Here is a 72,089-nt window from a genome sequence, read left to right on the forward strand (position 1 = left end):
TTTTCTAGATTTTATCACCTTATTTATAGTTTTTGTTGTGATGATAAGCCCCAATCAGCTAGTGAATTAATTCTATCATTCAGACTAGCTAAAAGAGCTTTTAATGACTTATTATCTACTGATAATAAGAAGGCGGTGTTAAGACCCCTCCGAGTTCCTTTATCTATCAAACATGCCTTAATAACCTATGATCCAGTTAAATACACTGCACTATATCCTGATGTCCAATCATCAAAACCTCAACCATCAGCACCTACCACCTCTACACAAACACCTCAAACTTCTCAACCATCAGCACAAACAACCAGACCTTCATCTTCCAAACCTCCTAAGAGGACAAAGTCTGTTCCTCAACCTCCACAAAAGAGAAGGAAGATGATTCTCAGAGATGAGTCTGAGAGTGAAGAGGAAACATTTGAAGCACGGGTTCATGCATCTGAACCTGTGACAGATGTAGCTGAGAATGTTACTTCTCAGAAAGAAACAGCAGTTCAAATTCTGATACTTTGAAAAGAAAGAAATCTGTAAGTTCTGTTGCTGCTGAAGCAACTCCTTCATTGGCAAGGAGATTGAAGAAAATGAAGGCTAGGAGATTGTAATAACCCCAATTTTTGGAATTTTTGAAACACGGATGAATAGTAACTTTTGCTGATGATGTTGATTAAGGAAAATTATCAGACCACGCTATATAGGAGTACTGTTATGGAAATTCTAAGATCGTATTAGTATTCCATAAAGTAAATAAGTGTATGTAAAGATCGTCAGAATCCAAATTCGAACACTTTGATTTTTCCCGAAAATCCACCAGATACCGAAAGAATTGAGTATAAGGTAACATGATTAAAAGGATTTAAATTCAAGGATTATAAGAGAGGATCATAAAAGGAATATAATGTATTGAGAAAGGTTAAGGGAACCCAAGTAATAAGATCCCGGGTATGATCCCTCAAACGATAAACGAGAACGAAAGTTAAGCGAACCGTATAACAGATCAGCGGTCATTAGCCAAGTAATTAGGAGTTAATCAAAGAGTTAGTGGATGATGATGTCATCACACCAACAAGAAGAGGACAAGTGTGCGAAGATGACATGGGAGGATGACATAAGCATGACCAAAAGGGAAGGAAGTGTTGGTTGATTATAAATCACACAAATTTGACCATGGTTAAAAGGTAATTAATCAAAACAAAAGCAAAACAACCAAGCCAAGGCAAAACAAATCACAAAACACAAATTAGAAGTTGACTTTTGCTTTCCAAGAACAAAAGCTCTCGGCCAAAACCAGAGCAGCAACTTCAAACTACCATATCTCCTTTAATACTCACTCAAATAGTATGTTCTATAGCTCTTTGGAAAGGTATTGAGATGTTCTACAACTCTTGTTCACAAGTCTCGTCCAAATAAGCATGGTAAGACCCTCGTTTTGACAGTTATTTCAATCTGACTTTTAGAAACTTCAAAACCTAACTTTGTGTTCTTGATTTCTTTGGAAAGATCAAGCTTGTAGGAGGCTCCCTAAGAATTCCTAGCTACTCTAATCACTCCAAGGAAGGTATAACACCTCCAAACCCTAACTTTACTTTGAGTATTATGATGGTTTTGATGGTTATAGTAAATGAGAAGTATGATGCTTGTGTGTTTAGAGTTTGGATTGGATTTGTAGTGATTTGGATGTTGAAATCTTGTTTATAGTTAATGAAACTTAAGTATAGCTAGTAGTTCATGTGTGGGGTTGTATAAATTGGAAAATCTTGAGGTTTGGGGACTGATGTAGTAAGGTTTGGATGAGGGTTGGTTGTATTGTTGGTTGTGAGTTGAATGGTGGTTGTTTGGAGTGGTTTAAAAATTGGAAATCGCATAAACATAAACGTCATAATGCCCGATTTTCCTTAACTGTTCTGTTCTTAACTTTAGGACCCGTGAACTCACTGAAAGATTCTAACCTTTGCCATGTTTAGATAGTTCATGTTACGAGCTTCGTTTTGATATGTGGTTCGCTTGAATCCGATATACGGTTTAGGAGAAACGACCGTTTTAAGTAACGGCGTTTCGCGAATGAACTTTTACCCCTCGCCTTACTTTGAAACCTTTGTTAAGGCCCTTAAATGACTAATTGGAGTATGAAACAATTATGTAAAGTGGATTAAGCAGTTGGTAGGGTACTCGCGAAAGAATCGCCTTAAAATTCTTAATGGTTAATTTATTTAAAATGATGGAGCCGAGGGTACTCGAGCGACTTATGTGATTCGTTAAGCGTAGAAGTGACCATAAGCGAACTTTAAGGTTCAATTGGTTAAAGTCTAGTTTCTTAAGCGACCGGGGTTTAATTCCGACTTATGTTGTTGTTCATAGGTTATCGGACCCACTCTAAGCTTAAGTCTATCCGGGAACACTCAGGCAAGTTTTCTACCCATTATACTGTTGTTGTGATGTATATGTATATGCATTATCTTGTGATAAATGCATAATTGTTATTAGCAAAGTCTTGCGATATATTGGAGCATGTGATATGATATTTATATGCATGCATGTTTCGTAATCTTTATATCTAATTGTTGATTCAATTGCTTATAAGTTGCATAATACCTATGCTAGAGATAAGCAGTAGTTGCGTATACCCTTAGTATAGGGGACCCAAAGGTGAACATTTTTCTAAACCGGGAGTCGATGTTCCCGAGTATAATATATATATATATATTGATATAGTTTTCAAAACTATTAATCGAATAAGGTTTATTCGATAACTTTATTTTATTTAATGAATATTATTCTGAATATTCATTCGAGGACTTATGACTCCGCTTACTTTATTTAATGAATATTATTCTGAATATTCATTCGAGGACTTATGACTCCGCTTACTTTATTTAATGAATATTATTTTGAATATTCATTCGAGGACTTAAGACTCCGTTTATTTTATTTAATGAATATTAGTTTGAATATTCATTCGAGGACTTACGACTCTGATTATTTACTAAATAATATTCTTTATTTTATTAAAGAATGATGTTTTGATAATCAAACTTATTTTCGATTATTCAAATAAAAATCGTACTTTCGTATAAGTATATCTTTGGTTATTTATTATTCATTTCAAGTATAAGTTTTAAAACTTTTACTTCAATTATTTTTATAAGGAGTATCCTTATGGGAATATTATTTAAATAATAATATTCAGATATTTTCTAAAATATCGGGACTGATTTCTTTTATTAAATCAGCATTACTCCAAACATTCTTAAAAATGTTTTCGAGTCTTCAAAATGAATTTTAAAAGTTAGAGGGGATCCCCAAAACTCATTTTATATTTAAGATCTTCCCTTCGAAAGGGATTTAAATACTCGCTCAAAATCTTAGGGATCCGGCTCTGTGGTGTATTTTATATTCGCAACGAGGTTGCTGTTTTGAGAAAACAATTTGATTACTTGCCCAACGTTCGGGAAGTAAGTCCATCTAATTGAGTCGGCATAAGCGACAGGTCGGGGTACGGTCTATGAAGGTGTAAGAGACTGGGTAACAGTCCATCCACGCGTGAGTGGCCGGGTAACGGTCTAGCGCCAGGTCCTAATGCGGCCAGGGTGATGACCGGCGAGGAATTCATCCATCTACAGTAGAAAAGGTTACTTATTGGAATCTTTGCCTGATCAGCAAGATATCAGGTTTATGCCAAAATTCTTTTCCATTCCAAAATTCATTGGATGTTACAAACTCTGTTCATACTTTACATGACAGAGGTTTTCAGGAAATGTATGAGAGATATATATGGATATATATATCGTGACTTAATGAAGTATCTCGTAACTTCATTTCTTTTGTATGATATTATAAAGATTGAATCTATTCAAATCTTGTCTTGTAGTCTCATCTATGTGATGAACTTTTGAAACTAATTATAACTTGAACGGTGGTAGTTCAAGTAGTATTCGGAAAAGATATAAGTATATTGGAGTATCTTTTAACTTCATCTTTTAAACTTATATCTAGTAAATGATTATCTTATGCATGTCAAAGATTTTCAGAAAAACGTTGAGACAAGGTTAGATATATGAGATCACCTTGCAACGATATTTTTATACAGTTATAAACTGGAACTCTGTGTTTATTATGCATGGAAGAGGACTTCCAAGATTTTGAAAAGTATGTGTACATATATACTGAATATTTTGCGACTTGGTCGCGTTAAGAGATCAAACTTGGTTCATTTCTTCTCGACCAAGACTTTCATGAGTACTATGAGAATGCTCATATATTGTTAATTATTATACATATTATTTCGGTGGGCGTGTTGCTCACCCTTGCTTTCTTCTTTCATCACACAACAACAGATAGACAGGATCAAGCTCCTAATTCGCGAGCGAATAGGAAATGTTCCGCAGTTTCCTGTAGGCGTTGATGCCGTTTTAGCTGAGGTAGGATCTACCAATAGGCTAGCTTTCAACTTTTGATGTACCAGACTTATGTATATTTATGAATTGTAATATTGGCAAGGAAAATGTAAATTTATTCAGAAACCCTTTTAAGGTGTAATGGCAAATAATTGTGGAATAAAATGACTCATGTTATTTTTGGATATTCATCTCTGAGACTATAACTTGTGGTGTGTGTGTTTATTATGGGGTCACAGTACGGAGTAGTTGATTGTTTATTAAGATTGGGTATTATTAAGGGAAATGGAACTCGTGACAACCCGGATTCCGGACCGCGGATTTGGGGGTGTTACAGAAATGGTATCAGAGCTAAGCATTATAAACCTCATAGATGATGCGACGTTAAAATAATAAGTTCATTAAGATAATAAGAACTCTTGCCAAGTTCATAGTCGGACTACCTAACGTAGTACTGACAGTTAAAACCCTTATGGGAACCCTTATAAATATCGTGATAGAAGCGTAGTTCGTTATCGTATATGGTAGCGGGACTCCGAACCCTGAGGTTGAGGAGCAACAACGCGATGATGTTTTATTTCTAATTGGAGATCGGATTGTGGATCCGATAGAGCTTCCTAACGCAGGACCGGATGATGTTCATATTGAGGATGTAACGGTTGAGGATGTTATCCTAGAAGGGATTGTTGCTGAGGAGGATCCCGTGGAGGATCCTGACAAGAATGAATAAAGGACCACTGAGGAATTGATGACCATGGTTAGGGAAACTACCAGAGGTAGGATTGGCCGGTCACTACCGGAGGTTCGTTCAAGTTTGTAAAGATAGTAGCCCCTTTAACGCGGCTTACTCGTAAGACTGAGAAGTTTGAATGGACAGAGAAATGCGAGAAAAGCTTTTAAGAACTAAAGCTTGTGAATTGTATTGACGCTTCGCATAAGAAATTAGGGTGCTCTTATACAGCATAACAAGGTAATCTCGTACGTGTCAAGACAATTAAGGGAATATAAAATTCGATATCCCCACCCATGAGCTTGGGCTCGTGGCAATAGTTTTGCCCTAAAGATTGGAGGCACTACTTGTATGGAGAGAAGTGCGAGATTTACACAAGCCATAAGTGCTCTAGTGCATTTTCACGCAGAAAGAGCTCAACATGCGCCAAAGGTGGTGGTTAGAGCTAATCATGGATTACGATTATGAGATTCTTTATCATCCAAGGAAAGCCAAAATGGTGGCTAATGCCCTTAGTATAAGAGAGAGACTCAAGATGATAATGTCTTTGGGAGAGTTGATAAGGGATTTTGAGAAAATGGAAATAGGAGTGAACGCAACCTGAGCCGGTACTGAAAAGTTGTTTGAGATTGTAATGCAGCCCGAATTATTGAAAAAGATCATATTGTGCCAAGAGAAAGTGATGAATGAAGGCAGAGAGCTAATGACCGGAGAAAAGATTAATACCTAGAAAGATGATGAGGGAATAATGAGGTATCCCTACAGAATTTGGGTTCCAAATGTTCAAGAGCTTAAAGATGAGATCTTAGATGAAAGCTAGTTTGAGGAATAAGATTTAGAGCAAACCCTGAACGTGATAGTCAGGGAGGTCTCCATCAAGATAGAAGGAACCCATAACATAATGAAGTGGAAAATGAGGATTTAAAACATGTAGGATGACCCCGATTATGGGCATGAGGAGGGAATGTTCAGACTAAGGAAACAGAAGTTGAGTAAGGAAATGAGACCCGAGACGGTACTCCTATACAATAATTAATGGACCTTTCTAGACAGAACTTAGACTATTATCCCCAACCACCACCCTGAGGAAATAATGCGGTGAGAAATTCTTTCAGGACCTTTAAGTCGCTAAGCTCTCAGAGTTCCAAGGAACAAGCTGACCCTGTCGAGGCAAGAGCCTGGCTAAAGGAAATATAGGAATCATTTGAGATTCTAAATGATTGACGAATCACAAAAGACTATTTTTGTCACTTACCCTCCTAAGAGAGAGGCCACCCACTGGTGAAAGGCCAAGGAAGGCACGGAGCAAGAGATTATAATAAACTGATTTAAGTTCAGTCAATTGTTTCCAGGAAAGTACTTCCCAAGGTTATGGAGATAGTGTAAAAGCTTTAGAGCCAGAACAAAGGCAGACGAATATGATGAATTATGAATCTAAGTTGTAAAAGTTTTCAAGATTCGTTCTGAGGACAGGAATCCAGAATGACGGGTGTTTGAAATCAATGCTTATGTTGTATTGGTTCATGAAATAATGATAAGAGAAGGGAAAATAAAAAGAAACTGAAGTGGAAAGGAATATAAAGGCAATAGAGTTTGAGGAATGATAAGGGAGGTGGGTATGATGAAACCCTAAAGACTCGTAGCAATAGAAATAGAAAAGTATGTAATCGTCAGGATGAGGGTGATTCACCATGAGTTAAAATTGATGGTTGAAGGCATAAGAGATACATATATTTTATCCCCTGTAAGTTGGGAGGATTCAAGGAAACCTTAAGATAGTTCGAAGGATAAATAATGAGACGCGGATAGACTGAGGAGACAGGATAAAAAGATATTAGGAAAATGGGATGAAGGAAGTGACCTTCAAGAATGTGAAGTATATGTAAGACCGGTGGCATGATACCCAGAAAGGGAGACGCCAGGTATGAAAGATATCCCAACATTAAGATGACTGTTGAGATAAACCATAAAAGTAAATGAGGAATTATTAAGAAGAAGTTCACGTTGAACACGACCAATATCTTCTAGAACATCCCTGTTATCATTACCAAATTAAGAAATAAAAGCGGGTAACCATTGTTATCTTTTGAAGGCCATATGGGTTGACCTCAGTTTGAATAAGGATGCTATTATGAAATTGGTATAGACTATCGAGGTGGGAATGATTGAATAAGATACCCTTATCAGGGATATATGACTTGATTTATCCATGGAAGGACGTAAGTACCTTTTTAAAGGTGGAATTAAGGATATAACTTCGATAACTTGAGATGAACCCTAGGGGAATGCATAAAAGTTGGCATTTCACCCTTAATAGGGACATTATGAGTTTGGGTAATACGGAATAAAAGATTAAGGCAAAAATAACCTTTAAGGATTAGTGGAGAAATTTTTCAGAAGTACATAGATAATGGTTCTAATATTAGTAAATGGTATTTTGATATGCCATGTATCTAGGGAATACAGGAGGGACGATTCAAGGATAACCTTAGAGGTTTTACAAGGAGAAAGGTAATATTCAAAGTTCTCCAGAATAGAAATTTTGGTAAAGGAAATATGACGTAATTATAATAATGCCAGGTGGGGCACGTGTTGAACCATAAGAAAGTATAGATCGACCCAATGAGGGTCGATATTGGTGAAAACAAGAAGGACCCAAGATAAGAGACGTCCTAAGTATGATCGAGAGTCAGTCGTGGCAATGTTCACATCTAAAGACTAAGGCAATGACTTATGGAAAAAAAAATGGTGATTTTTTTTCTTCTCACCAGGACTTAAGAAAAGCATTTTCAAATAAGCAGTGATTGAAATGAGGTAGAAAATTTATTTGGAGGTGGTTAAAAAAAATGACATTGATTGTAAGGAAATTTTACTATCAGGAAAGGTCATAGAGGTGGCCGACACTTTAAGTGTAAGAGGACAATTATAAGCACACGTGCCAGAGGAATACAGTGACGATGGTTAAAGCCGTGAAGGTTGTATTATGGTTTGAAAGATTGACATTTCTTCTGATGATTGTACGATACTCAACCGTAATAGTAGTTTGGTAAAGATTTAATTCATGTTAGCACTGTGAGCGGCCTATCTATTTTAGAAGGTCCTATCTTGAGATAAACCAGGACCATGTTACGAGAGGACTAAATGAACCTTTGAGCTTCATGTCTACTAATAAAGACATATGGTTAATAATGGTATTAACCTGCTATCGTTGCTTTCATTGAACCTCTTCTGAAATTTTATCTGCTTCATGTCATATGTGTGTCAAGTTCAGGAGTGTTCTTCATGAATCATGAGCGGTGATCATGTTACCTCCTTAGAAGAATTCGATACGACAGGTATGGACTCCGTATGGTTAGCTATTAAGATTCCAAGGAAAACAAATGATTACTGTAGGTCCGTGGTGGACTATAGTAATGCATCAATGATTCTTTGAATAATGAGCCGATTACAACCGCGAGAGTTATATGGTGATGAATGTTGAGATTAAGTACCACTAATCGAGTCGTGGTGGTGTATAAGTTATCATTGATAGGCTAATTAAGTCGATTATCTACCTATTAAATACTTATTCCTTCTTATCGATAGAGAGTCGTATTACTATACGAGGAAGGTTGCGGTGCAAGCATAGAATTCTAATAACGATGATGTCTAGAATGAAATCCCAGATTCAATTTCGATGTCGAGGGAGTTTCAAATGTGATTGTGTATAAGCTCGTACAAGAGCATGGGTCCATAGAATGATGGACGGGATAGCAAAAATATTTAGGCATGTGAAATGCGATGCTATAATACTTGATGTTGATATATATACGTATATGTTTTGTTCTCCTATAACAAACCTCTATAGTTCAGAGGTAGATTTCAAGCCAGATATTTTGTGGCAGTATTTTTATATATATACGATTCTCTTCAATTCGTTCTTTTCTCTCCTTTTCATTTCATGTAAGCTGAGAAGAACAACCCTTCCAGAAGGGGAGGTATTGCCGAATGACTATCTATCTATGTGATAGAAGCCTAGTAGGATACCACATGTTGTTTAATTGCTTGTCAAGTACTAAAGGCTGGCCACCTTCTGTACTAATTATGCGATATAACAAGTGTTCATGATCATAGTGATCTCTCAATAAATTCTTTTACTTCTATACGATGGATCAAGCTTTCAAAGATAGAAGCAGCTAGGAAGGAGTAGTATCAGTGCGGTGGTATTCTGAATCTAACGCGTTCGTGATACTAAGGTTGACGCAATTATTAAAAGGTTATAGAATGCTAACGAGCAAAAGTGTAACCAGTATAGTATTATGTACGGAAGATAGTAATGACTACGAACTGGAAAAGAATGGGTATTGAGAAGCAAAAGCTATAATGCTAGAAGCTATGATGAGAGTCTGTGTAATAGACTTGAGAGAAATTGGAACGATCACTTAACACGGATTGAGTTTTCTTACGATAATAGATCGTATGTCAGTATTGAGATATCGCCTTATGAGATCCTTAAGGGAAGATAATGTCGATCTCCCTTATGTTAGGATGAAGTTGTAGAGCGCAAGATGCTCGGACCCGCAGTAGTCCAAAGGACCAAGGATATAATAGATCTAATCAAAGGACGGCTGGTAATAGCCCAAGATGGATATAAGAAGTATATTGATTTGACAAGAAATGAAAAAGAGTAGGAAGTAGGGGACCTAGTGCTGTTATAGGTATTCCCTTGGAAAGGAGGGATGTGGTCCGGAAAGAAAGGAAAGCTAGGCCCACGAATTGTTAGACCCTTGGACATATTAAGTCATATTGGGAAGTTAACATATGAGCGCATAGGCATGCAACCAAACGTAACCTATATGGAGCAACCGGGAAAGGTTATAGATTGAAAAGGAACAAGTGCTTAGGAGAAGGGTTATCAAACTAGTCAGAGTTTGATGGTAGAACCACAATGTGGGAAAATTGACTTGAGAGTTAGAAAGTGCAATGCTAAGAGAGCAACCCTATTCATTTTCTATCCGATTCCGGGATGGAATCCTTTTAAGGAGGGGAGACTGTAATAACCCCAATTTTTGGAATTTTTGAAACACGGATGAATAGTAACTTTTGCTGATGATCCTGATTAAGGAAAATTATCAGACCACGCTATATAGGAGTACTGTTATGGAAATTCTAAGATCGTATTAGTATCCCATAAAGTAAATAAGTGTATGTAAAGATCGTCAGAATCCAAATTCGAACACTTTGATTTTTCCCGAAAATCCACCAGATACCGAAAGAATTGAGTATAAGGTCACATGATTAAAAGGATTTAAATTCAAGGATTATAAGAGAGGATCATAAAAGGAATATAATGTATTGAGAAAGGTTAAGGGAACCCAAGTAATAAGATCCCGGGTATGATCCCTCAAACGATAAACGAGAACGAAAGTTAAGCGAACCGTATAACAGATCAGCGGTCATTAGCCAAGTAATTAGGAGTTAATCCAAGAGTTAGTGGATGATGATGTCATCACACCAACAAGAAGAGGACAAGTGTGCGAAGATGACATGGGAGGATGACATAAGCATGACCAAAAGGGAAGGAAGTGTTGGTTGATTATAAACCACACAAATTTCACCATGGTTAAAAGGTAATTAATCAAAACAAATGCAAAACAACCAAGCCAAGGCAAAACAAATCACAAAACACAAATTAGAAGTTGACTTTTGCTTTCCAAGAACAAAAGCTCTCGGCCAAAACCAGAGCAGCAACTTCAAACTACCATATCTCCTTTAATACTCATTCAAATAGTATGTTCTATAGCTCTTTGGAAAGGTATTGAGATGGCCTACAACTCTTGTTCACAAGTGATAAGTGGCATTTTATACCACTTAGAACGTCTTAAAATGGCTTAAATTGGTGTCTTGAAATCAAGTATTTTGTGTATTTGATGCGTTTTTCTAGTGTTTATGCATTTCAGGGTATTAGTTGCATTTCGGGGGAGGAATCATCAAGAATAAGCCTTGGCATGTGTTTACCATTGCGAGAGGAAAGGAATGGGCAGATTACGGCGAAGAAACGGAGCAAACTTGGATTTTTTCCAGTGGAGGCCTGCGCGCCCGCGCAGCTATGCTGAGCGGCCGCGCAGCAACCTGCGCGCCCGCGCAGCTATGCTGAGCGGCCGCGCAGGGTCGGGGAAAAAGATAAATTATTTTAGACTTCTACTTCTGTTTGGCTTCCAACTTCTATGTAATCTGAGTTTTATGGGACTATTATATAGGTAGATTTGAGACGTTTTCACAGAGAGTATTAAGGGGATTATGTTTTAGATTGTGTTTTACGCAAGAAGCGAATGAGATAAGGAAGAAGACCGATTTAGCACACCGCAACGAAGAGGAAGCATATTTTCTTGTGATTCTTGTTTCGTTGTAACGTTGGATGCTAGTTTTCTTGCTTTGACTTATTTACTCTTGTGACGTACTCTGTTTTAATATAAGTAGTTTAGTTATTATTTTCTTGTGTTTGTTTATCATGATTTCATATGAACCCATGATGGCGATAAGTTCTATTATGGGCTAATCGTGATCATGGGGTTGCAACGGATTTATTATGGAATTCTTTAGTTAATTGTTTAATACTTTAGTGTGTGATGATTGCATGATATCTAGTATTGGTTGTGCGTATTCGTCTTATGTGCGTCGCGAACATATAAGATAGGGTGTTAATCTCTTGTGAAGCGACGATGGATCTTGAGATTTAGAACTTGCCATGCTAGCATAGGTTCATGTACGTTGTGCATGATTAGTGGGTAACTCTAACAGTTTTATTTGCCCTATGTAATCAAAAAGGAATAACTTGTGCTTAAATCGTTGTGTTGTCAATTTCTGTAGACATATAGGAACTCAACATAATTGATGACTATTCAACTTCTATCTTAATTGTGGATGCTTGGTAGAATGGTATTAGTACAATGAAAGTTGGCTTTTATCAGTTTCGTGTTATTCGATTAATATCATCACTGTCACATGCTAAAGGTAATAACAATGGCTATAGAAGGAAGTAATAATGAAGTTGTGATCTCATGAGTGTTTTATTATTGATAAATTGAAGTGTTAGTTAAGTGGTTAATTAAGTAGTTAATTATAGTTAATATTTAATCAACAATTTTAAGTGTTATTATCTTAACATTGAGAAGTAATCATACATTGGTGAGTGAGTTTAATTAGACAATAATTTAGTCTGAGTCTCTGAGGGAACGAACTAGAAAGTATTCTATATTACTTGCGAACGTGTATACTTGCGTGAATATTAGCGCGTGTTTTCGCCCTAACAAGTTTTTGGCGCCGCTGCCGGGGACTCGGCGTATTTGTTTAGTTTATGTACTTACCATCATTGGTCATTAGGACTCAGTGATTAGGACGTAGTAGTTACTTATTTTTTTCTGGTTGTGTTTCAGGTACTTTAGCAAGCGTTTATGCAAACTCGTTCTCGTGCTCGCAAGAGGACTTTAGATACAGCTGAGGAGACAGACGAAGTTCTTGATATTCCGGAGAAGTTAGATTTTGAGGATTCGGATTCAGGAATTGAGCAGAAAGAACCAGTAAACATGGGAGATCGTATTGTTCAAGCTGATCCAGCTCTTATGGATTTTTTTCGGCCTAAAATTGATGACATTCAGTCAAGCATCCTTCATCCGGCTATTCAAGCTAACACCTTTGAAATCAAGCCGGGCACTATTCAGATGGTGCAGAATTCTGTTTCTTTTGGAGGAGCGGCAACTGAAGACCCCAACATGCACATAAGGAATTTTGTCGAGATCTGCAGCACTTTTAAGTATAATGGCGTGACTGATGAGGCTATCAAGTTGAGGCTTTTCCCATTCTCACTAAGGGACAAGGCTAAAGACTGGTTACATTCTGAACCAGCTGGGTCCATCACTACGTGGCAAGATCTTGCGCAAAAGTTTCTGGTGAAGTTTTATCCGATGGCAAAGACTGCTGCTATGAGGAGTGCTCTTACTCAGTTTGCGCAGCAACCTACGGAGTCTATGTGCGAGGCTTGGGAACGCTACAAGGAAATGTTGAGAAAATGTCCACATCATGGAATGCCGGATTGGATGGTAATCACTGGTTTTTATAATGGTTTGGGGGCCCAATCTCGGCCCATGCTCGATGCAGCAGCTGGAGGCGCCTTATGGGCTAAAAGCTATACTGAGGCGTATAATCTTATCGAGATGATGGCTGCAAATGAGCATCAAAACCCCACTCAGAGGATGATGTCAGGCAAGGTAGCAGGTATTCTGGAAGTTGATGCAGCCACCGCTATTGCAGCCCAGCTCCAAGCGCTATCAATGAAGGTTGATTCTCTGGCTACGTATGGAGTTAATCAAATAGCTATGGTTTGTGAGCTTTGTGCAGGTTCTCATGCTACGGATCAGTGTTCTCTTGTCAACGAATCTGTTCAGTATATGAATAATTATCAGCATTACTTATTAAGATATTTTCTAATATATCGGGACTGATTTATTTTATTAAATCAGCATTACTCCAAACATTATTAAAAAAAATTTCGAGTCTTCAAAATGAATTTTAAAAGTTAGAGGGGATCCCCAAAACTCATTTTTATATTTAAGATCTTCCCTTCGAAAGGGATTTAAATACTCGCTCAAAATCTTAGGGATCCGGCTCTGTGGTGTATTTTATATTCGCAACGAGGTTGCTGTTTTGAGAAAACAATTTGATTACTTGCCCAACATTCGGGAAGTAAGTCCATCTAATTGAGTCGGCATAAGCGACAGGTCGGGGTACGGTCTATGAAGGCGTAAGAGGCTGGGTAACAGTCCATCCACGCGTGAGTGGCCGGGTAACGGTCTAGCGTTAGGTCCTAATGCGGCCAGGGTGATGACCGGCGAGGAATTCATCCATCTACAGTAGAAAAGGTTACTTATTGGAATCTTTGCCTGATCAGCAAGATATCGGGTTTATGCCAAAATTCTTTTCCTTTCCAAAATTCATTGGATGTTACAAACTCTGTTCATACTTTACATGACAGAGGTTTTCAGGAAATGTATGAGAGATATATATGGATATATATATATATCGTGACTTAATGAAGTATCTCGTAACTTCATTTCTTTTGAATGATATTATAAAGATTGAATCTATTCAAATCTTGTCTTGTAGTCTCATCTATGTGATGAACTTTTGAAACTAATTATAACTTGAACGGTGGTAGTTCAAGTAGTATTCGGAAAAGATATAAGTATATTGGAGTATCTTTTAACTTCATCTTTTAAACTTATATCTAGTAAATGATTATCTTATGCATGTCAAAGATTTTCAGAAAAATGTTGAGACAAGGTTAGATATATGAGATCACCTTGCAACGATATTTTTATACAGTTATAAACTGGAACTCTGTGTTTATTATGCATGGAAGAGGACTTCCAAGATTTTGAAAAGTATGTGTACATATATACTGAATATTTTGCGACTTGTTCGCGTTAAGAGATCAAACTTGGTTCATTTCTTCTCGACCAAGACTTTCATGAGTATTATGAGAATGCTCATATATTGTTAATTATTATACATATTATTTCGGTGGGCGTGTTGCTCACCCTTGCTTTCTTCTTTCATCACACAACAACAGATAGACAAGATGAACAGGATCAAGCTCCTAATTCGCGAACGAATAGGAAACGTTCCGTAGTTTCCTGTAGGCATTGATGCCGTTTTAGATGAGGTAGGATCTACCAATAGGCTAGGCTTTCAACTTTTGATGTACCAGACTTATGTATATTTATGAATTGTAATAATGGCAAGGAAAATGTAAATTTATTCAGAAACCCTTTTAAGGTGTAATGGCAAATAATTGTGGAATAAAATGACTCGTGTTATTTTTGGATATTCATATCTGAGACTATAACTTGTGGTGTGTGTTAATTTTTGGGGTCACAGTACGGAGTAGTTGATTGTTTATTAAGATTGGGTGTTATTAAGGGAAATGGAACTCGTGACAACCCGGATCCCCGACCCCGGATTTGGGGGTGTTATAGAGATATTTGGCTAAGGCTCCATCAGAAGATACTGAAGAAGGTGAGGAAGGGGATCAGGAATCTCTGATCTCACAAGAACCAGTTATCATTGAAGCCCTTCCAGCTCAAGCCAAAGACACTGATAATGATACAGTTGTTACCCCTCCTGTCTCTCCTATTAAAGCTACAGATGATGCTAAAGAATAAACTGAAAATTCTGAAATAGATATTCATAATTTGAATATACCTGAAGTTCTTTATCTAGAAGCTCCATCTACATCAAAGACACCAGCTCTAGAGATACATTCTGATCCTCAGAATTTAGATGATGTTATTCCTGAATCTCCAGTTGCTTCACACACTGTTGAGTTATCAGAACAACATGAGTCTTCCTCAAGTTCTGATGACAGTGTTTCTACTGAGTATCCAGTTCCTAATTTGGGCAAGGAAGAATTGGTGAAGAAATTTTTTGAAAAGGAAGCACATATTCCTTGGGAGGATACTCACAGAGGTATTGAGTGGACCAAGAAGTGGAATGAATCAGATTTTATTCCATGTTCTAAAGTTCTGACAGAGCATATTGCAAAAGCTGATGAGTTGCTCACAAATGCTGATTTTAAGACACAACTCAAGATCACAGTTATGTCTACAAAACATCTTCAAGGTCTACATACTTCTACTCATGAAAAGGTTGATACACTCAGAGAAAAAGCTGATAAGCTCGATCTACAACTCAAGCTTGATAAGAACAGGTATATCAGACCTATTTTTGAAAAAGTTGAAGCCATTGAGAAAACTCAAGAGGAGCAACAGGCCCAAATTGCTGAGGTCTTGGCTAATCAAGCTTCTCAGAAAGCTCAATTGGATGAAATCCAATCTTCAGTTGAACTTCTTCTTTCTCTCTTACTTCCTGATGATGCCAAAAAGGGGGAGAAGGTAGTTAAGTCCAAATGCTCACCTACTTATGAACTGAAGAAAAAGGATGATAAAGGTGATGACCAGGGAAACTTTGAAAAGAGCAGAGGTCAAAGAAAAGTTCAAGGAAAATCTTCTATTCAGAACAAGTCAAGTTCTGATGCTGTGAATGCTCAAAGACTAAAGTCAAGTGCTGATAAACAAAGTCTGATGTCAAGTTCTGATATTATGATTCAGTCAGGATCTCAAGACTCTCAGAAGTTTTTGCAAACTCTGAAGTTAAAGGGGAAGCAGACTACTGTTTATTACAAAAATCCTAAAATCCAGACACTTGATGAGGAGATAGCTAGAAGATTATTTCTGAAACACAATCCAGGAAGGGATTTAGAAACTCTCAAGGAAGAAGAAGCTAAATTTGCTGAGAAGATAAATCTTAAGTCTAAAGCTTCTGATGCAAAGAAACCTCCAAGGCCTAAAGAAAAAGGTATTGTGATCAAGGGAAAGTCAAATTCTGAAACTTCAAAGTTCAAGACTAGATCACAGACTGAGAGTGATCCCAAAGACAAAGGTAAAAGAAAAGTTGATGAACCAACCAAGTCACTGGACTTGAAAACTTCTCAAGATTTGATGAAACCAGTGTGCAAAATGGTTCAAGTAACTGATGATAATCTTGTTGAAGATGAAACTATTCAAATTCTGAAAAGAATAAAGATAATTGAAGAATCTAAAACAACCTCTGACACTGCTCAAGTTGTTGTTCAGAATAAAGGACATCAAGGTACAGAAGAAACAACAAATTTTGATCAAGCTATCAAGACATCAACTACTGACAATGCTCAAGTTGATTTGAAGAAAATGATAATTGCTGATAAGAAGAAGCCGTTATGGAAGAAAGCTACTCCAGTTGAACCAAAATCCAATCTCATGATTAATCAACTCGCTACATTTGGGTTGAGAGCCAAGAAACCTAGAGATAGAGCTGGATTAGGTTCTGACGAATAGAAGATTCAAACAGGATTAGAGGTTACTCTAAGAGATCCTTTCATGTTGACAGACAAACCATATGAACAAATCAAACAAAGGCACCTTGACAAGGTGTTGTCTACTCAAATTGTGATAGATGCTCATGACAAAGAGAATCTAAAAGAGAAATTGATCTTATTTCTCAATGATGGAAGGACTTATAGACTAGCTGATACTGATGTACTAAAGAAGTCTGTTAGAGAGCTTCAACATATTCACTATCTTTTTGAAGTAAAATCTGATGTTACAAGAAGATGGTCAGAATACATTTTGAAGGCTATAAGAGATCTATTTAGAATCTCTGGTACAAAGACTTCTCATTACAGTCCAATGATTACTAAAGGTGATGGAAGAGAAATTCCTATGCTGAAGAATTCTGCTAAGGTGGAAGTTATTCTGAAAGGAAGATGTTTATGTTATAATGAAAACTCTTCACATCCTAAGGTTATCAGACTTGGTGATGGACTTGAAATAACATTCATTCAAGCTCTCAGAACAACCATTTATCAAATTGGTGATAGTAAAGAAGAAGAACTGATGCAGGTCAAAGCACAGTTAGCTGAAGTTCTGAGGAAAGCTGAAGATAATCTGATAAATGATGTTGTTAAGAATCATTGTGGATTCAGATTGATTCAGTGATATTGGCAAAGCTGAATGTTTTGTAAGTTGTAATAAATAGTCTTATCAAACTCTTATTGCATTTGAACTTAAATGTTTTTGACATCATCAAATCTATTAACTTGTACATTCTTGCATAATTTACAAGTTGGGGGAGATTGTTGGATATATTTGAGATGTCATGTCTAATATGTTTCATGTTTAGTTTTCAGATCTTAACAAAGAGGAAATATCAGTTCTTACTGGAATCAGGACTTACTGGAAGTCAGGACTTAAGGATATCAGGACTTAGATTATCAGAAGATAATATCAGAAGATGGATATCAGAACTTAAGTACTGGAGGACTAACATTTAAGGAAGGAAGCTGATTTACAGGAAAGAAGATCGAGACTAATACAGAAGAAAATATGCATGGATAGAGTTAGAGGACTAGAAGAATTATATAAGATATCTGATTGATATATTTTAGGAGACAGAATTATATTTCATATCAATTAGAAGTTATCTTGTAACTGTGTATCTATATAAACACAGAGATAGGTTTACACTATATGTGTTACGATCATCGAGAAGATCATACATTGTAACCTAGAAGCTCTCGTGATATTTGTTCATTACTGAGAGAGAACAGTTCCATTGTAATAGAGATTAGTATATCGAATACATCTATTTTCTGTTACTTGTGTTCTAAATCGATTTGATTGTATTCTATACTGTATTCAACCCCCTTCTACAGTGTTGTGTGACCTAACATCCTAGTGCAGATCTATGTAGATGATATCATTCTTGGCTCTACTAATGAAAAGCTATATCAAAGATTCTCAAAACTCATGCAGAGTGAATATGAAATGAGTATAATGGTAGAGTTAAGTTACTTTCTTGGACTTCAAGTCAGTCAAAGAAGTGATGGAATCTACATCAACCAAACCAAGTATGTTAAAGATTTATTGAAGAAGTTTGGTATGGTTGATTGTTCACCAGCATCAACACCTATGTCTACAGCTACAAAGTTGAATGAAGATAAAAAAAGGAAAAAGTGTAGACATTTCAGGTTATAGAGGAATGATTGGTCCTTTGCTGTATTTGACTGCTAGTAGACTAGACATTATGTTTGTAACATGTCTATGTGCAAGATTTCAAGCCAATCCAAAAGAATCACATTTGATGGTTGTGAAGAGAATTTTCAGATACCTAAAAGGGACTCCAACCTTGGGATTATGGTATCCTAAGGGAACAAGATTTGAAGCTGTTGGATCATAGATGCCGATTTTGCTGGATGCAGGGTTGATAGAAAGAGCACTAGTGGAAATTGTCAATTTCTTGGACAAAGACTTGTATCCTTGTAAGTCATATGTCATACCCTATTTGTATATTCGAGGATTCAACTCAACTCAAATAAGAATGTAATAAGTAAATAGTGGATCTACCGTCAAAGAGATCTCACAGAGTAACATCTGTCAAAGGATTCAGAAACAAGGTTCATCTACAGACTTGAGGAATTTATTCACTGGAAGAAGTTCAAGAAATTGATCATGCCTCGGTGATTAAATCCACAATTCTGTCAGAGTATCATTAATTACAAGGATTTAATCTGAAGAAAATCAGAGTATCAAAGTTAAGACATGAAGAAACGTCACGGAAGTTAGTCACTCATGAACCAGACAGTACATCGAGTGTCAACGTTGAAGTGGTGGAATTGATTCATAATTTTCAGTGATTTTCAGAAGATTTACAGAAGAATGGATGCTGCTCAAGATTAGTATTAATTCTCTATTAATTAATTAAGTCATATAATTTAAGTAAGAAAATAAATTATATCTGCAAAGATTAATTTATTTGATTAATTGAATTAATTGATTAATTAATTCTGAATTAATATTAAGAATTTTTAGAATTTAAATTGGTTTAAAAATCTGTTTAATTCAACAAGACAACTGATTGTATTAGTATGACAATCAATAGTCATACCGAAAGTCATGCTAATTCAAAAGAATTGTCTTACCAGAATTAGTATAGGATTTAAATCTATTTATTTTTAGCAAAAACAATCTGTTTGAACTACTATGACAATCGGTATGACAATTGATTATCATACCGAAAGTCTTGCTAGTTCATTCTGATTGTCTTGCCAGTTCAAAGAGATAGTCCTACCGAAAGTCTTGCTGGGCAAAAGAGATTGTCATGCCAGTTCATTCTATTCGGCTATTGATTAAAAAGAAGCAGAAGCAGTTTATTCATTTTTTTCGAACAGAACACAAGTCAACAAAAGAGAACACAGCAGAAAAGAAAAGAAAATATATCATCCTTCATCTGCAGAAATTAGCCAATGCAGTGCTCAATCGTCAACCTGGCACTCTTCCCAGTGACACGGAAGTACCATGCAGGAAGGAAGCTAAAGAGCAAGTCAAGGCTATTACCTTAAGGTCTGGAAAAGTAGCTGATGCTGAAAAGGCAAAAGAAGTAGAAGCTGAAATTAGAGGTGAAGAATCTAAGCAAAAGGAGAAAGCGGCGGAACCAAGGAAGACTACTGTTGAACACACTCTGCCTGAGGCTAATACAGGGGAGAAACAACTCTATCCTCCACCACCTTTTCCTAAGAGATTGCAGCAACAAAAGCTGGATAGACAGTTCGGGAAGTTTCTGGAGGTGTTCAAGAAACTTCACATCAATATACCTTTCGCTGAGGCTCTGGAACAAATGCCTAGTTATGCGAAGTTTATGAAGACTATTCTTTCAAGGAAGGTGAAACTGGATGACCTTGAAACCGTTGCTCTCACGGAAGAATGCAGCGCTGTTCTGCAACAAAAGTTACCACCAAAACTGAAAGATACAGGGAGCTTCACCATTCCTTGCACAATTGGCAATCTGACGTTTGACAAGTGCCTTTGTGATTTGGGAGCAAGCATTAATCTGATGCCGTTGTCGATCTTTAAAAAACTTGATCTGCCTGATCCAAAACCCACGTACATGTCACTACAATTGGCTGACCGTTCCATTACTTACCCAAGGGGCATAGTTGAGGATGTGCTCGTCAAAGTGGATAAGCTCTTCTTTCCAGCAGATTTTGTTATTCTGGATTTTGAGGAAGATAAGAAGATTCCCATAATCTTGGGGAGGCCTTTCTTGGCTACTGGTCGTACCTTGATAGATGTGCAAAAAGGGGAACTTACTATACGGGTCCAAGATCAGGATGTGACCTTCAACGTATTCAAGGCAATGAAATTCCCTACAAAAGATGAGGAGTGCTTAAAAGTGGATGTGATTGATTCTGCGGTTACTTCGGAACTCGATCACATGCTAATGTCTGATGCATTGGAAAAGGCCTTAGTGGGGGATTTTGACAACGATGATGAAGATAGCAACGAGCAATTACAATATCTGAACGCTTCTCCCTGGAAGCAAAAGCTGGACATACCATTTGAATTTCTTGGTACTTCTGACCTCAAGAACGCTGAAGGGAAGCTCAAACCATCAATAGAGGAAGCACCTACCTTGGAGCTCAAGCCATTACCTGAACACTTGAGGTATGCTTTTTTAGGTGATTCATCTACGTTACCTGTTATTATTTCATCTGACCTTTCAGGTAGTGAGGAAGACAAGCTCTTAAGGATTTTGAGAGAATTCAAATCGGCTATTGGATGGACCATAGTAGACATCAAGGGGATAAGTCCTTCATATTGTATGCATAAAATTCTGCTAGAGGAAGGTAGTAAGCCAACTGTGGAACAGCAGCGAAGACTGAATCCCATCATGGAGGAGGTGGTGAAGAAAGAAATTCTGAAATGGCTAGATGCAGGCATCATTTATCCTATTTCTGACAGCTCGTGGGTGAGCCCCGTACAATGTGTACCTAAGAAGGGAGGTATCACTGTGGTCGCAAATGAAAAGAATGAGCTCATCCCTACTCGAACAGTTACAGGATGGAGAGTATGCATGGATTATAGAAAATTGAACAAAGCCACAAGGAAGGATCACTTCCCCCTTCCATTTATTGATCAAATGCTTGACAGATTGGCGGGTCATGAGTATTTTTGTCTTCTGGATGGTTATTCCGGGTATAATCAGATTTGTATTACACCAGAGGATCAGGAAAAGACTACCTTCACTTGTCCATTTGGCACATTTGCTTTTCGCAGAGTTTCGTTTGGGTTATGTGGCGCCCCGGCCACTTTTCAGAGATGTATGATGGCTATATTCTCTGACATGATTGGAAATAACGTCGAAGTGTTCATGGATGACTTCTCCGTCTTTGGACACTCATATGATGAATGTTTGAATAATCTGCGCGCCGTACTCAAAAGATGCGTGGAAACTAATTTGGTGCTTAATTGGGAGAAATGTCATTTTATGGTGCGTGAAGGCATTATCCTTGGGCATAAGGTCTCTAGCAAGGGTCTGGAGGTGGACAAGGCCAAGGTGGGAGTCATTGAAAATCTTCCCCCACCTAATTCTGTGAAAGGAATCCGTAGTTTTCTTGGTCATGCGGGTTTTTATCGGCGATTCATCAAGGACTTTTCAAAGATATCTAAGCCGTTGTGCAATTTGCTTGAGAAAGATGTGCCTTTCAAATTTGATGATGAATGTTTGGCAGCATTCGAGACTCTCAAGGAGAGTTTGATCACGGCACCAGTCATTACAGCACCAGATTGGACAGAACCATTTGAGATGATGTGTGATGCGAGTGATTATGCGGTAGGTGCAGTTCTGGGACAGCGCAAGAAAAATCTCTTCCATGTGGTCTACTATGCGAGTAAGACTTTAAATGGTGCCCAATTGAACTACACCACTACTGAGAAGGAGCTTTTGGCTATAGTCTTTGGCTTTGAGAAATTTCGATCGTATATACTTGGTACGAAAGTAACAGTATTCACTGATCATGCAGCTATTCGCTATCTAGTTTCCAAGAAGGATTCGAAGCCGAGACTCATTCGTTGGGTGCTTTTACTTCAGGAATTTGAGTTAGAGATCAAAGATAGAAAAGGTACTGAGAATCAAGTAGCTGACCATCTCTCTAGGTTGGAGAATCCCGATTCTACTTCACAAGATAGGATGTTAATCAATGAATCTTTTCCGGATGAGCAGTTGTTTGTAATTCAGGAGGAAGAACCATGGTTTGCAGATATTGTAAACTATCTCGTCAGCAATATAATGCCTCCTAATTTGACATCCGCTCAAAAGAAGAAGTTTCTGCATGAGGTGAAGTGGTATATGTGGGATGAACCATATTTGTTTAGACAGGGAGCTGACCAGATCATCAGGAGATGTATCCCGTTCTGTGAGACGGAGGGGATATTACGAGACTGCCATTCCACGGTTTATGGGGGACACTATGGAGATGAGAAGACGGCAGCTCGTATTCTGCAAGCAGGTTTTTTCTGGCCTACTTTGTTCAAGGATGCTCATCAGTTTATTTTAAGGTGTGATCGTTGCCAAAGAGTGGGAAATTTGTCAAGGAAGGATGAGATGCCATTAAATGTGATGCTTGAAGTCGAGGTCTTTGATGTGTGGGGAATCAATTTCATGGGGCCTTTTATCGCGTCTTGCAATAATCAGTACATCTTGCTGGCAGTCGATTATGTCTCAAAATGGGTCGAAGTTAAAGCTTTACCGACAAATGATGCAAAGGCAGTACTAAATTTTCTTCATAAGCAAATTTTCACAAGGTTTGGAACACCTCGGGTAATCATAAGTGATGAAGGATCGCATTTTTGCAACCGTAAGTTCACTTCTATGATGCAGCGTTATAATGTGAATCATCGAGTAGCTACTGCCTATCATCCGCAAACAAATGTTCAAGCGGAAGTGTCTAACAGAGAGATAAAGCGCATTCTAGAGAAGGTTGTTTGTCCGTCAAGGAAGGATTGGTCTTTAAAGCTCGATGAAGCTGTTTGGGCTTACAGAACAGCATACAAAACTCCACTTGGGATGTCACCGTTTCAGTTGGTGTACGGTAAGGGATGTCATCTACCGGCGGAGCTTGAGCATAAGGCCTACTGGGCATTGAAGAAATTGAACCTGGATTTAGATGCAGCTGGTAAGAAAAGAATGCTTCAGCTTAATGAACTTGATGAATTTCGACTTCAAGCGTACGAGAATAACAAAATGTATAAGGAAAAGGTGAAGAGCTGGCACGATATGAAGCTACATCCTAAGTTATTTGTGCCAGGGCAACAAGTTCTTTTATTCAACTCTCGGCTCCGACTTTTTCCTGGGAAGTTGAAATCAAGGTGGTCTGGACCTTTTATTGTCAAAACTGTGTTTCCACATGGAGCGGTGGAAATTTTTGAGAATGATTCGGACCAAGCATTCAAGGTTAACGGTCAGCGGTTGAAGCACTACTATGGGGACATGGCAAACCGAGAGGTGGTTAGTGCCATTTTGTTGACTACTTGAGCAGGGTACGGAATGTCAAGCTAATGACGAAAAAGAAGCGCTGCGTGGGAGGCAACCCATGAATTGTTGTTACAGGAACCCTTAGAAGTTAATAATCTATCCAAAAACACAAAAAAATCAGAAAACAGGGGCTGAAATATTTTTTTTCCAGAGACCCTCTGCGCGCCCGCGCAGCTATGCTGAGCGGCCGCGCAGGGGTTGAGTTCCAGAAAATTTGTTACAGTTCAGAAAAAAAAAACAAAAACACAAAAACAGTTTTAGCCCATAAACCCACGAATTGTTCCCACTACCCCATCATTTTATCCCTTAATTCCCAAACCCTAATCTAATCCACACCCTATATATACATACACCTATCCTACATATCTCCCACAAAACTTCCTACACTTAAACCCTCTCACAAACATCAAAAAAATCAGTTCTTACACACTTTTATTCACGAATCAATGGCACCCAAGAGAGCACGCACTATTGACAGCAGCAGCACAGTTCCTACTGCTGATTCATCGAGGGGTACTGCTGCAAGGCCTCGGTTAACTGACAGAGCTGCGGAGGAGGAGTACACTAGGCTGTTGGGGAAGCCGATTCTGAAGGAGAGGGGGTTTTTACTATCAGGGAGGGATGGTGAGTTGTTGCCCATGATTGCAGAGAAGGGGTGAATAGCTTTTTGTGAGTCACCCGAAGCAGTACCGATGAGCGTTGTTCGCGAGTTCTACGCGAACGCGAAGGCTGAAAAGAATGGGTTTTCTGTAGTCCGTGGGCTGAAGGTTGATTATCATCCTGCGGCGATTCGCCGTGTGATTGGACAGCGGGAGAGGAAGCCCGAGGAGGAGAACTGGAATGAAAAGACTGCTGAGGATTTTGACTTGGATTTGATTTGTGCGACTCTCTATCGACCGGGCACAGTTTGGACCCGCAGTCCAGGCAATAATGAGTATCGTCACTTTTTGGCGATCGCCATGAACATGTATGCCCGTGCATGGAATGCATTTATATGTGCTAATATTTTGCTTTCTTCACATGCACACGAGGTCACAGTTGAGAGAGCACAGTTGTTGTGGGGAATTCTGCATGATGAGTACTATATGGACCTTGGTGAGTTTATCTACCAAGGAATTCTGAAGTTTTTGAGGGGAGCAAAGCATATGAACATCCCTTATGCATCCACGGTTACAAAGCTATGCCGAACAGTGGGAGTGAACTGGCCGGCTCATGAGCAGTTGCAGTTGCCAGCAGCTCCGATTGATTCTGGCACTCTGAATGGGATGCAGGAGTGGACCGGTGGTGAGCCTGAGAGCATGGGCTGGGTTATCATCTTCCAGGAGGGCGTCCAGCATGAGGTGCTACTATGGCTAGGCCAGGGCGTGGTGAGGCTGGTTCTTCGAGAGCTCAGGAGGGTGCTGGGATGGGTGATGCCCAGTATAGGAGGCTTTCACGGCGGATGGATGCCATGTATGAGACGCAGAGCAGGTTTGCTCAGGAGCTCACCCTTGCGTTAGGGACTGCTTTTCGAGGCCTTGGAGCTGATATCCAGTGGCCAGTTTTTGGTAAGGACTCTGCATACCCGCCGCCTGATACTCCACCCACTGAGGGTGATGATGATGATGACTCCGAGTAGGTATACCCTGTGTTCCTTTCTACTACTTTCACTGAGGACAGTGAAGATTTTTAGTTTGGGGGTGGTAGTTAAGGAATATTGTGTGTGTGTCATTTAGTTGCATATTCATGATAGTTTAGTTCATATAGTTGCATAATTTATGCCATGTAGTTTTTTTTTATGAATGTCATGTAGCTCATGCATTTACCATGATCCCTTTTGCAATGATTTATCGACTGAATTGTGATATTGATGCGAGTGTAGTGATAGCATTAAAGTAATATTAAGTTGTGTAGGTTGATATGCATGCTAGAAACAATTGTAAGTCCACTAAGTCTTAAAGAATGCGTAAGGGCTAGATTGTTGTTATGATTTGGTTGTTTTCAAGGTCAATCTACTTATTATGCTTAGAATTCGATTATAGGTTCTTAGTGATAAAGACATGAAAAAAGAAAAAATTTTGGAGAAAAAAATATATGGAAGTTGTTGCTAGTTGTGGCTAGGCGTCAAATGGCTAGTAGCCGGCTCGCATATGTTGCGAGTAGTCTAGGGTTGAGCAAGATGGAGCGAAACGCACTTGCTCAGAAGTTATTAAAAAAAAAAAATTGGCATAATTGATCAAGAGTGGGCTCTTTGGTATTCGAGTTATTAAGTTCTTAGGGGACTTTGTGCCTAGCGACCTAAGGCTTTTAGAGTCTGGGATCCGCTAACCTAACGCTCGTTACATGGATACCATTGTATAAGTCTTTTGTGGACCTCACTCATTACACGGTCAAATAAGGATTTGAGTTGTAAATAAAAAGCACGATTCCGTAGTAAGCTCCAGAGTTCTTGTAGTGTTGTATATCACTTTGTGCCTAGAATTTTTATTCTTTGTATAATCGTAGGATTGCCTTGAGGATAGTCTAGTCATAGTAATTGGTCTAGTTCCGAAGCATATCTGTTAAGCATTTGCACACACCACGTTTCTGGCTGTATGTCCGTTTGCATGAGTTTATTGATCTTTAGTTGTCTAACTGCATTCGTTGATATGTGACAATTTGGTTGGTTAATTGTAGTAAGGGGGATCGTTGCATTTTCATATAGATTGCATTCATGTATATTTTTATTTGTTTTTGAGTCTGTGACGCTTGAGGACAAGCATCGATTTAAGTTTGGGGGTGTGATAAGTGGCATTTTATACCACTTAGAACGTCTTAAAATGGCTTAAATTGGTGTCTTGAAATCAAGTATTTTGTGTATTTGATGCGTTTTTCTAGTGTTTATACATTTCAGGGTATTAGTTGCATTTCGGGGGAGGAATCATCAAGAATAAGCCTTGGCATGTGTTTACCATTGTGAGAGGAAATGAATGGGCAGATTACGGCGAAGAAACGGAGCAAACTTGGATTTTTTCCAGTGGAGGCCTGCGCGCCCGCGCAGCTATGCTGAGCGGCCGCACAGCAACCTGCGCGCCCGCGCAGCTATGCTGAGCGGCCGCGCAGGGTCGAGGAAAAAGATAAATTATTTTAGACTTCTACTTCTGTTTGGCTTCCAACTTCTATGTAATCTGAGTTTTATGGGACTATTATATAGGTAGATTTGAGACATTTTCACAGAGAGTATTAAGGGGATTATGTTTTAGATTGTGTTTTACGCAAGAAGCGAAGGAGATAAGGAAGAAGACCGATTTAGCACACCGCAACGAAGAGGAAGCATATTTTCTTGTGATTCTTGTTTTGTTGTAACGTTGGATGCTAGTTTTCTTGCTTTGACTTATTTGCTCTTGTGACGTACTCTGTTTTAATATAAGTAGTTTAGTTATTATTTTCTTATATTTGTTTATCATGATTTCATATGAACCCATGATGGCGATAAGTTCTATTATGGGCTAATCGTGATCATGGGGTTGCAACGGATTTATTATGGAATTCTTTAGTTAATTGTTTAATACTTTAGTGTGTGATGATTGCATGATATCTAGTATTGGTTGTGCGTATTCGTCTTATGTGCGTCGCGAACATATAAGATAGGGTGTTAATCTCTTGTGAAGCGACGGTGGATCTTGAGATTTAGAACTTGCCATGCTAGCATAGGTTCATGTACGTTGTGCATGATTAGTGGGTAACTCTAACAGTTTTATTTGCCCTATGTAATCAAAAAGGAATAACTTGTGCTTAAATCGTTGTGTTGTCAATTTCTGTAGACATATAGGAACTCAACATAATTGATGACTATTCAACTTCTATCTTAATTGTGGATGCTTGGTAGAATGGTATTAGTACAATGAAAGTTGGCTTTTATCAGTTTCGTGTTATTCGATTAATATCATCACTGTCACATGCTAAAGGTAATAACAATGGCTATAGAAGGAAGTAATAATGAAGTTGTGATCTTATGAGTGTTTTATTATTGATAAATTGAAGTGTTAGTTAAGTGGATAATTAAGTAGTTAATTATAGTTAATATTTAATCAACAATTTTAAGTGTTATTATCTTAACATTGAGAAGTAATCATACATTGGTGAGTGAGTTTAATTAGACAATAATTTAGTCTGAGTCTCTGAGGGAACGAACTAGAAAGTATTCTATATTACTTGCGAACGCGTATACTTGCGTGAATATTAGCGCGTGTTTTCGCCCTAACAAGTTTTTGGCGCCGCTGCCGGGGACTCGGCGTATTTGTTTAGTTTATGTACTTACCATCATTGGTCATTAGGACTCAGTGATTAGGACGTAGTAGTTACTTATTTTTTTCTGGTTGTGTTTCAGGTACTTTAGCAAGCGTTTATGCAAACTCGTTCTCGTGCTCGCAAGAGGACTTTAGATACAGCTGAGGAGACAGACAAAGTTCTTGATATTCCGGAGAAGTTAGATTTTGAGGATTCGGATTCAGGAATTGAGCAGAAAGAACCAGTAAACATGGGAGATCGTATTGTTCAAGCTGATCCAGCTCTTATGGATTTTTCTCGGCCTAAAATTGATGACATTCAGTCAAGCATCCTTCATCCGGCTATTCAAGCTAACACCTTTGAAATCAAGCCGGGCACTATTCAGATGGTGCAGAATTCTGTTTCTTTTGGAGGAGCGGCAACTGAAGACCCCAACATGCACATAAGGAATTTTGTCGAGATCTGCAGCACTTTTAAGTATAATGGCGTGACTGATGAGGCTATCAAGTTGAGGCTTTTCCCATTCTCACTAAGGGACAAGGCTAAAGACTGGTTACATTCTGAACCCGCTGGGTCCATCACTACGTGGCAAGATCTTGCGCAAAAGTTTCTGGTGAAGTTTTATCCGATGGCAAAGACTGCTGCTATGAGGAGTGCTCTTACTCAGTTTGCGCAGCAACCTACGGAGTCTATGTGCGAGGCTTGGGAACGCTACAAGGAAATGTTGAGAAAATGTCCACATCATGGAATGTCGGATTGGATGGTAATCACTGGTTTCTATAATGGTTTGGGGGCCCAATCTCGGCCCATGCTTGATGCAGCAGCTAGAGGCGCCTTATGGGCTAAAAGCTATACTGAGGCGTATAATCTTATCGAGACGATGGCTGCAAATGAGCATCAAAACCCAACTCAGAGGATGACGTCAGGCAAGGTAGCAGGTATTCTGGAAGTTGATGCAGCCACCGCTATTGCAGCCCAGCTCCAAGCGCTATCAATGAAGGTTGATTCTCTGGCTACGTATGGAGTTAATCAAATAGCTATGGTTTGTGAGCTTTGTGCAGGTTCTCATGCTACGGATCAGTGTTCTCTTGTCAACGAATCTGTTCAGTATGTGAATAATTATCAGCATTACTTATTAAGATATTTTCTAATATATCGGGACTGATTTATTTTATTAAATCAGCATTACTCCAAACATTATTAAAAAAAATTTTGAGTCTTCAAAATGAATTTTAAAAGTTAGAGGGGATCCCCAAAACTCATTTTTATATTTAAGATCTTCCCTTCGAAAGGGATTTAAATACTCGCTCAAAATCTTAGGGATCCGGCTCTGTGGTGTATTTTATATTCGCAACGAGGTTGCTGTTTTGAGAAAACAATTTGATTACTTGCCCAACATTCGGGAAGTAAGTCCATCTAATTGAGTCGGCATAAGCGACAGGTCGGGGTACGGTCTATGAAGGCGTAAGAGGCTGGGTAACAGTCCATCCACGCGTGAGTGGCCGGGTAACGGTCTAGCGCCAGGTCCTAATGTGGCCAGGGTGATGACCGGCGAGGAATTCATCCATCTACAGTAGAAAAGGTTACTTATTGGAATCTTTGCCTGATCAGCAAGATATCGGGTTTATGCCAAAATTCTTTTCCTTTCCAAAATTCATTGGATGTTACAAACTCTGTTCATACTTTACATGACAGAGGTTTTCAGGAAATGTATGAGAGTTATATATGGATATATATATATCGTGACTTAATGAAGTATCTCGTAACTTCATTTCTTTTGAATGATATTATAAAGATTGAATCTATTCAAATCTTGTCTTGTAGTCTCATCTATGTGATGAACTTTTGAAACTAATTATAACTTGAACGGTGGTAGTTCAAGTAGTATTCGGAAAAGATATAAGTATATTGGAGTATCTTTTAACTTCATCTTTTAAACTTATATCTAGTAAATGATTATCTTATGCATGTCAAAGATTTTCAGAAAAACGTTGAGACAAGGTTAGATATATGAGATCACCTTGCAACGATATTTTTATACAGTTATAAACTGGAACTCTGTGTTTATTATGCATGGAAGAGGACTTCCAAGATTTTGAAAAGTATGTGTACATATATACTGAATATTTTGCGACTTGGTCGCGTTAAGAGATCAAATTTGGTTCATTTCTTCTCGACCAAGACTTTCATGAGTATTATGAGAATGCTCATATATTGTTAATTATTATACATATTATTTCGGTGGGCGTGTTGCTCACCCTTGCTTTCTTTTTTCATCACACAACAACAGATAGACAAGATGAACAGGATCAAGCTCCTAATTCGCGAGCGAATAGGAAACGTTCCGCAGTTTCCTGTAGGCGTTGATGCCGTTTTAGATGAGGTAGGATCTACCAATAGGCTAGGCTTTCAACTTTTGATGTACCAGACTTATGTATATTTATGAATTGTAATAATGGCAAGGAAAATGTAAATTTATTCAGAAACCCTTTTAAGGTGTAATGGCAAATAATTGTGGAATAAAATGACTCGTGTTATTTTTGGATATTCATATCTGAGACTATAACTTGTGGTGTGTGTGTTAATTTTTGGGGTCACAGTACGGAGTAGTTGATTGTTTATTAATATTGGGTGTTATTAAGGGAAATGGAACTCGTGACAACCCGGATCCCCGACCCCGGATTTGGGGGTGTTACAGAGATATTTGGCTAAGGCTCCATCAGAAGATACTGAAAAAGGTGAGGAAGGGGATCAGGAATCTCTGATCTCACAAGAACCAGTTATCATTGAAGCCCTTCCAGCTCAAGCCAAAGACACTGATAATGATACAGTTGTTACCCCTCCTGTCTCTCCTATTAAAGCTACAGATGATGCTAAAGAATAAACTAAAAATTCTGAAATAGATATTCATAATTTGAATATACCTGAAGTTCTTTATCTGGGAGCTCCATCTACATCAAAGACACCAGCTCTAGAGATAAATTCTGATCCTCAGAATTTAGATGATGTTATTCCTGAATCTCCAGTTGCTTCACACACTGTTGAGTTATCAGAACAACATGAGTCTTCCTCAAGTTCTGATGACAGTGTTTCTACTGAGTATCCAGTTCCTAATCTGGGCAAGGAAGAATTGGTGAAGAAATTTTTTGAAAAGGAAGCACATATTCCTTGGGAGGATACTCATAGAGGTATTGAGTGGACCAAGAAGTGGAATGAATCAGATTTTATTCCATGTTCTAAAGTTCTGACAGAGCATATTGCAAAAGCTGATGAGTTGCTCACAAATGCTGATTTTAAAACACAACTTAAGATCACAGTTATGTCTACAAAACATCTTCAAGGTCTACATACTTCTACTCATGAAAAGGTTGATACACTCAGAGAAAAAGCTGATAAGCTCGATCTACAACTCAAGCTTGATAAGAACAGGTATATCAGACCTATTTTTGAAAAAGTTGAAGCCATTGAGAAAACTCAAGAGGAGCAACAGGCCCAAATTGCTGAGGTCTTGGCTAATCAAGCTTCTCAGAAAGCTCAATTGGATGAAATCCAATCTTCAGTTGAACTTCTTCTTTCTCTCTTACTTCCTGATGATGCCAAAAAGGGGGAGAAGGTAGTTAAGTCCAAATGCTCACCTACTTATGAACTGAAGAAAAAGGATGATAAAGGTGATGACCAGGGAAACTTTGAAAAGAGCAGAGGTCAAAGAAAAGTTCAAGGAAAATCTTCTATTCAGAACAAGTCAAGTTCTGATGCTGTGAATGCTCAAAGACTAAAGTCAAGTGCTGATAAACAAAGTCTGATGTCAAGTTCTGATATTATGATTCAGTCAGGATCTCAAGACTCTCAGAAGTTTTTGCAAACTCTGAAGTTAAAGGGGAAGCAGACTACTGTTTATTATAAAAATCCTAAAATCCAGACACTTGATGAGGAGATAGCTAGAAGATTATTTCTGAAACACAATCTAGGAAGGGATTTAAAAACTCTCAAGGAAGAAGAAGCTAAATTTGCTGAGAAGACAAATCTTAAGTCTAAAGCTTCTGATGCAAAGAAACCTCCAAGGCCTAAAGAAAAAGGTATTGTGATCAAGGGAAAGTCAAATTCTGAAACTTCAAAGTTCAAGACTAGATCACAGACTGAGAGTGATCCCAAAGACAAAGGTAAAAGAAAAGTTGATGAACCAACCAAGTCACTGGACTTGAAAACTTCTCAAGATTTGATGAAACCAGTATGCAAAATGGTTCAAGTAACTGATGATAATCTTGTTGAAGATGAAACTATTCAAATTCTGAAAAGAATAAAGATAATTGAAGAATCTAAAACAACCTCTGACACTGCTCAAGTTGTTGTTCAGAATAAAGGACATCAAGGTACAGAAGAAACAACAAATTTTGATCAAGCTATCAAGACATCAACTACTGACAATGCTCAAGTTGATTTGAAGAAAATGATAATTGCTGATAAGAAGAAGCCGTTATGGAAGAAAGCTACTCCAGTTGAACCAAAATCCAATCTCATGATTAATCAACTCGCTACATTTGGGTTGAGAGCCAAGAAACCTATAGATAGAGCTGGATTAGGTTCTGACGAATAGAAGATTCAAACAGGATTAGAGGTTACTCTAAGAGATCCTTTCATGTTGACAGACAAACCATATGAACAAATCAAACAAAGGCACCTTGACAAGGTGTTGTCTACTCAAATTGTGATAGATGCTCATGACAAAGAGAATCTAAAAGAGAAATTGATCTTATTTCTCAATGATGGAAGGACTTATAGACTAGCTGATACTGATGTACTAAAGAAGTCTGTCAGAGAGCTTCAACATATTCACTATCTTCTGGAAGTAAAATCTGATGTTACAAGAAGATGGTCAGAATACATTTTGAAGGCTATAAGAGATCTATTTAGAATCTCTGGTACAAAGACTTCTCATTACAGTCCAATGATTACTAAAGGTGATGGAAGAGAAATTCCTATGCTGAAGAATTCTGCTAAGGTGGAAGTTATTCTGAAAGGAAGATGCTTATGTTATAATGAAAACTCTTCACATCCTAAGGTTATCAGACTTGGTGATGGACTTGAAAGAACATTCATTCAAGCTCTCAGAACAACCATTTATCAAATTGGTGATAGTAAAGAAGAAGAACTGATGCAGGTCAAAGCACAGTTAGCTGAAGTTCTGAGGAAAGCTGAAGATAATCTGATAAATAATTTTGTTAAGAATCATTGTGGATTCAGATTGATTCAGTGATATTGGTAAAGCTGAATGTTTTGTAAGTTGTAATAAATAGTCTTATTAAACTCTTATTGCATTTGAACTTAAATGTTTTTGACATCATCAAATCTATTAACTTGTACATTCTTGCATAATTTACAAGTTGGGGGAGATTGTTGGATATATTTGAGATGTCATGTCTAATATGTTTCATGTTTAGTTTTCAGATCTTAACAAAGAGGAAATATCAGTTCTTACTGGAATCAGGACTTACTGGAAGTCAGGACTTAAGGATATCAGGACTTAGATTATCAGAAGATAATATCAGAAGATGGATATCAGAACTTAAGTACTGGAGGACTAACATTTAAGGAAGGAAGCTGATTTACAGGAAAGAAGATCGAGACTAATACAGAAGAAAATATGCATGGATAGAGTTAGAGGACTAGAAGAATTGTATAAGATATCTGATTGATAGATTTTAGGAGACAGAATTATATTCCATATCAATTAGAAGTTATCTTGTAACTGTGTGTCTATATAAACACAGAGATAGGTTTACACTATATGTGTTACGATCATCGAGAAGATCATACATTGTAACCTAGCAGCTCTCGTGATATTTGTTCATTACTGAGAGAGAACAGTTCCATTGTAATAGAGATTAGTATATCGAATACATCTATTTTCTGTTACTTGTGTTCTAAATCGATTTGATTGTATTCTATACTGTATTCAACCCCCTTCTACAGTGTTGTGTGACCTAACATCCTAGTGCAGATCTATGTAGATGATATCATTCTTGGCTCTACTAATGAAAAGCTATGTCAAAGATTCTCAAAACTCATGCAGAGTGAATGTGAAATGAGTATAATGGTAGAGTTAAGTTACTTTCTTGGACTTGAAGTCAGTCAAAGAAGTGATGGAATCTACATCAATCAAACCAAGTATGTTAAAGATTTATTGAAGAAGTTTGGTATGGTTGATTGTTCACCAGCATCAACACCTATGTCTACAGCTACAAAGTTGAATGAAGATAAAAAAGGAAAAAGTGTAGACATTTCAGGTTATAGAGGAATGATTGGACCTTTGCTGTATTTGACTGCTAGTAGACCAGACATTATGTTTGTAACATGTCTATGTGCAAGATTTCAAGCCAATCCAAAAGAATCACATTTGATGGTTGTGAAGAGAATTTTCAGATACCTAAAAGGGACTCTAACCTTGGGATTATGGTATCCTAAGGGAACAAGATTTGAAGCTGTTGGATCATAGATGCCGATTTTGCTGGATGCAGGGTTGATAGAAAGAGCACTAGTGGAAATTGTCAATTTCTTGGACAAAGACTTGTATCCTTGTAAGTCATATGTCATACCCTATTTGTATATTCGAGGATTCAACTCAACTCAAATAAGAATGTAATAAGTAAATAGTGGATCTACCGTCAAAGAGATCTCACAGAGTAACATCTGTCAAAGGATTCAGAAACAAGGTTCATCTACAGACTTGAGGAATTTATTCACTGGAAGAAGTTCAAGAAATTGATCATGCCTCGGTGATATAAATCAAGATTGTGGATTTAATCAAGTGACAGAGATCTCGTCAGAGTATCATTAATTACAAGGATTTAATCTGAAGAAAATCAGAGTATCAAAATTAAGACATGAAGAAACGTCACGGAAGTTAGTCACTCATGAACCAGACAGTACATCGAGTGTCAACGTTGAAGTGGTGGAAGTGATTCATAATTTTCAGTGATTTTCAGAAGATTTACAGAAGAATGAATGCTGCTCAAGATTAGTATTAATTCTCTATTAATTAATTAAGTCATATAATTTAAGTAAGAAAATAAATTATATCTGCAAAGATTAATTTATTTGATTAATTGAATTAATTGATTTATTAATTCTGAATTAATATTAAGAATTTTCAGAATTTAAATTGGTTTAAAAATCTGTTTAATTCAACAAGACAACTGATTGTATTAGTATGACAATCAATAGTCATACCGAAAGTCATGCTAATTCAAAAGGATTGTCTTACCAGAATTAGTATAGGATTTAAATCTATTTATTTTCAGCAAAAACAATCTGTTTGAACTACTATGACAATCGGTATGACAATTGATTATCATACCGAAAGTCTTGCTAGTTCATTCTGATTGTCTTGCCAGTTCAAAGAGATAGTCCTACCGAAAGTCTTGCTGGGCAAAAGAGATTGTCATGCCAGTTCATTCTATTCGGCTATTGATTAAAAAGAAGCAGAAGCAGTTTATTCATTTTTTTCGAACAGAACACAAGTCAACAAAAGAGAACACAGCAGAAAAGAAAAGAAAATATATCATCCTTCATCTGCAGAAATTCAAGATCAAAATTCTAGTTTCTAAAGTTAAATCCAAACCACTAGAATTATTTATCTTGTTCTTGTGTAACAATCTAGCGGATCAAAATCCCTAGAACTTAATCTCAAATTGCGTTTAGCATTTGAATCTTTTTATTACAAAAATAGAAAAAGTTCATGTCGAATTTATTCTAGATTTGTGATAATTAATTCGAGATTAATTCCTTGTAATCGATACAGTTGTTGTAACACCTTTCAAGTTTAATAATATTTTTATTTAACTTGAATTTTGTTTCACATTTTTTATTCCGCATTTAATTCGATTATTCGGTACTGTTTGTATTCAACCCCCCCCCTTCTACAAACATATTGGGACCTAACAATTGGTATCAGAGCCTTCTGATTAACGAACAAATCAAGATCCTAGACTTTTGTGATTTTTCAACTCCTTAAATTTTTATTCATTCAAAAATTCATATGACTTCACAAAAAGTTGGAACCGTTAAAATTCCACAATTTGATAAAGAGAATTATATTATGTGGAAGAAGAAGATGCTCTTATTTTTACAAGTGGCAAATCCCAAATATTCAAACTTGTTAAAGAAGGGGATAAGAACTCCGATGGTTATTGAACCGGAGGTGATAGTAGATGATGTTGTGATCACCAAAGCCAGAACCTATCCTAAAGATCCTGAGGATTTTTCTCCTGCTGAAAAAGATGAAGCCTCCTTGGATGCCAGCCTTCAGTTAATTTTAATTGATTCCCTTGATCCCTTGATGAACAGACATGTGATGAACTGTAAAAATTCCAAACATATGTGGGAAACTATTGAGGTGATCAATGAAGGCACAGAGGAAGTTAGGGAGAACAAGTTGGAGATCCTAACCTCTGAGTATGAATATTTTAAATCAAATCCAGGAGAAGGAATTACTGAAGTGTTTGAGAGGTACAATGCATTGATCAACAACCTGAACATAAATGGGAAATATTATTCAATCAGGGAGGTCAACAAAAAGTTCCTTTTAACACTGCCAACTCATCTTGAACATAGAATCACTGCCATTAGAGAAGCTAGAGATCTGAGTGAGATTTCTTTGGACAGGCTCTATGGAGTGTTAAAAACCTATGAGTTGGAGCAGATTCAACGGAAGGAAGTCTACGGGAAGGATAGAATGGTCAGCACATCTACTGTACTTGTAGCTGAAGGTCAACAACAACAGCAATCTCAACAATTGGAGAGAATGGTACAGTGTTCCAAGGCTGAGGAAAATATGTTAGTAGCAGAATATGATCCTCCTACTACAAATCAATCAAGTGATGATTTTTATTCCTTGGAAGAGCTGGAGCAATTGGAAGATGAGTCAATGGCCCAAATTGTCAAGAGATTCTCCCATGTCAGATTCAAGAGGAATCTCAAGCTTAAGTACAAGTCCAACTACAACAAATTCCAGAAAGGTGGATCTTCATCCTCTAACACCAACAGTGGTGGATACAAAACAGGGATGGTTGATCGGAGCACCATTAGATGCTATAACTGCAATGAGTTGGGACACTTTGCCATAGAATGTAGGAAGCCAAAGCAAGTAAGAAAGAACTCTGAAGGGGCTTATCTGGCAAAGGGAAGAAGCTGGGATGATACTGACAGTGAAGATGAAGATGAAGGAAATCTTGCTCTTATGGCTATTGATGGAAAAGCTTCATCGTCAAGAATAGAGGTAAAACTTTCTGATGCTGAAATGGTTTATCATCTAAGAGGTAACTTAGATTGTGCACGTCGTGATAATGAACTGTTAAGTTTACAGATCACAGACCTTGAGAAAGAGGTCAATGAATTAAGACTTGTGCACATTAATCAAGACAAATTGAAAGAACAAGTATCTTTTCTAGAGAATAGAGTTGATTTTTATAGAAAACTCGAAACTATTCTCAAAGACAAGATTACCGGTCTTGAGACTAAGGTTAGAGCCTACTTCAATTCTTGTTCGAAGGCTAAAGAGTTCTACAGTAAGCAATCTGTTAATCAAACATCTGGAATAGGTTATGATTACAATGTTGCTATTGGAGAATTAGGCATAAACTCCCCTCCTCGTGTATGTGCTAAAGGGAGGGAAGTACCACATGTGCTTAAGGGTGTTGATGAACCCCTCTATAAACCATCAATTGCTGAACCATTTGATGCGACCTCTTCTGTTATTCAAGAAGAAATACGTGTTGAAGATCTTGCTAATGAGAAGGTTGTTTCCAAGTCAAGTGTGTCGAAAGTTCCAGTCAAAGTTGTGAAAGCAACTGAGACTAACTCAGACACACATGAGTTGGATAACAAAAATGCCATGTCTACCATGCATAAATTGCCTGCTGTTAATCACTCTCATAAAGCATGTGGTGTTTCTAATTGTATGTCTTGTGCTTTTAATATGATGTATGCTTATTTTAATGGTAAGCATGTTTCTAATGATAAGACTACTCCTCGTCAGCATGTGAATAACAAGAAGCATGATAGGTCTAAGACTGCCAGTCCTTCTAAGGCTAGAAAGGAGACATTTGTGCCTAAGCTTAAACAGAAATTTGTTAAGGCTGTTTACAAGGTCAAATGTTCAGTCATTGAGAAAGTTGAGACAATTAAAATTAAAAATGTTGTTTTGCCTGACAAAGGACAATTCTACAAGTATGCCGGGCCCAACCAAGTTTGGGTTTCGAAGAAGGTCTAATCCATTTGTAGTGCAGGGCATTAAACAGGTATAACCGGTAGTGTGGATTCTTGACAGTGGATCATCAAGACATATGACCGGAGATAGAGCCCTGCTATCAAATGTGGTTGAGAAAGCTGGCCCCATGGTTACCTTTGGAGATAACAGCAAAGGTTTATCTGAGGGATATGGCTGTTTGCAAGCTGGACATGTTATCAGTAAAATTTTGTATATTGTGCTAGGTTATTATCAGGAAGCAGTATCTAACATATAGCACCGGTGACGAGACTTGAGAATATTTCGACATATCAGGCACCTGCTGCACATTACACTTGGAATTGGACTCTAGTAAGATGTGTACAAGTGTACTCCTGGTTGGTGAGTCAAAAGAGGAAGTCAATGCACCACAGTTCATGGACTTTGCAGCTGCAGATCTATTGGACTATGCAATCTGTTCTTCACAATCTCACTTCAGTTTGGTATGAACTAGTGTACTACTCAAGCAATCATCAAGAACATGGTATGGCACTCTAACTGAAGTTATTGTTTAATATGAACTAGTAGAGTCGTCATATTTTTAACTCTCTTATCATTAGGCACAATCATATTGTTTTATATGTGCAGTGATATATTGTTTATGTAACATAACAATTAGTATCTAAAGTACTTGACAAGTATCGGTCAATGATATGTTGTTAACATTATGTTGTAGATATTTGTAAGCTTTTAACATGAATGAGAATTACTTAGACTTTACCCTAAGTGATCAATGTTTTATCAAAAACTCATTCATATTGAAAAATAAAATCAAACTTCTTTCTACATTAGTGATTTCTTATTTCATGTAAAATCTTTTAAAATCACTATTGTAAATCATTTTCTCTCTATTACCATATGTTCTGTGATACAGGTTCACTCTCCAATGACTTTCTTTTATTGACAGTCATGAGGTTGAAAACCCACAACATCTATCCCACACTGTAAAGACAAACACAGAAACAGAACTAACCAACACTCTCTTACCACTAAATGTAGTATGAATGAGCGTGAGGGAGATAGTGCCTTAGTGCACCATATAAGGAAGGTTCTGTAGTCAACCCAGTAGCTCTGTCTCCTACAAAGATGAGTAGTATTTAAACCGAGACAACTGCTAACCCCCATACATCTTCTCAAAAAGATGTAATGGTTGAAAAGGCACAAAAACAGTTACTAGATTCATTCTCTTAACAGGGTGCGTCTATTGAAATTTGCCTGTCGGCCAAGGTATCCTATGTAGTGTCACCACCTCAAATATAAACAATTCTTAATGCACAAGGAACGGTTACACACACAAAGGATGAGTTGATGGAAATAAGAGTTTCGACCATTTTAAGGTCAGATTCGATTGTTCAAGGTTCGTTAATGGACCAATTGCCTTTACAGGTGTTAGGAGAGGATACTGATCCAAAAGCCATATGTCAGTGGTCAGTGTCTACCTCCCCAGGCTTAAATCCCCTGGATGCATCTGCGGATAGTGGATCTGACATAGGTGCAGATCGGCAACTTGCTGACAATGATTCAGATATTACCTGATGAGTCACAAGGAAATGTCTTCACAGACATTAGAAGGGAACTTTGATCTTTATGCTAAATTCGTTGGATCATTGTTTACCTTCCCAGAATTCAAATCTGGAACCCTAAAAGGGAAACTAGCAACTTGTAGATTATGACTCAGATTCATCTGACGAGTTTAACAAGGATGGGGATTTGCGAACTCCCATTGCACCACCTGTGACCTCCTTAAGGATGGCTAAGGTGATTTTCCTTGCAGGTACAGCTGGAATATGAAGCTATGAGAGGAGTGATATATTTGTGAGAAAGAGTGTAAACACGAGTGGAGAGAAGAGTGAAACACATGTGAGGTACACTAAACAGAATCACACACTCACAGTGAGGAAGAAAGAGAAACTACTTGTTATTTCTTTTCCAACCAAGTGAAATATGAGAACTTCTTCAGACGGCGGCATACATTCCTTCTCTAAGGGGGAGATAAAAGCTTAAGAAATAGTTTGGAGGATTCCTCAACTAAGGGGGAGAAATAGCAGGGAGGAAGAAAAAGATCATATGTACACTACACCACACCATTGTTGTTTGTAACTACGGATCCTATTGTACGGGAGAGGTGGTAAACACAAGGTGATTTTCTAGTAAGGGAAGAAGCTGTTAGGGGAGTACCATTGGTTTTTATCTGCGGATCCTATTGTACGGGAGAGGTGGTAAACGAAGGTGATCTTCTTTAATCAGTTGATTCTCATAGGGGGAGAAGCAAGAGAGATATGGGCTTCTCAACAGGAAATGTAGTTGTACAAATGAAGATGGAACTACTTGAAGATATGTTCAGTCTAGAGGAACATCTACTTGGAATCTGGAAAATGTTAAATCTAGTCCAGAACTTTTCTACTATTTACTTTGCATTTCTTTTTATATCTTTTTCATATTTGTTAGTTGAGTTATCCTCTAGGTATTTGTGTGTTATTGTCTAACAAACAAATAGGGGGAGATTGTAAGTCATATGTCATACCCTATTTGTATATTCGAGGATTCAACTCAACTCAAATAAGAATGTAATAAGTAAATAGTGGATCTACCGTCAAAGAGATCTCATAGAGTAACATCTGTCAAAGGATTCAGAAACAAGGTTCATCTACAGACTTGAGGAATTTATTCACTGGAAGAAGTTCAAGAAATTGATCATGCCTCGGTGATATAAATCAAGATTGTGGATTTAATCAAGTGACAGAGATCTCGTCAGAGTATCATTAATTACAAGGATTTAATCTGAAGAAAATCAGAGTATCAAAGTTAAGACATGAAGAAACGTCACGAAAGTTAGTCACTCATGAACCAGACAGTACATCGAGTGTCAACGTTGAAGTGGTGGAATTGATTCATAATTTTCAGTGATTTTCAGAAGATTTACAGAAGAATGGATGCTGCTCAAGATTAGTATTAATTCTCTATTAATTAATTAAGTCATATAATTTAAGTAAGAAAATAAATTATATCTGCAAAGATTAATTTATTTGATTAATTGAATTAATTGATTAATTAATTCTGAATTAATATTAAGAATTTTCAGAATTTAAATTGGTTTAAAAATCTGTTTAATTCAACAAGACAACTGATTGTATTAGTATGAAAATCGGTATGATAATCAATAGTCATACCGAAAGTCATGCTAATTCAAAAGGATTGTCTTACCAGAATTAGTATAGGATTTAAATCTATTTATTTTCAGCAAAAACAATCTGTTTGAACTACTATGACAATCGGTATGACAATTGATTGTCATACCGAAAGTCTTGCTAGTTCATTCTGATTGTCTTGCCAGTTCAAAGAGATAGTCCTACCGAAAGTCTTGCTGGGCAAAAGAGATTGTCATGCCAGTTCATTCTATTCGGCTATTGATTAAAAAGAAGCAGAAACAGTTTATTCATTTTTTTTCGAACAGAACACAAGTCAACAAAAGAGAGCACAGCAGAAAAGAAAAGAAAATATATCATCCTTCATCTGCAGAAATTCAAGATCTAAATTCTAGTTTTTAAAGTTAAATCCAAACCACTAGAATTATTTATCTTGTTCTTGTGTAACAATCTAGCGAATCAAAATCCCTAGAACTTAATCTCAAATTGTGTTTAGCATTTGAATCTTTTTATTACAAAAATAGAAAAAGTTCATGTCAAATTTATTCTAGATTTGTGATAATTAATTCGAGATTAATTCCTTGTAATCGATACAGTTATTGTAACACCTTTCAAGTTTAATAATATTTTTATTTAACTTGAATTTTATTTCACATTTTTTATTCCGCATTTAATTCGATTATTCGGTACTGTTTGTATTCAACCCCCCCTTCTACAAACACATTGGGACCTAACAATCCTGTATAGCAAGAAACAAGAATCTGTGTCAACTTCCACAGCTGAGGCTGAATACATAGTTGTTTGAAGTTGCTGTGCTCAAGTGCTTTGGATTAGAAATCAGCTAATGGACTATGGCCTAGTGTTACACAAAATTCCAATTATGTGTGACAATACTAGTGCTATATCTATTGTGACTAATCCAGTTAATCATTCTAGAACAAAGCACATTGATGTAAGGTACCATTTTATTAGAGAACATGTTGTAAATGGTACCAATTAGCTCATTTTTGTTCCAACAGAAAAATAATTAGCTGATATCTATACTAAATCTTTGGATGAAGCTACTTTTACTAGACTTGTAGGTGAAATTGGAATGCTAAATTCTTCATCCTAAAGGCAAAACTCAGCTAATGTTTTGCCGCATATTGATTTCTAATTAATTAAAATTAATTTGATTTAATTGAAAATTAACTGAAATATGAGTTATAAATATTTCATAAATCTCTATATATTTATTTTTTTTAATTCAAATTTTTTCTTGGAATTTTTCAATTCTAAGAAAACTGTCTAAATTTTAATTTACATTTTCAATATGTGAAATTAGCATAAGACAAAATCAAAAAGAACAAAAGTATATAGACAACTGAGTTCTCAATAAGTCATTTTTCTGACTTCTCGAAGGACTTCTTGACAATAATTTTTATGACTTCTCGATAAGTCATTGTAGAGATCTCAATAAGTGATAATTCACAGAGTTCTCTACAAGTATAAATTTTAGACTTTTTAATAACTTAGAACTGAGATAATTTAATTTAATAAATTATTTCGGTAAAATAATTTTGATAAAATCATATTGATTTTATTTTGATTTATTCAAATAAAAATTGGAAAAAATCAGTCCATTCAGGACAAACTGGGTATTTATTTAACATCTCGATAAGTCATATTTTAGTTCTCGATAAGAGTCATGAAAGTGACATATCGACATGTATCTATTCTTTCCACATGGCTTCTCGATAAGCGAATTCCAAACGTCTATTTTGAGTTCTTGATAAGTCATTTACCTTTTACTATAAATACTCAAACATCTCGACATACACCTCTTTACGCCTTCGAGATCTCCAAATGACCTAATTTCTCCAAATCTAAAATGTTTCCTCTCATTTCAAACTCTTTCTCTCTAATTATTCTTACACACTCAAATTCAAACACTTCAAATGGCATCAAACACAGTTAGACCTTTTATTCCAAAGGAGGGCACCAACTATCTTGCATTTACAGATGCAAACCAAGCTCCTGAGAGCTTCAAGATCTTTGTGAAGTTCCTTTATGAAACATATTTTGTAGGTGCTCTAACTGCAAATCCCATACTATAATTGGATGTTCTCAGTGATTTCTGGAACACAGCTGTGGTAAGGACAATGGTGCATGAGAATCAAGCTATTTCCGTGGTGTTTAACTGCTCCATTCAAGGGCAACAAGTGGAGTTTTCTGAGAATGATGTCAATCTGACTTGGGCATCCCTACTGAAAATCTGGTGGAGGTTTCAACACAAGATAAGCTAGCTGAGTTCATGGACTTCATCAACTATAGTGAGAGGATCAACTTGGCAAGCCTGAACAGGAAGTATTTGAGGAGGGAATGGTCATTCCTTTTTGACTTAATTGTAAGGGCCTTCACTTATAGAAAGATGGGGTATGACAATATTTCAAGTATTGCTCAGAAGCTGGTGTTCTCCATGGCTCACAACAGACACCTCAATGTAGGACTACTAATAATGGAGGAGCTAAGCACCAGGCTCACAATGCCTTTGACATCAAGAGGTAAGGAAATCTTTCTTCCTAGATTTATAATGTCTGTTTTAAACTATAAAGTGCAAGACATTCATTTACTTAATGGTATAGATAGGACAAAAATAAGCAACTGTAAACAAGTGTCCAAAGTTCTATTTGGCTCACATATTACTAAAAATAAGGTACCTGTAAGTCTTAGAATCACTCCATTTATGTTAGAGAGATTCAGAACTTACACTTACCCTATGTCTGACATGAGGTCTAGAGTAACAATTAGTATAGTTATGGATCCTGTACCTGTGGAAGAACAAACACAAGAACACCAACACTGGCCTTCCCAAACTGAGACTCTTCCTTCTTTACCAATAAAAGCTACGAAACCAACCACTTCATCCTCTCAAAAAGGTGAAGTGAGTAAAAAGAAGAGAAAGCAGGCAACCCTAACTGTGATAAATGAGAGTGGTGAAGATCAGATTACAGTAGAATCCAGCCTGGTCAAGAAACCAAAGAAGGCAAAGAAATCTGAGCTAACCACTCAAGCTACCTTTGCATCCTCCCACAAGGATGTAGTTGAAAAAGAGGGAATCAAACAGACTCTGGGGGCATCCTCTCAATAGGGTGTCTTTATTGAAAAGAGCACTCTCGATAGTGCACCTTGTAAAGAGTTTGCACCAACACTTGAATATATTCAAGTGTATGAAATAAGGAATAAGGATGGATCACACACAGAGAGCACATCTTTTAAAACTCCCTCTTCTATTCGGGGGAGCTGCCAATACTTAATCCTAAAATTACTAATATTATATCTAAAAAAATTTCTTAATACATTAAAACGCATGAATCTAATTCTCACGTGTTATCAAAATCAAGTGACATGGTACATGAAATTATGCTCACCACCCAGGAACCACAATTAGATGGTGAGAGGCTACTAGCTGGGGTAGACCTTAATGACACCATCAAAACCACATGGGTTTCATCAGTTTTAACTGAGGACCATGTGGATGTTACTCAAGCACTTTCATGTGCTAAACAATCTTCATATATTGATAGGTTTGAGGGTAGTACTCCCGAGGGGGATCTATCTAAATCCTCTCAAATTCAATTGGAGGTTTCTCATGTACGGATAACTCCCCTCAAAACCCTAGCTGAGATTGCCTTAACAATTGAAGCAAGGAGTCCAATTTCTAATGAGCCTGTTATAGGGGAGGCAAGTCAAGCACATTCAAGTGCCAACTCTCTACAAGAAGAGCAAGGGTTTGATGCCATGGTACATGATAGTAACCTGGTCAAATCCCCTCCAATTCATTGGAGGTTCCCATTGTTGGTGAACAATACACTGTCACAGCCACAGTTCCAACTGTGGGTCCAACTGTGGCATCTGTCCCAGGTAATGTTTATGAACCCCAACCATCCACCTCAAACACAACAGACATCCCTTCTACTTCAAATCCTTCTCAACAACCCTCACACTTAATCTCCCAGTGGCTACAGGATGCTCAGGCTCAACCAATCACCATAAATGACCTTTTGGTAGATTAACTCTCTGGACTTGCCAACATCACACAATAGCTTTTTACAACAGACATGTCCAAACAGGATTATCAAGCAATCTTGATGTCTTACAAAACAGATGTTGAAGAACAACAACAGAAAATTGTCAATGAAGTTGAGCAGGATGGAAATGTGGATGCTTGGTTAGACAAAGACTTCAGTCTAGAGATGGATGAGGTTTTGGCTAGGTTTAGAGAGGAGTATGTAACCATCTTGGGAGATAATGCTAAAACTCTCACTCCCCAGGAAGTTTATGATGCTGTTACAGAGGTTTATAAGGCACAACTCAAAGCTTTTCATCTTATTGACAAAGCATTGCAACAGACTCTGAACAATCATCAAGACAGAATTAGAAGATTGGTGAATGACAAGTTGGATGACCTTGTGCCTACTCAAGTTGAGATCAAGAATAAATTTCAAAAATTTGTTAATCAAATGGCAAGGTTTGATATGTCCAGCATGGATTAAAGCATCAAGCAACTGAAGCAATCCTTTGTAGCTTTGCATTAAGTTTTCCAGAATCACATTACAAGTAACAATGATATAAGGGTCAAACTGGATCAACTTCATCAAGCTAGATATGAACCATCTGCTCTTTTAATTGCAAGGGATCTAGGAGAAAGTTCAAGCTACTTTTGGTGCTTCTATCTCTTCAAGTTCCCAACAATCTCCTTCTACATCAACAAATCTCCAAATACAATCTCTACAACAACAAGTTTCAACTCTCCAAGCCTCCAATGACTCACCCATAGCTCAGGTCAATGCTCTCACTTCTCTAGTGCAGAGTAAACAAAATGACATCAGGACCCTGGTAGACTCCCATAAATATCTTCAAATGCAGAATTCAGTTTCTTTGGGAGCTATCATGGGTGCCTTGAATGTTCCTTTACCTGCTCTTCCTGGAGCTGTGAGGCCAGAAATTCCAAATTCACTACTTCTACCTGCCAACAAGACTAAGGGGGAGATAGAAGCTAGGATTTAACTATCCAAGAAAGCTGGTAAATCTTCGTAATCTCAGGAGGCTGGAAAATCTACTACTCACTCTGGTCAAAGTTCAATGCAATTAAAATTCTCTCAAGATGTTAGTAAAGACAAGCTCCAGAAAGCTGCAGTAGGACCCTATCAAGATAGGGAGTTCAATGAGCTACTAGCAGTTCTAAGATTCTCTCTGGCCAGCAACTACATCACTTACAAGAGAGCTTTGGCCAACAACATCAATTTCTTAAGAGTGTTAATAGTAAAGGTTGACAAATTTTTGGAGAAGAGGATAGTAGCCAATGTCAATGACTGTGGTTTGGCTAGATGACTGCAGGTGTCTCTCTCCAATCTTCAAAGTATGAGAGCATCTGAGCTGGATGTAAATGTTAAGGTGAAAATACGCGCTAAAATTACATGCAAGTATACGTGTTCACAGGTAGTATAAGATATAAATCAGATTCGTACCCACAGAGACTTTTTTTAGTTAACTTAAGATTATGCACCTATGCAACAATGGTATGGCTATCGCTCAATGCTAAGACAATAATAAGTTGACATGTTTATAACTAAGATTAAAATAACATGCAATTAACTAAGAATAAAAGTGATTGAATTAACAATATGAGACAAACATGGGATTCTAACTTCATTAAATACTTCATTCAAAGCCATTATTCTTAACCTTAGCATGCAATGGTGATGACAACTAGTCAGATAATACGAAACTTGTAAACGTCAACTTTCATTGTACGAATACCCTACTACTAGACATCCACAAAAGAGATAGAAGCTGAATAGACACCAATTATATTGAGACCCTATATGTCTTTAGAATTTGACAACATAAAGGTTTAATGCGCAAGTAATCTATCGTGATTACATAGGGCAAGTAAGATGGTTAAAATTACCTACGAATCATGTGGCGCCCCAAAATCCGGGGTCAGGAATCTCGGAGGCCACGCCATCTAAACTATTACAACCACACAACTCACACTATAATATATAAATACTCACGCTTCACGACCCCACACTTATCACACACACACACTTACAGGTTATTATCTTGGAAATGAACCATTCATAACTAGAGTAATTTCAACCGTCAGGTGATAATTATTACAACCCAAAAGTGATTTAGTCTTACCGGGGAGTAACCTTTAAGTAAGGCTAGTCCTCCGGCCAAATATACGTTTCTTGTTTATTACCTTACATAAGTTATACTTATAAATAAGCCGAACCAAAAACAACTGAAAACTAATCCAGCTTATTCAGACTACCTGTGGTACAACACCAAACAATCTACGGAACAGCTGGCCATTTCGTACTTGTTTCCTGGTTGTGGTTCTCATGGCAGGCATCTTGATTCACTGTTGTGTTGTGTCAATTTAAGAAAACAAGTGTGAGCTATAATGTCCAGCATAATAATATATAGTATGAAAATGACTGTATGATAACTTATGTAAAACATCATATATGATAATTATGTTTTATTCAAAAATAGTTTTCCTTGGTAATATACACCTTCTAATGAAAACAATTCTTTTAAGGGATTTTAATACCCTGCGAATACCTTAATAGTAATCCCAGCACCTAGGCTTGGGTTAAGGTATTGCATCATAATTCTAATTGGAAGAATTAGGACATTCGTTGGAGCCACCGCATACGATGATCAGTCGTACTGCGATAAAAGTAACCTTTTCTACTAGTAGAAGGACAACACCTTCGTATCCCGGTTATCACCCTTGCCACATACGGGCTATGTGTCCTCATTTCGGGTATACACACACTTCGCAGGTTCGTAGGTACATATTGTACCGTCTCCTCAGTATTCTATCCAATACACGAAGTACTTGGATCCTACCCCTCCCTTGTCTTTTAGGAGATCCTATCATATCTCGAGAACTCGAACCACATCGAAGTTCCCCCAAACATTTTGCTTGTTGATAGGCATAGCTTTACTTTATATACATATATATATATGTACTTCCGAAAGTTTTCAGAGGAAGTACTAAGGATGTGAGTTGACCGTTGTCAACAGATAATTAAATAAGGGGGGAAAGTTTCTTCTTAAAAACTATATTCAAAATATAAAATAAGTCGGGATAATATTCTCCGACGATCTGAAATTACTCGAATGATTTTTCCGAAATCAGAAAGTATATTTTAAATCAGGATCTATAATTTTTAAATCAATAATAAACCATTTAATGAATAATAAATAATTAAACAATATTCGATAAAGAATTAAACCTTGAATGAGTTTACTCTTTAAAATAATATTTGAAATAATATTCCTCAACTAATTTATGTCTACGTAATTAATAATCCTTAATAATTAATCAGGTTTGAAATAAATAAGCGTTGGAGAATACTTCTCCTATAATAAATGATTAGTAGATAAATAATTCTTGTCCGAATGATAAAGTATTGGTGAGGGAATACGATCTTTGGAAATAGTTTTAATAAAAGTTCGAGGTATTTTAAGGTTTCGTAAGTGGACGTTTAGTCCCTTTAAAACGTACTACTATGGACTTATAATCGTCCTATAATATCACCGGAATAATTCCCGGGTTTTTATCTTGAAATCCCGACCAACTCTCGGTCTTATTATAATACGTCACGCTTATAGCGGAATAAACATTTCACGATATATACTCATCGTACAACATCGCTACATTATGCAAAAATTCAACAATTACGTATCATGGCAAGCATGGTATTTACACAATGATAATAAACAATCCTTTCACAACACTACAGTAAATGGAGTTGGGTTCGCAAACTTGCCTGGGTATCTCGAGGTGGAGGATGCTCTAGGTTCCGCTCGGAAATCTATAACCATAAACACAATTCATTTCGTTAGGTCCCGTTCTAATTTACGGTGACTCGCACTCACGTGCTACTTATTATGCACCCTCTCAACTTATACTACCCTTATTATTCCTTTAAGTCATTATTCACATTATGGTCGCTTTATTTTTCTAAGTATCTTAGGTTCATTCTCATTATCGCTGTTGGCTCCGCTTATGAATTCTACGGTTTATAATCGCGCGGTCTCGGCTCCGATATTTCTATAAAATTGAGAAATCATTATTTTCACTTCAAATTTTTATAAAAGTTAGGAAACTCAATATGTTAATCTCTGTAAAAATTTCATTATTTATGAACACATTTAAGTCGATCCTTTATATTTTCAAAGTTCGTAATTCGTAGCAGTTTTTGTCTCTTAAATCAGTTTTAGTAAAGCGACCATAACTTTTGATCCGTAAATTGGAATCAAGCGATTCAAGCGCCTAAACGATCCTTATAAAATTTTATATCATAATCAAGGGTTATTTTTCAAGAAACTACAGTTTACAACTTCGGTACTTTCTGTAGAAACTTAAAGTTACGATTTATTGGTTTTAACGGAGTTACGTTTACGATCGGGATTTCGTTTACGCCCTAACTCTTAACACAACCACCAACAATCATTATTTCATTATCAACACATAAACTCCTCTCAAGAACATCATGTTCTTGAGGCAACAACAATCAACCTTAAATCTACTTAATTTAAACATCAAGATTTCATCACTACCACTTCTAAAACTAGGTTTACTACCACATACTAAATGGATCTTAAAAATGAATCTTAAATAAATTTGGGCCAAAGATTTTTACCTTTATTGAAAGCTTGAGATGTGTTCTTGAGGATGGTAGAGGCTTGGAAGTGCTTGGTATGATTTTTGGAACCTAAAACCACCATTGAAATCAAGAAACCAAAGAGGAGTTACTATTCATACTATTCACTAGTGACTTTCTTGATTTTATTTCACCCCTCAAACCTTGATAAAAAGAGATGAAAGAATTTTTTTACCTTAGTTTAATTGCTAGGAAGCTTGAGAATTAATGGGGTGATTTTACCATGGCTAGATTTTGAGATTTGAATTTGGATTTCTCCCTTTTTTCTTGAAGGCCGAATGGAAGCAATGAAGGGGTGGGGGTATTTATGCTTGCTTCTCTTGGTTGCTTCTCTTGGTTGCTTCTAGGAAATGGGGGTCATATCTTTCCTTGATTTTTATTCTTCCTAGTATAGCATTCTAGGTTTATTCCTTGTGGCAAATCTTGGGGACAAAATCCAAGTAGCTTGCTAGGTTACAAGCTAACTACATGTGTTAGCTTCCTTAGCACACTATTTTAACTAGCTTGCTTGATCATCCTATGGTTAGCTTACTATTTGATAAAGTAACCATGGTTACTTTCTTACCATGGTTTAGTTAGTGCATTACATTTATTTAATCATTTACGCGTTTGCTCGATTGCTTAAACGTTTTCGTAATACCTACTCGTAAATGATTCGCGACGTAATTCATTTCATACTTATTCCTTATATTTTGAATTATCATACTTGAATATAATTCCAAAGGGTTTTAATCTTGTAATTATATTGTGATTCCCGAAATCCTCGATGAGTCATAAATACGGTTGTTTTGCAAAGTTCGTTTTCTTCGAAAACTAATAGCGTTTACATACACTCATTTGGTACGTATAATTGTAATATCAACTCCGAAACTCATTTTCTCATGTACTACATAGTGTGGGCTCAAAAGTTTTTCCCGTCCGTCAGGGTTATTATTCATCAAACATTTTACAAGGTCTCAAAATTTCGAGTTATTACAGTCTTCCCCTCTAACAAGGATTTCGTCCCGAAATCAATTAGAAAATAAGTGGGGATATCTATTCCTCATTGCGTCTTCAAGTTCCCAAGTTGACTCTTTGACATTTTGATTTCTCCATAAGATCCTAATCAGCTTCACAGTCTTGTTCCTCAGCACTTGCTCTTTTTGGTCCATTATCCTTAGTGGCTGCTCGATGTAGGTCAGGTCTGGTTGTAAATCTACCTGCTCGTATTCTATTATATGTCGTGCATCTGCATGGTAGTTCCTTAACATGGACACATGGAACACGTTGTGCACTTATTGCAAATTAGGAGTCAAGGCGAGCTCGTAAGCTAGAAGTCCTATTCTCCTCAAAATTTCAAAGGGTCCTATGAATCTGGGACTCAGCTTCCCTTTCTTCCCAAATCTCAGCACTCCTTTCCACGGAGATACCTTCAATAGCATAGAATCTCCTACTTCATATTCTCTATCCTTCCTGGTCTGGTCGGCGTACATTTTTTGTTTGTCCTTGGCTGCTACCAGTCTTTTCCTGATGAGTCCTACCATTTCCCTGGTCTGCTGGACTAACTCTGGTCCTAATATCTTGTGTTCTCCAACTTCGTCCCAACACAGGGGAGAGCGACATCTTCTTCCGTAAAGAGCTTCATACGGGGGCATTCCTATGCTAGCGTGATAGCTATTGTTATAAGCAAATTCGATCAGGGGTAAGTGGTCATCCCAATTTCCTTTGAAATCAATGGCACACACTCGTAGCATATCTTCTAGGGTCTGAATAGTCCTTTCGCCTTGTCCATCAGTCTGGGGGTGGTAGGCGGTACTCATGTTTAGTCTGGTGCCTACGCATTCCTGGAAGCTTCTCCAAAATCGGGAATTAAACCTTGGGTCTCTATCTGACACTATGGCTACCGGAACGTCGTGTCTAACTACAATTTCCTTCAAGTAAATATCCACCAACTTGTCTACGGTGTATCTTTCGTTGATTGATAGGAAGTGTGCGGTCTTGATCAATCTATCTATGACAACCCATATGGCATCGTGATTGGTCTTTGTTCTTGGTGAGCCTGTCACAAAATCCATGGCTATATGCTCCCATTTCCATTCCAGAATTTCTAGGGGTCGTAACAGTCCACTAGGTCACTGATGTACAGCCTTCACTCTCTGGCATGTCAAGCACTTGCTGACCCACTCTGCCACTGCTCTTTTCATGTTAGGCCACCAATAATATTCCTTAAGGTCACGGTACATCTTCGTACTTCCTGGGTGGATTGAATTTCTAAAGTTGTGCCCTTCGTGCAGCAGCTCATCCTTTAACTCTTGCACATTTGGAATCCAAATTCGGGACGCATACCTCATGATCCCTTTCTCGTCCTTCTCGCATCTCACTTCTTCACCGGTCAATGTTCCTCTTTCTTCACTCATCTTCTTTTCCTGACATACTCGTATCTTTTCAGTCAGCTCTGGCACTAGCTTAATCTCAAATAATCCTTCCGTTCCCTTACCGGTCATTCTCACGTCAATTTCCATCTTCTCAAATTCTTTAATTAACTCCTCTGATATCATTATCATCTTAAGACTTTCCTTCCTACTAAGGGCGTCAGCCACCACATTGGCTTTACCCGGGTGATACAAAATTTCACAGTCATAGTCTTTTATCAACTCTAACCATCTCCTCTGTCTCATGTTCATTTTCTTCTGAGTGAAAATATATTTGAGGTTTTTATGGTCAGTGTAGATCTCACATTTCTCACCGTACAGGTAGTGTCTCCAAATTTTTGGGGCAAACACTATGGCTGCTAATTCTAGATCATGTGTAGGGTATCTACTCTCATATTCCTTCAATTGTCGAGAGGCATACGCTATAACTTTGCCATGCTACATCAGTATACATCCTAATCCTTTAAGCGATGCGTCGCTGTATATCACAAACTCTCCCTTTCCATCGGGAAGAGCGAGCACTGGTGCTGACACCAGCCTCCTTTTTAGCTCTTGAGAACTTTCCTCACATTTCTCTGTCCATACAAACTTTTCTGTCTTCCGGGTAAGTCTAGTCAGTGGACCGGCTATCTTAGCAAAATCTTGCACGAACCTTCGGTAATATCCTGCTAAACCCACAAAACTCCTAACCTCTGTTGGGGTAGTTAGTCTTTCCCAATTGGATACCGCCTCTATTTTGGAAGGGTCAACTAAAACTCCTTTGCTACTTACCACATGTCCTAAAAACTGAACTTCTCTCAACCAAAACTCGCACTTCGAGAACTTGGCATATAATTTATCATTCCTCAAGATTTCTTAGACTATCCTCAAATGTTCTGCATGTTCTTGCTTTATCTTTGAGTAGATCAGAATATCATCTATAAAAACTATCACACATATATCCAGGTACTTTTTGAACACTCTGTTCATCAAATCCATAAAGGCTGCGGGTGCATTGGTTAACCCAAATGACATGACTAAGAACTCATAGTGTCCATACCTAGTGTGAAAAGCAGTCTTCGGTATATCTTTCGGTTTGATTTTCAACTGGTGGTATCCTGTTCTCAAATCTATTTTGGAAAAATGTACAGCTCCCTTGAGTTGGTCGAATAGGTCATCAATTCTGGGGAGAGGGTACATATTCTTAATAGTTAGCTTATTCAGCTCTCGATAGTCTATGCATAATCTCATACTGCCGTCTTTTTTCTTTACGAACAGTACTGGCGCTCCCCATGGCGACATACTGGGTCTTATCATTCCATTATCTAATAATTCTTGCAGTTGAGAAGCTAGTTCCTTCATCTCAACTGGGGCTAGCCTATATGGGGCCTTGGATACTGGTGCCATTCCTGGTGCTAATTCTATAGCGAACTCTATTTCTCGATCAGGTGGCAAACCTGGTAAGTTCTCTGGAAATACATCCTCAAATTCGTTTACTACGGGTATGTCCTGTATATTAGGGACTTCCTTTTTGGTATCTACCACATAAGCTAAATAGGACTCGTTACCTTTCCTTAACAATCTTTTTTCCTGTAGCATGGTTAGAAATTTCTGGTTCTGTCGTTGACCTTTAGACACTACTTCTTTTTCATTCTGCACTCTTAACTTTACTCTCTTCTGTTCATAATTTATTTGCGCTCCATTACTGGATAACCAATCCATTCCTAAGATTACATCAAATTCTCCTAACGCGAATGGGATTAGGTCAACCTCGAAGACCTTCCCTTCTAATTTCAACTTGCACTTAGGGTGTACTTGATTTACAGGAATTATTTCTTCGTTTGCTATTTCCACTTATAATATCTCACGTAAGGGTATGGCATTAAGTTTTAACTTTTTAGAAAAAATCTTGAGATATAAAAGATTTGGTTGCTCCAGAGTCAAATAGGACATTTGCATGTTCGAAATTTAACAAAAGGGTACCTGCTATCACATTAGTGTTTCGAACAGCATCTTGAACAGTCATGTTGAAGGTCCTAGCAGCTGGGGCTCGGTTGGATGCAGCTATGCTCATACCTGAGACTGAGGGCTTCATTATCGGGCAATCCATCCCCATATGTCCTACTTTCCCATATTGGAAACATGTCTTGCTATATTGGGGACAGTTGTTGGCAAGGTGTCCGGGTTGGTCGCACCTATAACATTTCAGAGGGGCTCTTGCCTGGTTGCATATCCCAAGGTGTCTTCTCTTACGGGTATGGCACTCTGGTATTGGGGCACGTGGTTGGCGATGAAATGTTTCCCTAGATTGTCCGCCGTCCAGGCCAACACTCTCGCTTGGGGCCTTTCTGAATCGGGGGCCTCGCGCAGGTTGGGACACCGCTCCCCTGACGAACCTGCTTGGAAGGCTCCTGTTCCCGGTTCCTATTCCTTGGCTTCCTATCTTCCTTTTCCTATTTTCCTTTTCCTTCACACTCTGCTCACTGCCAGCTTCAACAATCGAGGCTTTCTGCACTAAGGTGGCATAGTCTGTCAGCTCTAACACTGCCACTCGGTTTTGTATCCACTATTTCAGACCAAGCTGAAACCTTCGCGCTTTCTTCTCTTCGATATTCACAAACTCAGGCACAAATCTTGACAACTCAGTAAATTTGGCCTTATGTTCTGCTACAGTCATCTTATCCTGTTTTAACTCCAGAAACTTAATCTCCATCCGGGTCTCCATAAACCTAAGGAAATACTTGTCTAAGAACAGTCGGGTAAATCTATCCCATGGGATCACAACATCGGTCTCTAGGTTTCGTTTGGACTCCCACCAGTAGTTAGCTTCTCCTTTCAGCATGTAAGACGCGAAAATGGTCTTGTGTCGTTCCTCAACCCTTAGTATCTCGAAGGACTTTTCTATCTCTTTGAGCCAGGCCCGTGCTTCAACGGGGTCAACAGATCCTAGAAACTCTGGGGGTTTGTGATATTTGAAGGCCCGAAAGGCAGTAGCTGCAGTCTGTTGGGAAGCATGTGGCTGTGGTAGAATAGGTTGTTGGTTCAAATTTGCTCTTAGCAGTTCCATAAATTCATTCATGGGGTTTCCTCCCTGATGGGTATCCTCAGCCTCTTCTTCTACATATTCTTCCTCATCGTATTCATTATAGTCTAAGTCATCCTCACTGTCTTCATTTACTACAGGGTCATGTTCATTCCGTTGTTGGTTAATAGATTCTGCGGGCTGTGCCCTGGTTCCTCTTCTACGGGGTGGCATTGTTCTGATAATGAAAATTGGTCAACATAGTTGTAATTATAACAGTTGGATTATTTTATTCATATGTAAGCATGTCATTTATTATCTAACATGTTTTTTTTAAAGTGCAATAATATGGACGTCAATTTCTTAATAACTGCTTAGATATATTTTATAAGATCTCCCACTTATATCTTGGGGACGAAACAACTAGTTGAGTTCATACATGCCTGATTACAATACATTACTACTTGTCCTGAATACTGAAATGAAAATACATAAGCCGTGTACCCTGAAGGGCTAGAAACACTATCTACTACTAGCTATCCTATCAAAATTGGTGACAAGTCACCCAGCCTTCTTCAAGATCCATATCTAGTCACTAGTCCCTTAGTCACTATCACTGCGCGTGAGGTCACGCACCCTCCTCATCGCTCCTGCCAACATCAGGCATCAACTACCGGTATGTATCCTCCAATCGCTGTCATCCTCATCTGAACCCTGGTACGGAGCTCGATCCCATCGATCTCTCTGCGGGCTATGGCTGGGGAAGCAGCTCTGAAATCCCCTTGGTATCCTAGTCGGATGGCTCTCTCAGTTGTCAGTGCCTGGCGTAACTCAACAGTATGAGCAGACGCCGCAGAGATCTCAGCGTTAAGCTGAGCCACTATCCAGTCGTGTACAACTACATGTATGGTCGTCGGTGGTGGTAGAGGTGAATCTGGGTCGCTAGAGGATATTTCATACAACTCGTAGATCTGTGCACGTATCCCCTCCTCCTCATCATCATCAGTATAGGGCATAGGGCTCTGAATCCCTGGGGTGGTATAGGAGAGAGAATAGTCGGGTGAGGGTACATTTCTACATCCTTCCAACTTATGCCAACTCCTTGAGTCATCTCAACACCATTAGCTATGGGGACAGGAAGGTCAGTATCCTCCTCTAGGATATCCTCAGTAGGGTCATCATCTGAATCATCAATGGGTGAGCTCTCTGGCTTGGAAGTAGGGTCACACTCAGGAACCATGACATCATCAACAGGGTCAATCTCCCTCCTAGGTTCCACTAGTACCTGACACAATAGGCAAGGTGTTACTAACTTAGAGTCGGAATTCCCTTGAGGGTAAAACTGTCAAGACTACCCGTGTAGTCCGATGATGAACTCGAGTAGTTCTAATTGATTATTTTATTATTCCTATGTCTACGTATTTTATGTCCTATCGTTTCCAAGATTTGATAACCTAAGGCACTGATACCATTTCTGTGGCGCCCCAAAATCCGGGGTCAGGAATCTCGGAGACCACGCCATCTAAACAATTATAACCACACAAATCACACTATAATATATAAATACTCACGCTTCACGACCCCACACTTATCACGCACACACACACACACTTACATGTTTTTGTTTTGGAAATGAACCATTCATAACTAGAGTAATATCAACCATCAAGTGATAATTATTACAACCCAAAAGTGATTTAGTCTTACCGGGGAGTAACCTTTAAGTAAGGCTAGTCCTCCGGCCAAATATACATTTCTTGTTTATTACCTTACATAAGTCATACTTATAAATAAGCCGAACTAAAAACAACTGAAAACTAATCCAGCTTATTCGGACTACCTGTGGTACAGCACCAAACAATCTACAGAACAGCTGGCCATTTCCTACCCATTTCCTAGCTGTGGTTCTCATGGCAGGCATCTTGATTCACTGTTGTGTTGTAACACCCCCAGATCCGAGGTCCGGGATCCGGGTCGTCACGGTCTTTCTTTCCACAATATCACTTAACTGAATTAATAATAAATAACCTCATGCTGTGACCCCACACTAACACACACCACAACCCGTCATAGTCTCAGAGATGAAATTGAAATAAGTACAAGTCTTTGAATCCACAATTTAAAAGTTATTACAATCCAAAATGATTACTCGATAAGTTTACAATTAATTGCCATTATCTGCCACAAGTTATAATTATCCATAATTGATTCCCAAAAGTAGAAGGTCTGATCTACAGATAGATCTACCTCTGCAGCTATAGCAGCTATGATCTCAACGGGAAGGCGCGGGGCGCTTCCCACGCTCTTGCGCTGGGTCTGCTTAAGTCTGGCCATCTTTCCTAACTGTTGTTGTGTGATGAAGAAATAAAGCAAGAGTGAGCATTACAGCACGCAAGATAATATATAGTGTAAACGATAATGCAAGTATCTAAATGGATAACTTACTAAAATCCTTTATCAAGTGTAAGATAATTACTTACTGGATATAAGCAAAAATAAGGGATGAAGTTACCAAATACTTCACTATACTTATATCATTTATAAAGCTACTTGAACTACCACTGTTCAAAGTACAATATGCTTTCAACATTTTATCACATAGATGAGACTACCAGACAAGATTTGAATAGATTAAATCTTTGAAATATTATTGAATGAAATGAAGTTATGAGATACTTCATTAAGTCCCGATATATATATCCACATATATATCTCTTTATACATTTCCTGAAAACCTCTGTCATGTAAAGTATGAACAGAGTTCGTAACATCCAATGAATTTTTGGAAAGGAAAAGAATTGTGGCATAAACCCGATATCTTGCTGATCAGGCAAAGATAGCAATAAGTAACCTTTTCTACTAGTAGATGGATGAATTCCCCACTGGTCATCACCCTGGTCGCAATAGGACCTTATGCTGGACTGCCACTCAGCCACTTACGCATTTGATGGACTCCCACTGAGCCACTTATACTTTCATGGACGCCCATTGAGCCCATGTTACTTATGCTGACTCGATAGATGGACTTACTTCCCGAACGTTGGGTAAGTAATCAATTCATTTACCAAAACAGCAACCTTATTGCGAATATAAAATACCCCACAGAGTCGGATCCCTCCGGTTTTGAGCGAGTATTTAAATCCCCTTTAAAAGAAAGATCTTAAATATAAATATGAGTTTTGGGATCCGCTCTAACTTTTAAAAATCATTTTGAAGACTCGAAAACAATTTAAAGAGTGTTTGGAGTAATGCTGATTTAATAAAGTAAATCAGTCCCGATATATTAGAAAATATCTGAATATTATCATTTAAGTAATATTCTCATAAGGATAATCCTTATAAAAATAATTGAAGTAAAAGTTTTAAAACTCATACTTGAAATGAAAAATAAATAACCAAAGATATACTTATGCGAAAGTACGATCTTTATTTGAATAATCGAAAATATGTTTAATTATCGAAATATTATTCTTTAATAAAATAAAGAATATTATTTAGTAAATAATCGGAGTCATAGGTCCTCAAATGAATATTCAAATAATATTCATTAAATAATATAAACTGAGTCATAAGTCCTCGAATGAATATTCAAGTAATATTCATTAAATAATATAAACTGAGTCGTAAGTCCTCGAATGAATATTCAGGTAATATTCATTAAATAAAATAAAGTTATCGAATAAACCTTATTCGATTAATAGTTTTGAAAACTATATTAATATATATATATATATATAAATATATATATATATAATATACTCGGGAACATCGACTCCCGGTTTTTGAAAAGGTTCACATTTGGGTCCCCTACACTCAGGGTATACGCAACTACTGCTTATCTCTAGCATAGGTATTATGCAACTAATAAGCATTTGAATCAACAGATATATATATCAAGATTACGAAACAGACATGCATATAACCCATATCACATGCTCCAATATATCGCAAGAATTTGCTAATTAACCATCATGCATCTATCACAAGATAATGCATATACATATGTATACATCACAACAACAGTATAACGGGTAGAAAACTTGCATGAGCAACTGGGGGTGACAAATGGCTTGGGACGAGTCTGGTAACCTATAAACAACATATAAGTTGGAATTAAACCAAAGTCGCTTATGAATCTATACTTTAACCAATTAGACTCTAACACTCGCTTTGCGCCTAACGATTCCCTTAAGTCGCTCGAGTACCCTCGGCTCCACCATTTTTAATAAATTAACCATTAAGGGTTTTAAGGCGATTCTTTCGCGAGTGCCTTACTAACTGCCTAATACTATTTACATAAATTATTCATACTCCAATTAGTCTTTTAAGGTCTTTAACCTATGTTTCAAAGTAAGGTGAGGGGTAATGGTTCGTTCGTGAAACGCCGTTACTTAAAACGGTCGTTTCTCCTAAACCGTACATCGGATTCAAACGAACCACATATCAAAACGAAGCTCGTAACATGAACTATCTAATCATGGCAATTGTCAAAATATAACAGGGAGTTCTCGGGTCCTAATGTTAAGAGCAAAAATAGTCTAAAGTAAATCGGACATTACGACGACTATGTTTACGCGATTACCAATTTTATTCTACTCCAAACCAACCCACAATCAACTCACAATCAACATCCCAACCAAACTCCATCCATACTTCACCATAACAGCCCCAACAACTCAAAATTATAAATTTATACTATTCTCAAACATGAATTTAAACTATACTTAAGTTCATTAATCAATACTCCAAGAATTACAACTCCAAAACATCACAAAGCCAACTAACCTCTACATACACAACAATCAAGCCTCTCATGAACTATAACAACAAAACTAAACTTAATACTCAAGTAAAGTTAGGGTTTGGAGGGGTTATACCTTCCTTGGAGAGTGGAGAATCAAGTAATTAGCTTGGAATCACCCTTAAAAGTCCTTATCCATGCTTAATCTAAACAAAAACTCAAGAACAAAAATTTTAGTTCTTGAAAAACACTATTCACCATCTTCTTCCATGATTTTTAGGAAGAGATTGTGAATGAATTAGAAGCTCAAACTTATAGGATAACTATATCTATGCATAAGGAGTCTTAGATAATTACCTTGCTAATTAACAAAGCTTGGAACTAGGATTTTGAATTTTCTTTCTTTGAAAAAGAAAAGAAGCCAAGAGCTTTTGATGAAGAAGGTGAAATAGCTTTGTGTTTTTGGTGAAAATGAATTGTTGGTTGACTTGGTGGATTTGTTTTGTTTTGATCAATTACCTTTTTAACCATGAAAAATTGTGTGGTTATTAATCAACCACACCTCCTTCCCTTATGTCATGCTTAGGTCATCATGTGATGTCACTCTCCCACACTTGTCCTCTTCTTGTTGGTTTGATGACATCATCATCCCTAACCTCCTTGATTAACTCTTAATTGCTTGCCTAATGACCGCTGATCTGTTATACGGTTCGCTTAACTTTCGTTCTCGTTTATCGTTTGAGGGATCATACCCGGGATCTTATTACTTGGGTTCCCTTAACCTTTCTCAATACATTATATTCCTTTTATGATCCTCTCTTAAAATCCTTGAATTTAAATCCTTTTTATCCTGTTACCTTATACTCAATTCTTTCGGTATCTGGTGGATTTTCGGGAAAAAATCAAAGTGTTCGGATTTGGATTCTGACGATCTTTACATACACTTATTTAACATATAGAGTACTAATACGATCTCAGAATAACAATAAAAGAACCCCTACATAGTGTGGCATGAAAAGTTTTCTTATTCAGCAATATCAGCAAAAACACTATTCATAAGGGTTACAAAAAAAGTTCAAAATTTTGGGGTTATTACAGTCTCCCCTCCTTAAAAGGATTCCGTCCCGGAATCAAATAGAAAACAAATGGGGGTACTTTTCTAGCATTGCGCTCTCTAGCTCTCAAGTTGATTCTTCCATATTATGATTCTGCCATAGCACTCTGACTAGCTTGATCACTTTGTTCCGAAGTACCTGCTCCTTTTTATCCATAATCTTTACTGGTTTCTCCACGTAAGTCAGATCTGGTTGCATATCCACATGCTCGTACTCCACTATGTGTCTGGCATCCCGATGATACTTCCTTAGCATTGACACATGGAACACATTATGAACTTGTTGTAGGTTCGGGGGTAAGGCTAGCTCGTAAGCCAACTTCCCAATCCGTCTTAGTATCTCAAAAGGTCCAATGTATCTTGGGCTTAGTTTTCTTTTCTTTCCGAACCTCATTAACCCTTTCCAAGGGGATACTTTTAGTAGTACTAAGTCCCCTACTCCATACTCCTTGTCCTTTCGGGCTAGGTCTGCATATTTCTTCTGTCTGTCTTGGGCTGCTACAAGCCGTCCTCTGATGAGATCCACTATGTCTTTGGTCCTGTGGACCACTTCGGGTCCGAGCATCTTCCGCTCTCCTACTTCATCCCAGTATAAGGGAGATCGACACCTTCTTCCGTACAGGGCCTCATAAGGCGGCATTCCGATGCTTGCATGAAAGCTATTGTTATAAGAAAACTCGATCAACGGCAAGTGATCATCCCAACTTCCTTTAAAGTCTATTGCACAGACTCTCAACATATCCTCTAGTGTCTGGATGGTCCTTTCACTCTGCCCATCCGTCTGGGGATGGTAGGCGGTACTCATATTTAACTTGGTCCTCGCACATTCTTGAAAGCTCCTCCAAAATCTGGAGTTGAACCTGGGGTCTCGGTCTGAGACAATGGACGCTGGGACTCCATGTCACGTCACTATTTTCTTAAGGTAAATGTCCAACAGTCTATCGACTGTGTATCTCTCATTGATAGGAATGAAATGAGCTGACTTTGTCAGTCGGTCTATAATCACCCATATGGCATCATGGTTGGCTTTCGTCCTTGGTAAACCGACAACAAATTCCATGGTTATTTGTTCCCATTTTCATTCAGGAATCTCCAGGGGTCGTAAAAGTCCACTGGGTCTCTGGTGCTCTGCCTTTACTCTTTGGCAAGTCAAACATTTGCTTACCCATTCTGCTACGTCCCTCTTCATGTTGGGCCACCAGTAATACTCCTTCAAATCCCTATACATCTTGGTGCTTCCCGGGTGAATGGAATATCTTGAACTATGGCTTTCATCCAAAATCTCGTCTTTAAGCTCTTGAACGTTCGGAACCCAAATCCGGTAGGAGTACCTCATTATCCCTTTATTATCTCTCTCAGTATGGATCTCTTCTCCAGTCATTGATTCTCTGCCTTCATTCATTACTTTCTCTTGGCACAATCTAATCTTTTCCAATAACTCTGGCTGTATCGAGATCTCAAACAGCCTTTTAGTTCCGGTTCCGGTTACCTTTACTTCTATTTCCATTTTCTCGAAATCCTTTATCAATTCTTCCGAAGTCGTTATCATTCTGAGTCTTTCCTTTCTACTAAGGGCATCAGCCACCATATTGGCTTTCCCCGTATGATAGAGAATCTCACAATCATAGTCCTTGATTAGCTCTAACCATCTCATCTGGCGCATGTTGAACTCTTTTTGCGTAAATATGTACTTGAGGCTCTTATGGTCTGTGAAAATCTCGCACTTCTCTCCATACAAGTAGTGCCTCCAAATTTTTTAGGAAAAAACTATTACCGCGAGCTCAAGGTCATGAGTAGGATATCTAATCTCGTATTCCTTCAGTTGTCTCGACGCATACGCAAACACTTTACCGTGCTGCATAAGCACACACCCTAATCCTTTGTGCGACGCATCACTATATATCACAAAATCTCCTTTTCCGTCTGGCAATGCCAACACCGGGGCCGTTACCAACCTTTTCTTTAATTCCTGAAAACTGTTCTCGCATTTCTCCGTCCATTCAAACTTCTCTGTCTTACGAGTAAGTCGTGTCAAAGGGGCTGCGATCTTCGCAAAGTCCTGTACAAATCTACGATAGTAGCCGGCCAATCCTATGAAACTCCTTACCTATGTGGGTGTGGTTGGCCTTTCCCAATTTGAGACCGCCTCTATCTTGGAGGGGTCGACCAATACTCCTTCTTTATTGATCACATGTCCTAAAAACTGTACTTCATTCCGCCAGAATTCACACTTCGAGAATTTGGCATATAACCGTTCCTCTCTGAGTATTCCTAGAGCTATCCTCAAATGCTCTGCATGTTCTGCCTCAGTCCTTGAGTAGATTAAAATATCATCGATAAAAACTATCACACACTTGTCCAAGTACTTCTTAAATATTCTGTTCATTAAATCCATAAAAGCCGCTGGGGCGTTGGTTAATCCAAAGGACATTACCAAGAACTCATAGTGCCCATACCTGGTACGGAACGCTGTCTTGGGAATATCTTCGGGTTTAATCTTTAGTTGGTGATATCCAGTTCTCAGGTCAATCTTGGAAAAATAAACAGCATCCTTTAGCTGGTCGAACAGATCGTCTATTCTAGGTAACGGGTACCTGTTCTTTATGGTTAACTTGTTCAACTCTCAATAGTCGATGCACAACCTCATGCTCCCATCTTTCTTCTTAACAAATAACACTGGTGCTCCCCAGGAGACACACCGGGTCTTATCATACCCTTATCCAAGAGTTCCTGCAATTGGGTAGCTAATTCCTTCATTTCTAATGGGGCTAACCGGTAAGGTGCTTTTGAAACTGGCGTCGTCCCTGGGGCCAACTCAATAGCAAATTCAATCACTCTATCGGGTGGTAATCCCGGTAGGTCTTGTGGGAATACATCTTCAAATTCGTTGACTACCGGAATATCTTGTAAGTTGGGCACCTCCTTCTGCGTGTCCACCACATAGGCTAGGTAAGCCTCATTTCCTTTTCGTAGCATCCTTCTGCCCTGGCCATAGTCAAAAATTTCTGCGTCTGCCTCTTTCCTCTAAATTTATACTGAAAGACTCAGATGTGATAGCAGGTAACCTTTCTCTAAATTCAGTCAGTGCAAACATTTTATTTGATTCGGGAGCAACTAAATCTTTTATATCAAGGGACTTTGCGCGTAAATTAAGATTTAAGGTTGAACCCTTAATAGAACCCTTACAAGTAGAAATAGCCAATCATGAAGTTATTCCTGTTAACCAGATTCACCCCGCCTGTGAGTTAGGCATAGGGGAACAATCTTTTAGGCAGAACAATCTTTTAGTGTTATATTTAGAGGAAAGAGGCAGACGCATAAATTTTTGACTATGGCCCAGGCCAGAAGGATGCTACGAAAAGGAAATGAGGCCTACCTAGCCTATGTGGTGGACACGCAGAAGGAGGTGCCCAACTTACAAGATATTCCAGTAGTCAACGAATTTGAAGATGTATTCCCACAAGACCTTCCGGGATTACCACCCGATAGAGTGATTGAATTTGCTATTAAAGTGGCCCCCGGGACGGCGCCAGTTTCAAAAGCACCTTACCGGTTAGCCCCGTTAGAAATGAAGGAATTAGCTATCCAATTGCAGGAACTCTTAGATAAGGGTATGATAAGACCCAGTGTGTCTCCGTGGGGAGCAACAGTTTTATTTGTTAAGAAGAAAGATGGGAGCATGAGGCTGTGCATCGACTATCGAGAGTTGAACAAGCTAACCATAAAGAACAGGTATCCATTACCTAGAATAGACGATCTGTTCGACCAGCTAAAGGATGCTGTTTATTTTTCCAAGATCGACCTGAGAACTGGATATCACCAACTAAAGATTAAACCCGAAGATATTTCCAAGACAGCGTTCCGTACCAGGTATGGGCATTATGAGTTCTTGATAATGTCCTTTGGATTAACCAACGCCCCAGTAGCTTTCATGGATTAAATGAATAGAGTATTTAAGAAGTACTTGGACAAGTGTGTGATAGTTTTTATCGATGATATTTTGATCTACTCCAGGACTGAGGCAGAACATGCAGAGCATTTGAGGATAGCTCTAGGAATACTCAGAGAGGAACAGTTATATGCCAAATTCTCGAAATGTGAATTCTGGCGGAATGAAGTACAGTTTTTAGGACATGTGATCAATAAAGAAGGAGTATTGGTCGACCCCTCCAAGATAGAGGCAGTCTCAAATTGGGAAAGGCCAACCACACCCATAGAGGTAATGAGTTTCATAGGATTGGCCGGCTACTATCGTAGATTTGTACAGGACTTTGCGAAGATCACAGCCCCTTTGACACGACTTAATCGTAAGACAGAAAAGTTTGAATGGACGGAGAAATATGAGAACAGTTTTCAGGAATTAAAGAAAAGGTTGGTAACGGCCCCGGTGTTGGCATTGCCGGACGGAAAAGGAGATTTTGTGATATATAGTGACGCGTCGCACAAAGGATTAGGGTGTGTGCTTATGCAGCACGGTAAAGTGATTGCGTATGCGTCGAGACAACTGAAGGAATACGAGATTAGATATCCTACTCATGACCTTGAGCTCGCGGCAATAGTATTTGCCTTAAAAATTTGGAGGCACTACTTGTATGGAGAGAAGTGCGAGATTTTCACAGACCATAAGAGCCTCAAGTACATATTTACGCAGAAAGAGCTCAACATGCGCCAGAGGAGATGGTTAGAACTAATCAAGGACTATGATTGTGAGATTCTCTATCATCCGGGGAAAGCCAATATGGTGGCTGATGCCCTTAGTAGAAAGGAAAGACTCAGAATGATAACGACTTTGGAAGAATTGATAAGGGATTTTGAGAGAATAGAAATAGAAGTAAAGGTAATCGGAACCGGAACTGAAAAGCTTTTTGAGATCTCAATGCAGCCAGAGTTATTGGAAAAGATCAGATTGTGCCAAGAGAAAATAATGAATGAAGGCAGAGAGTCAATGACTGGAGAGGAGATCCATACTGAGAAAGATGATAAAGGGATAATGAGGTACTCCTACCGGATTTGGGTTCCGAATGTTCAAGAACTTAAAGATTAGATTTTGGATGAAAGCCATAGTTCAAGGTATTCCATTCACCCGGGAAGTACCAAGATGTATAGGGATTTAAAGGAATATTACTGGTGGCCCAACAAGAAGAGGGACATAGCAGAATGGGTAAACAAATGTTTGACTTGTCAAAGAGTAAAGGCAGAGCACCAGAGACCCAGTGGACTTTTACGACCCCTGGAGATTCCCGAATGGAAATGGGAACAGATAGCGATGGATTTTATTGTAGGCTTGCCAAGGACGAAAGCCAATCATGACGCCATATGGGTAATTATAGACCGACTGACAAAGTCAGCTCATTTCATTCCTATCAATGAGAGATACACAGTCGATAGACTGGTGGACATTTACCTTAAGGAAATAGTGACGCGACATGGAGTCCCAGCGTCCATTGTCTCAGACCGAGACCTCAGGTTCAACTCCAGATTTTGGAGGAGCTTTCAAGAATGTGCGGGGACCAAGTTAAATATGAGTACCGCGTACCATCCCCAGATGGATGGGCAGAGTGAAAGGACCATCCAGACACTAGAGGATATGTTGAGAGTCTGTGCAATAGACCTTAAAGGAAGTTGGGATGACCACTTGCCGTTGATCGAGTTTTTTTATAACAATAGCTTTCATGCTAGCATCGGAATGCCGCCTTATGAGGCCCTGTACGGAAGAAGGTGTCGATCTCCCTTATACTGGGATGAAGTAGGAGAGCGGAAGATGCTCGGACCCGAAGTGGTCCAAAGGACCAAAGACATAGTGGATCTTATCAGAGGACGGCTTGTAGCAGCCCAAGACAGACAGAAGAAATATGCAGACCTAGCCCGAAAGGACAAGGAATATGAAGTAGGGGACTTAGTACTGCTGAAAGTATCCCCTTGGAAGGGATTAATGAGGTTCGGAAAGAAGGTAAACTAAGCCCAATATACATTGGACCTTTTGAGATATTAAGACGGATTGGAAAGTTAGCTTACGAGCTAGCCTTACCCCCTAACTTGCAACAAGTTCATAATGTGTTCCATGTGTCAATGCTAAGGAAGTATCATCGGGACGCCAGACACATAGTGGAGTACGAGCAGGTGGATATGCAACCAGATCTGACTTACGTGGAGAAGCCAGTAAGGATTATAGATAAGAAGGAGCAGGTGCTTCGGAACAAAGTGATCAAGCTAGTCAGAGTACTATGGCAGAATCATAATGTGGAAGAATCAACTTGGGAACTAGAGAGCCCAAGACAGAATCATAACGTTGAGACAAGGTTAGATATATGAGATCACCTTGCAATGATATTTTCATACAGTTATAAACTGGAACTCTGTGTATATTATACATGTCAGAGGATACAGTTAAGTGTTTAATTCTTGTAATTAATTCTAGTTAATAATTAGTTAATCAAATCTAAGTGTTATTGTCTTAACATTGAGAAGTAATCATACATTGATGAGTAAGTGTTAATTGAGCATAATTAGTCCGATTCTCTGTGGGAACGAACTAGAAAGTATTCTATATTACTTGCGAACGCGTATACTTGCGTGTATTATTAAGCGCGTGTTTTCCGCTGTAATAACCCCCAAAATTTTCAACTTTTTGTAACCCTTATGAATAGTGTTTTAGCTGAATGAGAAAACTTTTCATGCCACACTATATAGGGAATCTGTTAAGGATTATCTGAGATTTTATTAGTACTCTATATGATATATAAGTGTATGTAACACTTTGATTTTTCCCGGAAATCCACTAGGTACGGAAAGAATTGAGTATAAGGTAACAGGATAAAAAGGATTTAAATTAAAGGATTATAAGAGAGGATCATAAAAGGAATATAATATATTGAGAAAGGTTAAGGGAACCTAAGTAATAAGATCCTGGGTATGATCCCTCAAATGATAAACGAAAACGAAAGTTAAGCGAACCGTATAACAGATCAGCGGTCATTAGGCAAACAATTAGGAAGTTAATCAAAGAGATTAGTGGGGATGAGGTCACCCAACCAATGAGAAGAGGACAAGGAGGGAAAGATGACATCATAGAATGACATAAGCATGACATGGGAAGGAAGGAAATGTGGTGGAATATTAACCACACAAAATCAAGGTTAAATTGGTAATTAACCAAAAACAAATCAAATATTCAACCAACCAAGCCAAACAATTCATTTTTCATCAAAACAAGAACACAAGGCATTTTATTTTCTTCATGCTCTCGGCTTTTTACCATTTCAAAGAGAAAGAAATTCAAAACTCAAGATCAAGGCTTCCTAAATTGGTAAGATAATTCCCTAGTCATCCTTATGCATAGTTATGGCTATATTATGTGTTTAAGCACCCCATTCATTCTCAATCTTCTTCAATAAATCAATGAAGAATACAATGAATAGTGATTTCAAAGTTTTTAACTTGAATTTTTCTTATTTTCCTTTAAGATCCAAGCATCCCTAAGACTTCTCAAGGCTTCTTAAGGCTTCCTAGCTACTCCCACCATTTCAAGGAAGGTATATCATCTCCAAACCCTAGATTCCTTTGTATAATAAGATGATTTTGATTGTTATGGTGATATAGTAGCTTAATGCTTGTGGTTTAGAGTTTGGGTTGGAGTGGTAGTGAAATGGAATGGTGAATCTTGTTGTTTTGGTTAAAAGAACCTAAGTATAGTTAAACTCAAGCTTAAGCATAAGTATAAATGTTAATATTGAATTGATTGGGGCTGTTATGATGTGATAAGGATGGACTTTGGTTGTATGAATGGATTGAGGTTGAATTGTGATGGTTTTTGAATGGTTTAAAATTGGGAAATCGCGTAAACATAGCCGTCATAATGTCCAATTTACTTTAGACTGCTTTTGTTCATAACATTTGGACCCGAGAACTCCCTGCTAAATTATAACCATTGCCATTTTTAGATAGTTCATGTTACGAGCTTCGTTTTGATATGTATTTCGTTTGATTCCGATGTACGGTTTAGGAGAAACGACCATTTCAAGTAACGGCGTTTCGTGAACGAAACTTTTCCCCTCGCCTTACTTTGAAACATAGGTTAAAGACCAAAAAGGGTTAATTAGTTTATGAAACAATTATGGTAAGAGTGTTAGGCAGTTGGTAAGACACTCGCGAAGGAATCGCCTTAAAACTCGTAATGGTTAATTTATTAAAAATGGTGGAGCCGAGGGTACTCGAGTGACTTAAGAGAATCAGTAAGCGCAAAGCGAGCGTTAGAGTCTAATTTGGTTAGAGTATAGAATTACAAGTGACTTTGGTTTAATTCCAACTTACTTGTTGTTTATAGGTTACCAGACTCGTCCCGAGCCATTCGTGACCCCCAGTCGCTCAGGCAAGTTTTCTATCCGTTATACTGTTGTTGTGATGTATATGTGTATGCATGATCCTGCGATAAATGCATATTTGTTATTAGCAAATTCTTGCGATATATTGTAGCATGTGATATGTAACACCCCCAAATCCGGGGTCGGGGATCCGGGTTGTCACGAGTTCCATTTCCCTTAATAATACCCAATCTTAATAAATAATCAACTACTCTGTACTGTGACCCCACAATAAACACACACACCACAAGTTATAGTCTCAGAGATGAATATCCAAAAATTATCACAAGTCGTTTTATTCCACAATTATATGCCAATACACCTTAAACGGGTTTCTGAATAAATTTACATTTCTTTGCCATTATTATAATTGATAAAGATACATAAGTCTGGTACATCAAAAGTTGAAAGCCTAGCCTATTGGTATTTCCTACCTCAGCTACAGCGACATCAACGCCTATAGGAAACTGCGGAACGTTTCCTAATCGCTTGCGAATCGGAAGCTTGGTCCTGTTCATCTTTTCTATCTGTTGTTGTGTGATGAAAGAAGAAAGCAAGGGTGAGCAAAAAGCCCACCGAAATAATATGTATAATGATTAACAATATATGAGCCTTCTCATAGTACTCATGAAAGTCTTGGTCAAAAGAAATGAACCAAGTTTGATATCTTAATGCGATGAAGTCGCAAAATATTCAGTATATATGTATATATACTTTTCAAAATCTTGGAAGTCCTCTTCCATGCATAATATACACAGAGTTCCAGTTTATAACTGTATAAAAATATCGTTGCAAGGTGATCTCATATATCTAACCTTGTCTCAACGTTTTTCTGAAAATCTTTGTCATGCATAAGATAATCATTTACTAGATATAAGTTTAAAAGATGAAGTTACAAGATACTCCAATATACTTATATCTTTTCCAAATACTACTTGAACTACCACCATTCAAGTTATAATTAGTTTCCAAAGTTCATCACATAGATGAGACTACAAGACCAGATTTGAATAGATTAAATCTTTAAAATATCATCAAAATAAAATGAAGTTACGAGATACTTCATTTGATGCAAACATCATTTTGAAAACTTGACCTTGCCAACACTCAACAATCGCCCAACCGTAGCCTTTCTATCGAAGTGCTCTGGGTAGTGTTGCAGAAATATCCAATTGGATGATGAACTCATTACGGGAGTTTGCCGCGCCAGGAAGACCACTTACGATGATCAGTCGTAGTAGTGCAACCCCACCATTTTCTACATGTAGAGGAGAACCTGTCAGATTTACTTGTCAACCGAACACTGAACTCCTAAGGAATGGACCGCCTCAGTAGAACTTCCAGGCCATTTGGGCCAATATAATAAGGCTGGGCCGGCGCCACTCGACCACTTACGCCACTCCTAGTTCAGATGAAATCCATGACTCTGAAATGTAAAGCTCGTTCCCCCTTCCCCAAGTAGAAACTTGTTGATACGGCTCGACCAAGAAGTCGTATCTAGTTGGAAAGGAAAACTCACCGATATTTCCCAGGCGATGCCTGTTAATGGATTAACTTGTTCCAAGAATTTTACTTCCCGAGTGTTGGGTAAGTAATCAATTCATTTATCAAAGCAGCCACCTTGTTGCGAATATAAAACACACCACAGAGCCGGATCCCTCAGGTTTTGAGCGAGTATTTAAATCCCCTTCGAAAGGAGGATCTTAAATATAAAAATGAGTTTTGGGATCCGCTCTAACTTTTAAAAATCATTTTGAAGACTCGCAAAACATTTTTAAGAATGTTTGGAGTGATACTGATTTAACAAGGTAAATCAGTCCCAATATATTAGAAAATATCTGAATATTATTATTTAAATAATATTCCCATAAAGAATAATCTTTATAAAAATAATTGAAGTAGAAGTTTTAAAACTTATACTTGAAATGAATATTAAATAACCAAAGATATACCTATACGAAAGTACTATCTTTATTTGAATAATCAAAAGTGAGTTT

The 72,089-nt window shown here is 37.9% G+C and overlaps 2 non-coding genes across 2 annotated transcripts; both read right to left on the reverse strand.

The window, feature by feature from the left end:
• Positions 1-13,076: 13,076 nt before the first annotated feature.
• LOC141688057 (small nucleolar RNA R71) lies at positions 13,077-13,183 on the reverse strand. Its single transcript, XR_012561525.1, has one exon. It is a non-coding gene; the product is annotated as a small nucleolar RNA R71 (small nucleolar RNA).
• Positions 13,184-28,951: 15,768 nt separating this feature from the next.
• Positions 28,952-29,058, reverse strand: LOC141688058 (small nucleolar RNA R71). Its single transcript, XR_012561526.1, has one exon. It is a non-coding gene; the product is annotated as a small nucleolar RNA R71 (small nucleolar RNA).
• Positions 29,059-72,089: the final 43,031 nt, after the last annotated feature.

Source organism: Apium graveolens, chromosome 9 (genome assembly GCF_009905375.1).
Source record: "Apium graveolens cultivar Ventura chromosome 9, ASM990537v1, whole genome shotgun sequence".
In the NCBI taxonomy this organism is placed as follows: Eukaryota; Viridiplantae; Streptophyta; class Magnoliopsida; order Apiales; family Apiaceae; genus Apium; species Apium graveolens.